The 66,546-nt window shown below is 40.8% G+C and overlaps 2 protein-coding genes and 2 pseudogenes across 2 annotated transcripts in view; 1 reads left to right on the top strand and 3 right to left on the bottom strand.

Moving 5' to 3' along the window:
- CLDN25 (claudin 25) overlaps positions 1-2 on the bottom strand; it is a 769-nt gene extending 767 nt beyond the window's left edge. Inside the window, exon 1 of the mRNA XM_002692993.3 lies at positions 1-2. This exon is cut by the window's left edge and continues 767 nt beyond it. The gene's annotated coding sequence lies outside the window, so the exon portion shown is untranslated.
- An 8,703-nt stretch (positions 3-8,705) lies between these two features.
- ZW10 (zw10 kinetochore protein) lies at positions 8,706-43,824 on the top strand. Its single transcript, NM_001075489.1, has 16 exons — positions 8,706-8,815; positions 10,997-11,131; positions 15,715-15,816; positions 16,023-16,100; positions 16,254-16,413; positions 17,889-18,041; positions 18,470-18,661; positions 26,736-26,899; positions 27,789-27,971; positions 31,900-32,138; positions 34,835-34,906; positions 37,630-37,799; positions 38,643-38,773; positions 39,410-39,541; positions 40,308-40,510; positions 43,300-43,824. Exons 1-16 carry the CDS (start codon positions 8,711-8,713, stop codon positions 43,418-43,420), a joined length of 2,340 nt encoding a protein of 779 aa, NP_001068957.1. The 5' UTR covers positions 8,706-8,710; the 3' UTR covers positions 43,421-43,824.
- Positions 11,587-15,568, bottom strand: LOC101903190 (large ribosomal subunit protein eL42-like; annotated as a pseudogene).
- A 19,089-nt stretch (positions 43,825-62,913) lies between the features above and the next one.
- LOC787274 (lysosomal-associated transmembrane protein 4A-like) lies at positions 62,914-65,936 on the bottom strand (annotated as a pseudogene).
- Between the last annotated feature and the right edge of the window lie 610 nt (positions 65,937-66,546).

Genomic DNA, 66,546 nt, shown 5'->3' with positions numbered 1-66,546 from the left:
TTTGGGAAGCTGAGCAGAAGGTCCTTCAGGTTTGGGGAGGGTTCCTGTTTCAGTTTTCTAGGCGGCTGATGCCAGGGACTTGGCAATGTTTGGGTTTAGGGGGTGTGCCCAAGATTAGATGTGGGGGTGGATCCTGGGGGAGGGGCCCATGAGAGGCAAAATAGTCAGATAGTAAACCATCAATACATATTTGATGAGTACATTCAAAAAATTCCTCCCCAGGTCCAAGAAGACAAGAATGATGTTCTGGGAGTACACATTTAATGTAATCTTTCCGGAGGGTAACATGACATCATGATTTACACTTTTTGTTGTTTTTTTTGGTTAGTTGCTCAGTTGTGTCCGACTCTTTGTGACCACATGGACTGTAGCCCATCAGCTCCTCTATCCATAGGATTTTCCAGGCAAGAATACTGGACTGGGTTGTCATTTCCTTCTCCAGGGGATCTTCCTGACCCAGGGATGGAACCCATGTCTCCTGCATCTCCTGCATTGGCAGGCAGATTTTTTACCTCTGAGTCACCAGGGAAGCCTTTTACACTTTAAAATATATACACAGGTGCATGCGTGCTCAGTCGCTTCAATCATGTCTGACTCTGTGGGATCTTATGGACCGTCACCTGTCAGGCTCCTCTGTCCATGAGATTCTCCAGGAAAGAATAATGGAGTGGGTTGCCATGCCCTTCTCCAGGATATATATGCATACTTTGTCCCAACACCCTACCTCCAAGAATTTATTGTGAATATATACAAAGATGTATGAACTAGTGTTGATCATTGTGTATTATTATGTACAGTTTAGGCAGCTGTTTTAAATTGATGTAGAAGAAATTTTAATGACGTGAAAAATGTTTTTGATATGTTAAGTGACAAAAACAGTGACCAAACAATATATAGGTTCACTTTCACAAAAAAGTGCATATATCTGTATCTATATGTATTAATATGTATGTGTTTGTATATGTATATATGTATTAATATGTATGTGTGTGCATATATATACACATATATATGTATATATATACATATATATGTGTGTGTGTGTGTATATATATATATATATATATATATATACACACACACAATATACCACAACGTGTTAACCATGGTTATTTTTAGTGGTTAGAGCATGGATGGTTTTTTATTTGTGCCTATGTATTGAATTGGCCAAAAAACTCGTTCGGGGCTTTCCATAACATATAATGGAAAAGCCCAAATGAACTTTTTGGCCAGCCCAAAATTTTATACATTTTACAGATTTAATCATTTAGTGATTTCGTAGGCAGAAAGAAAAAAAAAAATCTCCTATCCAAGGAGTTTATTCAGACCCAGAATATCGCAGGAGGTAAGCGCTTCCACCTCCGTCTCCGGCTGACAGCAGCTGTAAATAGATGGTAGTCACACCAGCTTTCATTCCTACTTGCTGCTGCTGACAAGAGGCAGGCTCCGACAGGAAAGGAAATAATTCGCATTTACTGAGTGTGGTTAAAAACCAGACTTTTGGCCAGATTCTTTGTCCTTATTTAATGTTCACACCCGCGCTGTGAGATACAGGTTAGGGAGCTTGCCAAGGTCCCCCAGCTGGTACGAAGAGATCCAAGTCCTGAGCCCGCGGCTGGGACTCATGTTTCCTGTGCTGTCTCCCGCCCGTACAGAGACGCTTCCTGCGCTGCGCCTGCGCACTGGTGACACAGCACGCCGCTGTGGGCTCATCTTTATGGCAAAATACGAAAGAAAACTGGGGTTTATTATATTGAAGACGTAAGTGTTGACCAACGTATTCCCCTATTTACATTTTAATCTGAGTCCCCTGTAGTACACTAGGAAGTGAAAAGGGGGCGTGGGATAGTAAGGGGGAAGCATCTGAAAAAACAGTACCTTGACTTAACCTGAATGACACCTCAACGCTTAAGCAGCCTGATTAACTTGTCAGTCTTGTAGGGGTGGACAGAGGTGAGCAGAATCTTCTGGAATGTCTCCTTTCCTTTCATGTTTTATTATGGAAAATTTCAAACATAGATAAAAGTAGAGCAGATGGCATAAAGAAATCTCATGTACTCTCACTCAGCTTCAGAAATTCACTGATAGCAATCTTGTTTCATCCATACCTGCAGCCACAGCTCCCCGTCCCTCCTTTAATCCTGCCTTGAAACAAATGGGATGCTCTTTTAAATTGTAGTCTCCTTCTGCTGCTTTTACAGCAACCACATGTTCTAATCAAAGCGATGGCAAAATATTATGCTTCCCTGGAAACCCTGTCTGCTTGTACTATATCCATCCAGATTTGTGTTTGACACTTTGCTTCCTGAATCCAGGCATGCCACATGTGTGTGAGACATGTTCGGTCAGGAGGAGTTCTTTCAGACACTGTTCCTTCCTTCTTTGGCTTTTCTTCAGAGCCCTTTCTTGTGAAAATCTGTGAGTTAGGAGATATACAAACCAGGATAAGTATGAATTATAAAAGAGATCAGGTAAGGAAAAACAGAACCCATTTATTTGTTAATTTCTTTAACAAAATTTAAAATAAATATCTGGCTGCACCAGGTCTTAGTACTGGCATGTGTGATCTAGTTCCCTGACCAGGGATCGAACCCTGGTCCCCTGCACTGGGGGCATGGAGTCTTAGCCACTGGACCACCAGGAAGTCCCCTAATTTCTTTAAAATTTTTTTTAAATTTATTTTTTATTGAAGTATAGTTGATTTACAATGTTGTGTTAGTTTCTGGTGTACAGCAAAGTGATTCAGTTATATAAATATATATATATACACACACAACAGTTATATAAATATATATATATATACACACATGTAAATTCTTTTTCAGATTCTTGTTTATTGTAAGATATTATAGTTCTCTGTGCTATACAGTAGTACCTTGTTATTTATCTGTTTTGTATGTAGTAATGTGAATCTGCTAAACCCAAACTTCTAATTTATCCCTCTCCCCCTTTCCCTTTAGTAACCTAAGTTTGTTTTCTGTCTGTGAGTCTATTTCTATCTTGTCAATAAATTTATTCGTATCATTTTTTTTTAGATTTCACATATAAGTGATACTATATATTTGTCTTTCTCTGATAGGTCCATTTGTATTGCTGCAAATGTCATTATTTCATTCCTTTTTATGGCTGAGTAATGTCCCATTGTATATATACCACATCTTTTTTAATTCATTCATCTGTCAATAGACATTTAGGTTGCTTCCATGTCTTGGTTATTGTAAATAGTGCTGCTGTCAACATTGAGGTGCATGTATATTTTCAAATTCGTTTTCTCAAGATATATGCCTTGGGGCTTCCCTGGTGGCTTAGAGGGTAAAGCATCTGCCTGCAATGTGGGAGACCCGGGTTCTATCCAAGACTCGGGTTCAATCCCTGGGTCGGGAAGATCCCCTGAAGAAGGAAATGGCAACCCACTCCAGTACTCTTGCCTGAAAAATCCCATAGACAGAGGAGGCTGGTAGGCTACAGTCCATGGGGTCGCAAAGAGTAGCACATGACTGAGCCACTTCACTCACTCACTCACTCATGACTAGGAGAGGGATTGGTAGATCATATGGTAACTCTATTTTTAGTTTTTAAAGAAATTTCCATACTGTTTTCCATAGTGGCTGCATCAAATTACATTCCCATCAAGAGTACAGAAGGGTTCCTTTTTCTCCACACCCTCTCCAGGATTTATATTTGTAGCCTCTTTGATGATGGCCATTTTAAGTGGTATGAGGTCAAACCTCATTGCACTACTTTTGATTTGCATTTCTCTAATAATTAGTAATTTTGAGCATCTTTTGACCTACTTTTTGGCCATCTGTATGCCTTCTTTGGAGAAATGTCTATGTCTTCTGCCAATTTTTTTGATAGGGTTGTGTGATTTTTTGGTTATTGAGTTGTATGAGTTGTCTGTATATTTTTAAAATTAGCCCCTGTTGGTTGCATCATCTGCAAATATTTTCTGTCAGTGTGTAGGTTGTCTTTTCGTTTTGTTTATGGTTTACTTTGTTGTGCAAAAACTTATAAGTTTGATTAGGTCCCATTTGCATATTTTTGCTTTTGTTTCTATTGCTTTGGGAGACTGACCTAAAAAGACATTGTTATGATTTATGTCAGAAATGTTTTGCCTATGTTTCATCTAGAAATTGTTTGGCCTCATGTTTTACACTTAAGTCTTTAAGCCATTTTGAGTTTATTTTTGTGTATGGTATGATGGAGTGTTCGAACTGCATTGATTTACATGGCAGTCCAGCTTTCCAAACATCACTTGCTGAAGAGATACACCACCCCCTGCCCCCTGCCACGTTGTATATTCTCGCCTTCTTTGTCGAAGATTTATTGATGGTAGGTGTATGGGTTTATTTATGGGCTCTGTATTTTGTTCCATTAATCCATATGTCTGTTTTTATGCCAGTATCATGCTGTTTTGATTACTGTAGCTCTGTAGTGCTGTTTGACGTCTGGGAGGGTTATGCCTCCAGTTTTTCTCTTTTTCATCAGTATTGCTTTGGCAATTCTGGGTCTTTTATTGTTCCATATAAACTTGAGCATTATTTGTTCTAGTTCTGTGAAAAAATTTCATGGGTAATTGGAAAGAGATCTCATTAAGTCTATAGATTGCTTTGGGTAGTATGGCCATTTTAACAATATTAATTCTTCTAATCTGAGAGCTGTTAATTTCTTTTTCTTAATTCAAGTGTTCACTTGTACTTGGGTACATTGTCTGTGTGTAGCAATCCCATTCCATTCCCTATGCTCTTTACTGTTCTTCCTGACTCTTCCTTGTCTTTTGCTGGAAATTTGAACAGTCTTTAGCTTATCCAGTGCTCAGGGAGAGGTGGAACTTCTACAGTTTAGTTTCTTAGAAGAAGATTCCAGAACTTCAACCTGATAACTCTTTCCATTCTTAATTCAGATTCCTTCTTACTGTGAAACCTCCCTGATGCAATCTGAGACTGGGTTGCTGCTGCTGCTAAGTCGCTTCAGGCATGTCCAACTCTGTGCGACCCCATAGACGGCAGCCCACCAGGCTCCCCCATCCCTGGGATTCTCCAGGCAAGAACACTGGATCGGGTTGCCATTTCCTTCTCCAATGCATGAAAGTGAAAAGTGAAAGTGAAGTTGCTCAGTCGAGTCCGACCCTCAGCAGCCCCATGGACTGCACCCTTCCAGGCTCCTCCGTCCATGGGATTTTCCAGGCAAGAGTACTGGAGTGGGGTGTCACTGCCTTCTCCGTCTGAGACTGGATACTCCTCCAATATTTCTTCTGCCCTTTGTATCTTCCTTAGAGGTAGATTAAGCTTCCAGGGCTGTTACTTGTACGGATCCCTTCCAAGGGCTGCACTTGGTTTTATATTTTTTATTTTACATTCTTTTCCTTAAAGAGTCCTCCCCCTCCTGACAATTGTGTAAGATTTAGGTCCCACAATATCTGGATCAATCCCTTAACTACCTCCAAGATAGTAATGACCAATATTTTTTCCTGAGATTATTTATTCACATATTTAGGATTCCCAGCCTAGCAGTGTCTGTCATATAGTAGTTGCTCAAGAAATATTGTTACAAGTTTTCAAGAATTTCATCTGCAGGTCCTTCTTTCCTCACTGGGCATTTGTTAGTATAAATATTTAGATTTCAAGGAGAGGCTGACAGGTCCACCAAACAAAAGTTGGTTAATCTTCTAGAGAGAGGCACTTCTCAAGATATTATGGCTTCCTGTCTCAACCCCAAATTCATTTCCTTTGCTTATGTCACAGGAAGATTCCCCTGCCTCACTAGTACAAGAAGATTGTTCCATGGACACTTAAAAATGACAAGAACCTTCAGGTCAGCATCCACTTGGGGTCTACCCTCACAATGTACCTTTAAAATTTTTTTAAAAAGCATTTTAATCAATGCAATATATGTTTATTGTAGAAAAATAGAAAAATCAGGTGAAAGAAGAGAATAAATACCATCAGTTCATCACTAAAAGTTAATTTGGTATACATACTTTATATTTGTATCTATTTGTATATTTGTATCTATTTATTATTTTTAATACTCTAAGTTTATAAGCATGAGCAGAAATGAGAATATCAGGAATCCTTGCAGTTAGTCACAAACTAGAGTAGGCGGGTCACACATATTCACACTTTGCAATTACAAGTGGGAGACGCTGCTCTCATCAACTTTGTATGTGGCAGCCGAGTGCTGGCAATTTTAATTAGGTCATTTCATACTTGACGCTGTGTACTTGTTCTGAGAACACCTCCCAAATTAATTACTCTTCTACACCTTTCCCAATAAGGACCTTATTTTTGTTTGAACAAAGTTTACATGTATGTTCATTTTTTTTTTTTTAGAACTTTATAGCTTATAAAGCTTTATAATTAACCCTGTGCCCAGATCCGTGGGTCAAGAAGATTCCCTGGAGAAAGAAATGGCAACTCACTCCAGCATTCTTACCTGGAGGAATCCCCATAGACAGAGGAGCCAGGTGGGTTACAGTCCACGGGGTGGCAAAGAGTCGGGTATGACTGAAGTGACAGCAGGCAGGCACATATGCACATAGTATATTGCGAACATCTTTTAGTATGTAACACTTGAAAAGTGAAACAAATTTTTTAAAGTTTTGATAAAATTGATTTGTAACCTCTGACAGAAAGCTCTAAGTATCATGTTCCACTCCATTCAGTACTAATGTTATTTATACTTCAGTTCAGTTCAGTCGCTCAGTCGTGTCCGACTCTTTGTGACCCCATGAACTGCAGCACGCCAGGCCTCCCTGTCCATCACCAATTCCCGGAGTATACCCAAACTCATGTCCACTGAGTCAGTGATGCCATCCAATCATCTCATGCTCTGTCGTCCCCTTCTCCTCCTGCCCTCAATCTTTCCCAACATCAGGGTCTTATCAAATGAGTCAGCTCTTCACATCAGGTGGCCAAAGTATTGGAGTTTCAGCTTCAACATCAGTCCTTCCAATGAACACCCAGGACCAATCTCCTTTAGGATGGACTGGTTGGATCTCCTTGCAGTCTCCTTGGAACTCTCAAGAGTCTTCTCCAACACCACAGTTCAAAAGCACCAATTCTTCTGCACTCAGCTTTCTTTATAGTCCAACTCCCACATCCATACATGACTAATGGAAAAACCATAGCCTTGACTAGACAGATCTTTGTTGACAAAATAATGTCTCTGCTTTTTAATATGCTGTCTAGATTGGTCATAACTTTCCTTCCAAGGAGTAAACGTCTCTTAATTTCATGGCTGCAGTCACCATCTGCAGTGATTTTGGAGCCCCCCAAAATAAAGTCTGACACTGTTTCCACTGTTTCCCCATCTATTTCCCATGAAGTGATGGACCAGATACCATGATCTTCGTTTTCTGAATGTTGAGTTTTAAGCCACCTTTTTCACTCTCCTCTTCCAATTTCATCAAGAAGTTCTTCAGTTCTTCACTTTCTGCCACAAGGGTGGTGTCATCTGCATATCTGAGGTTATTGATATTTCTCCCAGAAATCTTGATTCCAGCTTGTGCTTTTTCCAGCCCAGTATTTCTCATGATGTACTCTGCATAGAAGTTAAATAAGCAGGGTGACAATATACAGCCTCGACGTACTCCTTTTCCTGTTTGGAACCAGTTTGTTGTTCCATGTCCAGTTCTAACTGTTGCTTCCTGACCTGCATACAGGTTTCTCAAGAGGCAGGTCAGGTGGCCTGGTATTCCCATGTCTTTCAGAATATTCCACAGTTTATTGTGATCCACACAGTCAAAGGCTTTGGCATAGTCAATAAAGCAGAAATAGATGTTTTTTCTGGAACTCTCTTGCTTTTTCTATGATCCAGCGGATGTTGGCAATTTGATCTCTGGTTCGTCTGCCTTTTCTACTTAAGTTAGGTAATGTAAATAATATAAATGTATATTTAATAAATATTACACATACGTATGGGGCCTCCTAGGTGGCGCTAGTGGTGAAGAGCCCGCTTGCCAGTGCAGGAGAGACAGGGGATTCAGGTTCCATCCCTGGGTCAGGAAGAGTCGCTGGAGGGCATGGCAACCCACTTCAGTATTCTTGTCTGGAGAATTCCATGGACAGAGGAGCCTGGTGGGGTACGGTCCATAGGGTCGCAAAGAGTCCGACAGGGCTGAAGCGATGTAGCATGCGCACACTGACACACACATAAATAAATAAATATACATACATATAAACTATGCAATATGAAAGGAGTGCGATTATGGGCATACTTTTATTTATAAGGTGATGCCACGTCCTTGAACAACTGCAGAGGCACCATTCACATACATTCTGATGGTCACTGCAGTCCATGAGAATGAATACTTAACGAAAAAAGATCAAGATGCGCTTCTTGGGTCTTCAGGCTACATAAATTTCACAGGAAAGCGTTTTGCAATTGAGAAAGGTTCACTCGGGACTGGTTATTAAATAAGACCATTTCACTTCTAGTGAAAAACCGGCGGGAAAAGACCAACTATTTAAAAAGGAGCTAGTAAACGCGTCTACGCACAGTTTGCCAACTACGGGACACCGTGGAAAATCCCCGCCAGGATAGCCGCGGTGCCTGCTGGGAGCTGTAGTGCAGCCATCGCTTTTCGTGAGGAGACCTGGGCCCCGCGAGACTTCGTTTCCCGGCAGGCCGCGCGCCAAGGCTGCCGGCGGGACGGGAGCTGCCGCGCTGGCTGAGAGTGACCCTGTCAGTTTTGGTTCTTGTGGTGGCGATGGCCTCGTTCGTGACGGAAGTCCTGGCACACTCCGGGAGGCTGGAGAAGGAGGATCTGGGCACTCGGATCAGTCGCCTGACCCAGCGGGTGGAAGAAATCAAGGTGAAGCCGGAGCAGCGGGCGGCTGACTGTAAAGGGACGGAGGGAGGAACGAGAGTGGGTGCAAGTATGTGGGATGAGAAGGGGGCTTAGAGGGGAGCCCAGACTGGGACTGGGACTGCGGAGCCGAGGAGGCTGGGACGGTGGGAAGAGGCGGTGGCTGGGGCAGTATTGGGAGTGGGGTTAGGCTGGGGAGGTATGGGATAGGGGGACGAGGGGAGGGCGGTGGAGACCGGCGGAGCAGGGAATTTGGGACTGGAAGCCCGAGGCGTCTAGGGAGCGGGGGATAGCAGCTGGATAGAAATGAGGGCAGGGTCACCCCACCCCTCTTCGGTGTGTAGTTTCCTCCTCTGTATGATTCGTGGATGAATGTGATAGCTTTGGGAGGATTGTACCGTTCTCCTCCCTGAATTTTTGTCATTACAAACGTATCAGTACTTTATTAAACTCCACTCTCTTCACCCCCAGGCCTTTGAGACTATGCCGAGTGTTATAAAACACGTGACTAGCACTTCTTTGGACCTTGCTGTCTTGGAATTGATACAAAAACAGAAGGCACCTGACCACACGGAGTTTCACTTCGTGCTACTGTCATTACCTTACATTTGTTATTTGCCACATCTTTGTTGCTTTCTTAAACATCTTAAAAAGACGTGTACCCTGTGGATTTAAGAGAGCAAGTTTGGCACTGAACCATAAAGGCACAAAAATGGTTTTATTTTACCAAAATGATTTCCTAAGTGTTAAGTATTCACGTCACTGGCATCTCCTGGAATATGGCTTTAGGATTTTTCATTGCTTTTTTATATGATGGAAAGAAGACCAACTGTTAAGCTACAGGCTCCTCCCCGTTCTGGAACTAACTTGCCTTTCTCCGGTTTATTTTCCCATCCAGACAGATGAGAATTACTTTCTATTCTCCAAGCAGACCCACTTTTTCCCTAGTTGCCAGATTTTGTTTATGTTGCCATCTCTCCATCTTTTACCTGTTAGTAGTTCTACTCATTCTTCAAGTTCCATCTCAAATGTCGTTTCGTGTATGAAAAATATCCCCATTTACCCTCAGGCAGAGGTGCTCTGTCTCTCAGCTGTGCTTCTGGAGTACCTGAACTCTTGTTATATTGTATTTCTGTGTTCTGATTACTTAAGTGTATCCTATCTTTCCTACCTAAAAGGAATTTATTTGGGACAAGCATAATTTCCTTGGTTCAGTTTAAAGAATGCCTGCAGTGCAGGAGACACAGGAAACATGGGTTCGATCCCTGGATTGTGAAGCTCCCCTGGAGGACGAAATGGCAACTCACCCCAGTATTCTTGCCAGAAAAATCCCATGGACAGAAGAGCCTGGTGGTGTATGCTCTGTGGGGTTCAGAAGAGTCAGACATGACTGAGCAACTGAGCATGCATGCAAGCATCGTTTATTCTTGTCTCCCAAACATTGACTAATTCAGTGAAAAATATTCAATAATTTATTAAATTATTTTGCGTTAAAGGAAATAATGGAACTCAGATCAACTTAGGTTTTAAGATTGTGTGTGCTCAGTCGCTTTGTTGTGTCCGACTCCATAGCCCCATGGACTGTAGCCTGCTAGGCTCCTTTGTCTAGGGAATTCTCCAGGTGAGAATACTAGAGCAGGTTGCCATTTCCTACTCTAGGGGATCTTCCCAACCTAGGGATTGAACCTGCGTCTCTTGTGTCCCCTGCATTGGCAGGAGGATCTTTTACCACTAGTGCCACCTGGGAAGCCTGAATTATTTAAGATTAGGTCTTGCAATTTTATAAGCAAGAAAACAGAAATTCATAAATCAATTGAGGTATACAGATTATGGTCTTAATTTATTCATTTACTTTTTTTCCTATTAGATATATGATTAAAATTAGTGACTATAGTCTGAACTGGTTTGATTCAAAATGAGAATTTCTGGCTCTGCCTTTCTCTTTTTCAGTGTTTGTACAATTCTTGGGCACTGTTGGTCATTGTCTTCTTGTATCCTTGTGTTATGGGACTCTTAACGGTAGGAGAAATGTTTTTTCAGAGAAACCCATTGGCTTGGAAGGGAAAGTGAATGGGTATGAGTAACTGGGCAAAAAGGCCCTGACTTGGAAGATCCCTAACAGAAGACGAGCTATGTATTTTAAGAGTTCCCTACTCATGTCATTGTAACTTTTCTCTTGTATAATAGGGCGAGGTGTGCAGTATGATCAGCAAGAAGTATAGCGAATTCCTACCTAGCATGCAGAGCGCACAGGACCTGGTTACCCAAGTGGATAAGCTATCTGATGACATTGGCTTGCTGAAATCTAGGATAGAGACTGAGGTAAGAACAGTTTGTTATGTGGGATGGGTTTGTAGGGAGAAAGTTCAGCTTCCTGATTCCAAGGACAACTCAGTTTACAATTTTTTTTTTAATCTTCATTTAAAAAAAAAAATAAAACTTATTTATTTGACTGCACCAGGTCTTAATTATGGCATGTGGGATCTAGTTCCCTGACCAAGGATTGAACCCTGGCCCCCTGCATTGGTCCTCTTAGCCACTGCAGGGAAGTCCACCAGGGAAACCACCACCAGGGAAGTCCTTAATACAAATTTTAAAGACCTCACTTTCCTTATTAGTGAATGGAAGTTGAATTAGATGACCTTAAGGTAACTTCCAGTTTTAAAATACAAATGTTTTCCAAAACTATAAACAATTTCTTTTTTATGGTAAAAAATTTTAAGCTATGCTAATAATGTCTTGCATCTTAGTTCACTTTATAAATTAAAAATATAGCCTCAAGATTTTAATGTCTTCATAATAAAAACAGATAAAGCATATAAGTGAATCATTTGGCCTTGTCTCTTATCATCTCCTACTTTAAAATGCTTGTATCTCTTAACGGCATGCATTCTCTTATTTCTGCAGCTGGCCTCAACGTATTAAAGCTTCAGCACAATCTTTGTCTTTTGGCTTTCTTGTGGAAAATTGACTTGGATTGCCAGTCACAACCACTGTACTTCCTGTCATAAAGCCACTTTCCTTGGACACGCAGGGAATCTCTGCCCATCTTATACTGTGTCACTTTATACTTTATGGGGCTAGTGCTTACTGTACTTCCTATGGAAAGTCTGGCAGTTTTTAAGAATGTTCACCTTGTTTGCCAGAGTACTGTCATCACAAAGGAGTAAGCCAGTGTTGAAACAGGAATATCCACTTCATAATTTAAAAGTTGCTTTTCATGTATATTATCTCACCAGGATTTTTCCCTTACAGTTTTCTTTTAGGAAAAATAAGCCGTTGAAAAAAATCAAGTTGATATTAGAGGTTTAAACTGAATAGGTGTCTTGTACATCTGTTTCTAAATTTTCACTCAGGGTGCGTTGATATCCAAAATCAAGATGTTGAGATATTCTCAAGGTCCTAAAGGAAAGAAAGACATCTTCTCTGTGTGACAGTTCCTAAAGAAGGAAAGGGAACAGATGTGTTTTTAAAAGTTCTGTATAAAACTTGAATTGCAAGTGGGGAAACCACTAGCTATTTGGAAAATCTATTTAATACTGACTTTACCTGTCATTCTGGTTAGAGGTTTTAATAAAAATAAATCCATTACTCTGCAACTCTGGCACAGTTCAAATAATATATTCAAAGGGTATTTGTCAGACAAATAAGTCAGTAGTGCAATTACTAGACTGTGTTATTAGAAATGAAGTATCTGGAACAAGAAAGTAATGGACTATGTACGTTTTCCTGGCCAGATTATGACTGGACAAGATTTATTCAGTTCTGATTGTTGTATTTTTAAAGATGACTGGTCTTGATGAGAGGGTCCAGACCTGACCACCATACCATCTGAAGAACGGGAAGAAACTGGGGGTATTTAGCTGTGAGAAACACTTTCAATATTTGGAGTCTTACCATTTGAGAGAAAGATTCAAATGTATGGCTAGAGAGGGGGAATTCGATTCAGTAGGTGGTCTAAAGGGTTTATTCAGTCATTTGATATATTTACTGAGCATCTGTAAATTGCCAGATAATATGGTAGTTGGTGAACTAGTTTTTTATTTCAAAATGTGAATCTCATGCCTGCTATAGAGGAATAAAATAATGTGATACACATTAAATAGGAATAATTCAGTTAAAGAGAGGAGATGTTGCTAAAGATGTCTTCCTGTACGAATTGGGGTCCAAACCAAAGTCTGAAGTGATAGGTAATTAAGCAAAAGAAGAAGGAGAAATGTTTAGGCAGGCACAGGGGACAGCATGGTGGAAACGTGGAGGTAGTGGAGAGACACCACTTTTGGAAAGCTGCACGTATTCCATATGACAGATGATGACAGATATTGATAGAATGTGGTGGGAGGGGCCATGAGATGAGATTAAAAAGGTAAGCCAGAACCATGTGTATCAGTTTAAGTAGTAAGGATTTTCTTGATTGCCCTGTAGAAGCCGTAGAGGAGTTTTAAGTAGGGGAGTGATGTCAGATTTGAATTTTAGGAATCCCATTCTGCTTGCAGTCTGAAGAAAAGACTTGAGGGAAAAGAGACTGGGAAATGAGAAGGCAGCTGAAGCATCAGGTGGCAGTTAAAGTAATCAGGCAAAACAGGCTGTGACCTTCACCACAGTCAGTGGCAATAGGCATAGAGAAAAGTGGATGAATCCTGGGGACTTTCAAAAGATATAGGATCTTTGGGAGTTGCTGATGTGAGGAATCAAAGATGGAGGAGTCACTGGTAACTGTGGAACTAGGTTATTGATGTGCCATCCATTGAAACAGGGAATCTGGAGGAGGAGGAGGTTTTGGTTGAGTTTAAATATGGGCTGCCTGTATGAGATCCAAATGAAGCTGCACAGTTGGCTTGTATGAAGATGGAGGCTAGACTATTGTAAAGAAAGATGGGGCAGGGCCAGAAACTTGAAATGCAATGGCTCAAACAAGATACATATTTTTTTAATCATGGTCTCCAGGCTAGCAGGCTGATTCTACAACCCAGGGCCTGGCTGTTCTAGTGCATTCTGAGTCAAGAACTGTGGCGGATAGTCTGTTCCCTGCAATAGTAGCCAGTGGATGAATGTTTTTGCACAGCACCCTGAGCCCCAGTTTCTACAGGGCAGTGTGGTGGGCTGCATGATAGAAGAAAACTCCTGAGCTTAGACAGCATAAACATCTTCTAATGGGTAGTAAGCATGCTGGATTTTTGTCATGAAGGGAAATACTATTTCTGTTTTTCAAATGTTTGTTTACTACACAAACATTTTTGAAAAGATAGTTCAGAACAAAAGACAGTCCATTGCTTCACTTGCAAGATGGTGCTGAAGTGTGAGAAAATCCTAAAAAATGGTCTTCCAACAGTCTGTAGAGCAGTGGAACTGGCAGCATTTGGTGGTTTGGTAGGCACAGAGTATCTCAGACCCCATCTCAGGCCTACTGAATTTGAGGCTGCATTTTAATAAGATTCACCAAGCAATATGTATATATGCATGTTATAGTTTGAAAAACACTGCGTTAGAATTTTGCTGTTTTTGTGGTTGCAGTTGGTCTCTCCCCATGTCCAGTGATATCTGGAGGTTCAGAGAAAATAGAGGGCATAGAGAAGATGCATCTATTTTCTTAAGACCCAGATTTGGAAATGGTAGACATCACTTCTGCTTATATACCACCGGTGGGATCTTAGTCACATGGTCACAACTGACTGAGAGGGACAGTGAAAACAGATAGTGTAGTTGGGTAGCCACATTCTGTTCCTATGAGAGAGTGGATTTTAGAGGATAGTTTGCATATCACCCCCTCCATATACATACTTGGATTTTAGGAAAATGGTGTGGACTTGAGAGAGCCACACTTAGAAATTGAAACTATGAGAATGGAGAGAGAATATAGAGCAGGGTTTTTCAATCTAGGCACTGTTGAATGCCTAGATTGGGGCTGGATATTATTCTTTGTTGTGGGGGGCGCTCCCGTACATTGTAAGATGTTTAGATGTTGAGTATCCCTGGCTCTGCTCACTAGATGCCAGTAGAACTTGCTGATTTGTGACAAGCCAAAATGTCTCTAGACATTGCCAAATGTCCCTGGATGGGGGTGAGCAAAAAATGTTTGATTTTTTGAGAACCATTGGTTCAGAGTAATAAGAGGGCCAGGGAGAAAGGATTATCAGTATGTGTGAAGTGATCAGAGGGAAAATGAAGGTCCCAAAAGAAAATGAAAAGAAATGGCCAAAGAACCAGGAGAAAAATGAGTAGAAATTGGTGTCATAGATCTAAGGAAAGGAGAATAACAGTGTACTGACGAATGGTTAAGTACTGGTGATACATGCTTTAGACATAGCAACAAGGATTTGATTGATATTTTTTTCTTAAAGATGGGGGAATTTTTAACATATTTAAATCTGATGGGAGGAGCCATCCTCTAGTAGATATTAAATCAGTATGTAATTCATGAATGAAGAATGAATTGGTAAGAAGTAAAATATAGAGAAAAGAGGAAGTAATTGATAGTGCGAAGTCCCTGAAAAGGTAGGACAGAATAGGAGGTGGATCCTCACTTAACCTAAGAAAACCTTCCTATTGGTTAGAACTGTTCAACTCTAGAGTGAATTATCACTTGGCCATGGGGACACCCTTCTAGTAATCCAGGTGGGTGAGTTCTGTGATGTGAGGTAACTGCTTAAACTAAAACTCGTTGCTGACAAGAGGATACTATGTTGATGACAATGGGTGTTTCTGCATAAGACAAGGATTTGGGCCATTTGGACCACTTCAGGTCTCTTCTTACTACATTCTATGATTTTTATTCCATTCTTAACCAGCATTTAAATTTAATCATGAGTTATATTCAGCTAATAAGGCTTATTGATTATAATGAGTGTTTTATTTCTTAGGTATAGTATAGCTAAAAAGTACTTGTCTTTGGTATTGTGAATTAGGTCCGCCGGGATCTTCATGTATCAACTGCTGAATTTACAGACTTGAAGCAGCAGCTGGAAAGAGACTCAGTAGTCCTCTGTTTGCTTAGACAGCTACAAGAGGTCAGTAAATTCAAACCAAACTTTAGCACTTTGGTGGTGAGAAAGTTGTTTTTTTTTTTTTTTTTTTCCCAGTTGGTCTTATCGTTTAATGAGTATCCCTTGACTATGTGCTATTTTTTTCATATTTTAAAAACAAGCAAGCGGACAGACTTGAAATAATAAGATGTATCAGATAAAATACCTAATAACTATACTTATCTTTTCAGTTTTCTACTGCTATTGAGGAATATAATTGTGCATTGGCAGGAAAGAAGTATATTTCTGCTGCTCAGCATCTAGAAGAGGTATTAAACACTTTCTCTAAAGCATGAACAAGTAATGCTACTCTTGTTTTAAGTAAATTCTATGTCACATGTATTCCTTACTGTTATACAAATATGTTCGAATTGCCTAGAGTACAGATGAAATGTTTAACAGTGATTCCATTTCACTGCCAGGCCCAGAAATGCTTGAAGTTGTTAAAATCCAGAAAATGCTTTGACTTAAAAATATTGAAATCTCTCAGCATGGAGCTGACAATACAGAAACAGAATATACTTTATCACCTTGGAGAGGAGTGGCAGAAGCTGATTGTATGGAAGTTCCCACCATCGAAAGGTGATGCTGACCTCAGTGAACTGCTTTGCTTAATCTGCCTGAGCCAGTTTGGCTTCTGAATGTATTCCAAATATTTTATATTGGGAGAGAAGAAGGCTTCATTTATTAATCTCCCAATTCTGTATTGAGTTCTCATTTAAGCAGATATGCTGTTGGGACCAAAATGCTTGTTACTTTCTTCACACTTCTCTTTCTGTCCCTTTCGCTAGGAAGGAGCAGAGAAGGGGGGAGGTGATTGGGAGGGGTCCGTGAGGTGAGGGTATGCTAGAGGAGGTGGAAGCACTTCTCCGTTGTAGAGTGTGCTCATTCCCAGAGCCCTCATCCCAACAGTCTATCTTTTCTAAAAAGCTTGAAGAAACTGTTCGACCTTTCTCTCTCTTGCTAAGGAAGACAGAGGATCGATGGGATAGGAGTTGGACCCAATTTTTGCAGTCCTTGGGGAAAATCAGTGACAGAATCATGAGAAATGGGATAACTCTGGCCCTGGTTTTTATTTATACTACTTGGCTCTCAGCCCCTCTGCCCACCTCTGGGTGTGAACCCTCTTTGATATCTTGTTTATACAAAGTATAATCTCTGAGGGTATATTGAAAGACATGCCATTAAATCCAGTATATTTTCCAACATTTAATCTTGAAATTTAGTCTGTTTCAGAGGAAACCTCAGAGTCTCCCCTTTCTTCCTTCCCCTATCCACTTTGGCCTTCAAATACAGTGTATATGTATGTATGTACATAGACACTCCGCCCCCTCACACACACCCCATGTGTATTTTCAAGGAAGTCATCCAGAAGTTTTCGATTCTATTTCCAAGCAGGTTATAAAATTAAGAGAAGATGGCAATTCTTTGTTGTAACACACCCTTCTTGTTAAACTTGTTTGGCAGGCTGTTCTCTTTCCTTCATAAGAGGGAACATAGAAGACGAGGCCTTAACTGAAACTAGGATCTCACTTTTTATTCTTGGCCTTCATTCAGTCATTCAATATATTTTTTATTGTTGAGGTATTGTTGATTTACAGTGGTATGTTAATTTCCTCTGGACAGCAAAGTGATGCAGTTATACATACATATATACACACACACACACACACACACACACACACATATATACACACACACACTTTAAAATTTTCTTTTCTGTTATGATTTATCATAGGATATTGGATATAGTTCCCTGTGCTATACAGTAGGACTTTGTTGTTTATCTGTTCTCAACACATATTTAATATGCAGTTATTGTAGGTACATCATCTTTTGCACTCAGTTTGATTCTTTGAGCATACCAAAAGAAGTAATTTCTTGTTTTAAAGTGATGCCAAGGATTTGTATGCAATAATTCGTACTTGCTTGCATTAGAAGTGTCTTGTACTAAAACCACGTTTTTAGGACTCTTGGTAGACCGTAGGCTCTCAGGAATAGAAATGGGAACATCTTGTACTGCTGAGACAGCTGATATTTTTTTCCCTTCTCCATAGATATCAGCAACTTGGAATCTTGCCTGCAAACAGAGCTTCATTTATGCACCGAACAATCTCAAAAAGAAGAGAAGAACCCCGTGCCACCAATCAGTTCTGTCCTCTTGGCATTTTCTCTCCTTGGAGAGTTACATACCAAGCTTAAGTCATTTGGTAAGCCATCCTACTTTGTTTCATTTACATGACATTTTCAGAAAGTCCAATGTTAAAGGACTGACAGGAAAAATTAGCAAATATTCTCTGAATGATATTGATGATGGATCATAAAGTTTGGCTTCATGATTCATTAAATAGAATTGTTATAAATATTACCCTTTTCATTAAGGGCTTAGATCCTTTCCTTTTTTTCTTTTCTCTCTCTTTTTTTCCTCAAACTAGCTGCTGGTGTTTTTTTATTTTTTAATAATTTAAATAAAAATCTGTAGACAATCTGGGAAACTTCAGTGGGAAAACTTGCAGTGCATATGGGTGTTATGTAATGTCATGGTACATGTTTTTTGTTGTTAGGCTCAAAGATCTTTTGTTTTTTCTCAAGTGTCTTCAAGTGATTTTTTCTTTATGAGTGTTGATATAACTTTCAGGTCAGATGCTGCTGAAGTATATCCTTAAGCCTCTGGCATCTTGCCCATCCCTTCTTGCCATGATAGAAAGCCAGCCTAACATCACCATCATTCGTTTTGAATCTGTGATGACTGACTTGGAACATCCATCGCCATCTGAAGTTTTTGCCAAGATCAGACTGGTACTGGAAGTGGTCCAGAAACAACTTCTAGGTGTGTATTCCCAAGGCCATGCCTTCACATTTTGGAAAAGTTGATGTGGTATTTGAAAGTAAATATTATTTTAAAAAGTGGACAAAAATGTCGCCATTCTGAGTGAATGGAGGATGGAGGTGAGTAAATTATGTCTTGGGGAAAAAGTAGTTACCTTTCTGTTTCTTGCTCTCTTTTGCTTTCCTTCTCTGCCTAGTGTTGACAGGTAAGGTCATCAGTGGTACCCCGTATTCTTTGTTTGTAATATATAGTTGGATTTTGGAATGCATTTCTCTCATGGGACTTCTAGGGACATCATATTTTGGGACTTTTGGTTAATTATAGGAAAAGCAGAAATGAACTAAGTGCTGTTTTATGTATTTCAGTGGGAAAATCCCCATCAACCTAGTTGATATAAACAAACTGGGTTTAACGTGGGACATGAATTTCATTCCAACTCAGCCTACTGGTTAGACCTTTATATATTCACCCTTGAAACAACCAGTTTCTGTTGCTTGAATCATTTTTTGGCTGTCACACTATTAAAAGTAAAATTTCTTCTTTTTTTATTATAATACTGTCATTTTAGTCTATTTGACTTACCTTCTTTTTGCTTTTCTCAGTTGTCTTATTGAATAGTCAAATTAAGCACTCTTGCTGTGGAAAAAATGAAAAAAAGAAATGCTGCTATTGTTTGTAAGCCTTCCTGGCAGTCACATAATTTATTTATATATAAAGACTTTATTATTTTTTATTAAAGTATAGTTCATTTACAGTGTTGTGCCAATCTCTGCTGTATAGCAAAGTGACTCAGTTGAATACATATAGACATTCTTTATTTATATATAAATAATTTAAAGCAAAGAATTCATTCTAGTTCTGATAGCAAAGAATAAAACATTTCAAGACTTGGATGAACTGCAAAAATCCAAGGTAGTTTTCTTCTTGTTCGTTTACTTAGGGAGATAATGTAACAAAGAGTCCAAGGATTGGAAGGAACTAGAAAGATAATCAATGCAGATATCTCTGAGTCTTGACTCTACTCTGTAACACTCCCATCAACTGGTCACAACAAGCCTGAGCACCTTTTGAGAGTCTGTCCTACCTCTGTGCAGCTCTGAGTACTGTCAAGTTTTTGTTTGTTTTTTTTTTTCAAAATTGTGTCTCTTTTCTGTATTAAATACTCTTGCCAAAATGCCCTTTTTGGAAATTAAATCTTTAGGGCAGTTGTTTAAAAAATATGTTCAAAATATATTGCACTGTAATATCTGCTTTACTGATGCTGTTTCTACTATGTGGAGCTGTATAGAAGTCTAATTCTTTGAAATTGGTCTTTGAAATTCTTTCCAGTCTCTGTTATTATGTCCCCTACGTCTTACCACCATCTTTACTTTTTTTAAGATGAAATAATGTTAGATCTTCTTATCTTCAGTGATCTTCTGCGGATATATTCCATTTCTTCCACAGTCCTTTTTATTACAGTATGGTGTTGAAAACAGAACAAAGTATTCTAGATATAGCCTGAACCAATTCAGATTCATACGGAAGGATTATTCACTCCTTCGGTCTCAGTTTCAGGTTTCTGTTAGAACAGCCAAAGGCTGTTATTACACAGGTAACTTACTGAGCTTGATGTAAATGAAAATCCCACATCATACTCAGTGCAGATGGCTGCTTTCCTGTCTTACACTTGACTTTTTACAGTTAACATTGATCTTTGTTAGATTTTACATGATAAAATTTTGCAGTGAGTTAACTCCCCTTTCTACTTCATGTTGAATGCATATTTGATAATCATGTTTACTTGTAGCTTGTCAGTGATGGTACTGTTAGCCTAGGATAGGGCTAGATTGGAGGGTGCTCTAGGAGCACACTGAAATGTCTTTTCAGGTTGACATTGGTCCTTTAAGTGCTCAATCCACTGTGTTTGTAAGTTTTCTTTGTACCTAGGATATTCAGAGCAGAAGACAACTAACTCACTGTTGCTGGGTTCTCTTCTCATCTCTTTAATATCTTTCAGTCAATATTCCTTCCTTCATACTTAGTTTCTCTTCTTTGCATCAGCAATAACACCTAAAACAATGTTAACAAATATTAATGTCTGTGCACATTCCTGACTTAAAACTGATTTTAATGGAAATAAATGGGGCTTTTTTTTTTTTTAATGGTTTATTCTTCCCCTAAATATAACCTGAGGATCATACTTTGTAGCCTTAGTTCTTTTTGGAGTCTTCTACTTTCTTTGCATTTTAGTTATTCTGAAACTTCATAAAGGTTTTTACCTTCTCTCTTATGTTTGTCTTTGGTTATATGCTCCTTTCATCTTTTAAATATGTGTTTTTTACTTCTAAGTTTTCTTTATTACTAAGCATCATTGTACCAAAAACAAAAGAATTTTTAAAAAGAGGATAAAAAATTCTTTTGGAAATAATTTGGCAAAATATATAAAAACTCTTAAAATGTTTGTATTTTTAAACCAAGATTTCAACTTCTAGGAATCTGCCCAGAAGAAATAATCTTAAATATATGAAACCATTAAAAAAAAAAAAAAAGCCCCATTTATTTCCATTAAAATCAGTTTTAAGTCAGGAATGCACACTGGCATTAATATTTGTTAACATTGTTTTAGGTGTTATTGCTGATGCAAAGAAGAGAAAATAAGTATGAATATTAAAGAGAAGAATTTACTTGTAAATGATGTGATTGGATACCTAAAAACCCAAAAGACTACTAAAACTTTTATAATTAATAAGAAATTTACTAAGTTGTCTAGGTACAGTATAAATCTATAAAAATCAGATTTATTCTCTCTAGCAACAATCAGTTATAAAACATAAAGGTATCTTATTTACAATGGCAACATAATCTATTAAATTCTTAAAGATAAATTTAATAGGAATAATATATGTAAAGGAAAGCATAGAACTTATTGAGGGCTTAAAGGGAAGGGAGGCTATCATGGATTAGAAGACAATCTCAAAAAGTTGTCAACTCATTCCAAAATACCATATAAACTTAATACTTTCCAATCAGTTGCTTGTTATATATTTTTTGAATTGGACAAATGAATTACTCTAGAGCTTACATCAAAAAATATGAGCCTTGCCAGTAAAGATTTGAAAAGTACTAGTTGGAGAATTTTATAATTAAAACTGTGTTTTTGACATAAGCTCAGTGGAATGAAAAAGAGTCCAGAAGTAGACCCAGGAAATAAAAAAAAGAGAATTTACCGTTTGATCAGTCACAGTTGAGTTTAGCGGGACAGACCGTTTATTAAATAATTGTGTTAGCAAAACTGGCTATGTGGAAGGAGACAAAGTTAGATTCCTGCTTCGTACTTCAGAGATACATTCCAGATGGATTAAAGCCTTATATGCAAAAAGTAGAACAAAAAAGTGTTGGAAGAAAATTCACAAGAATACTTAAATATTATCAGGAAGCTCCAAATACATAAAGGAAATGATTGACAAATTCGACTGTGTATAAATGTCAAATTCTATGATGGTGAACAGTACCATAAACAAAGATTATATTATACTGGGAGAAAATACCTGTAGTGTGTTTGACAGACAAGGAGTTGATTTTTAGATTTTTTTCCAAAGAAAGCGAGAACATAGTAACAGAAAAAGGGTAACAAATATGAATAGGTAATTTATGGAAGAAAAGGTTCAAATTATTAATAAAAATAAAAATATGTGTTGCTTAATCTCCCTAATAGTGGAATGGAAATCACACCATCAGAGTAGAAATTTCCACCCTTAAGGTTGACAAAATTCAGAGATATGTGTAAGACACTTTTGGTAAGAAAATGGAAAGGTAGGCTCCATCATTGCTTTTGTGAGTGTTTTTTAGCAAGTAATCTGAGGCACTATAGTTATGCTAAGATATTCATCCCTTTGACCCAGGTAGCCCACTTTTTAATTCCTTACAGATGTCATATCAACAGTATGTATGTTTGCATATGTAAGTACTGTATGTACTTGCATACTGGAATGGGTATCATCTGAAGAATGGTTGTATAACTTACAGTTGAGCCATAGTATGGAGTACTATGCAGCTATTAAAAAGAAGTAGAGCTAGATACCTCAGAGATGGCCACCATCTATTTTTAAGGGATAAAAAGTTAAGTGTAAAATCTATGGCATGAACCCATTTTATAAAAATGAAAGTGTAGCCCCCTATTTGAGTATTATATTAGTTTGCTAGGGCTTCCATAACAAAATACCACAGGCTGTGTGACTTAAAAAGCAGAAATTTATTTTCTGTTTTGGAGGCTGGAAGTCCAAGATCAAAGTGTCAGTAGATTTGGTTTCTCCTGAGCCCTCTCTCCTTGCTTAGCAGACAGTCTTCTTACTGCCCTCACATGGCCTTTCCTCTCTGTATGCTCATCCCTGATGTCTTTCCTTTTCTTAGAGGAACACTAGTCATAGTGGATTAAGGGCAGGGCTCCACCCTTATGACCTATTTAAAGGTGAGTCCTGTCTCCAAATGCAGTTACACTGGGGACTAGGGCTTCAACATATGAATTGTAGGGGACACAGTTTGATCTATATCAAGTGTGTATATTATAAATGTAAGGGAGGAAGAATACAAACCAAACTCTTAACATTGGTTACTTGGGCACAGAGAGACAGACAAACTTATGGATATGGAGAGGGAAAATTACCCTTTTTCTTTAGAAATGTTAGTGGTGTTGATTTTCTAGAAAGTATAAGTTACTAAAATTTACTGAGAAGTAGAGACTCTGAACATACAAAAAGTTGTAGAAGAAATTTGAAAGGTTTTTAAAGATTTCCTATTTAAAAGGTCACCATTAGGCACATAAAGTTTATGGCTAAATTCTAGGTACCCTTTAAATTACACACAATCCTTTTTGATAATCAAGCTCTTTTGGTCAATAGAAAAGGATAGATAAGTATCCTGATTAATTTTTTAAAAACAAGCATAAATTTGATATCAAAATGTACACACAGAGAAAACATATAATGATTTTATCAAGTCATTTTATCACTAGCTAAATTTACAAGCTCAGTTCAGTTTAGTTGAGCTGCTCAGTTGTATCTAACTCTGTGACCCCATGGACTGCAGCACGCCAGGCTCCCCTGTCCATCACCAACTCTCAGAGCTTAGTCAAACTCATGTCCATCGCATCAGTGATGCCATCCAACCATCTCATCCTCTGTCATCCCCTTCTCCTGTCTTCAGTCTTTCCCAGCATCAGGGTCTTTTCCATGAGCTCAGTTCAGTTCAGTTGCTCAGTCGTGTCCAACTCTTTGTGACCCCATGAATTGCAGCACGCCAGGCCTCCCTGTCCATCACCAACTCCTGGAGTTCACTCAAACTCAAGTCCATCGAGTCGGTGATGCCATCCAGCCATCCCATCCTGTCGTCCCCTTCTCCTCCTGCCCCCAACCCCTCCCAGCATCAGAGTCTTTTCCAATGAGTCAACTCTTCGCATGAGATGGCCAAAGTACTGGAGTTTCAGCTTTAGCATCATTCCTTCCAAAGAACACCCAGGACTGATCTCCTTTAGAATGGACTGGTTGGATCTCCTTGCAGTCCAAGGGACTCTCAAGAGTCTTCTCCAACACCACAGATCAAAAGCATCAATTCTTCGGCGCTCAGCTTTCTTCACAGTCCAACTCTCACATCCATACATGACCACTGGAAAATTCATAGCCTTGACTAGACAGACCTTTGTTGGCAAAGTAATGTCTCTGCTTTTGAATATGCTATCTAGGTTGGTCATAACTTTCCTTCCAAGGAGTAAGCGCCTTTTAATCTCATGGCTGCAGTCACCATCTGCAGTGATTTTGGAGCTCCCCAAAATAAAGTCAGCCACTGTTTCCACTGTTTCCCCATCTGTCTCCCATGAAGTGATGGGACCAGATACCATGATCTTCGTTTTCTGAATGTTGAGCTTTAAGCCAACTTCTTCATGCTCTTTTTTCACTTTCATCAAGAGGCTTTTTAGTTCCTCTTCACTTTCTGCCATAAGGGTGGTGTCATCTGCATATCTAAGGTTATTGATATTTCTCCCAGCAATCTTGATTCCAGCTTGTGCTTCTTCCAGCCCAGCGTGTCTGATGATGTACTCTAAATATAAGTTAAGTAAGCAGGGTGACAGATCCCATTAAAATCACATTTTTGGTTGGACATTTAATTGTGATTTCAGGCGACTAATTTTGTCAATTCTTTTTTGAGAGGAAGCTTGACAAATTCCTAATATATTTGCTGAAAATGTTTCCTAATATTGTCTGCTTTATCATCTTAAAATGCTTTTTGCATAGCAAAATTTTGCCTTGCTTTGTTTTAGCAAGTTGCACTGCCATTTGTTGTAAAATTCGTGGAATATTTTCTCCCAGTCTCTTTTTTCCTTTACTGTTTCTAGCAGTTCCTCCAACTTTTGCATCTTCATTTGATTCTGCATCAATAGTATATTTTAGTTTTAAATTTGAAGCTTTGTTTATAGTTATTTTCTTAAATGAGAAAAATATATCATAATGAAAATAATAAGCACTTCAATTTAACTGCTTTTTTCAGTTTATATAGTTATCACTGTAACCTGTGCTGTATGCACAGAATATTCAAGTGCACACATTACAGTGTTACATTGATGCATAGGAAAACAAAGTCATTGGAGTGGAATGAATCTCTTTACTCTGACTACATCGGAAATGTGTTTATATGAAATACTAGAAGTAATATACGTGCCTGAAATCAACACTACAGTACACATACGTGATGCTGTGGTTAAAGTGAGACATGGTCTTATCAAAGCAACAAAATTGTGTTTAACAGAAAAGTATTTTACACTACTTCCTTTGTTTTGTTTTTTTTGAGTTTAAAATTTTTATTCAAAAAATGTATAGAGATCCCATGTACCCTTCACCCAGTTTTCCCCAATGTTAGCATCTTGTGTAACCATAGTATAGGATCAAAACCAGGAAATGGACTGTGGTACAATTCACAGAGCTTATTCCGATTTCTCCAGTTTTCCTTGCACTCATTTGTGTGTGTGAATAGTTCTGTGCAATTTTATGACCTGTGTAGATTCATGTACCTACCACTACGATCAAGCTACAAAACCAGCCGATCACCACAAGGCTGCCTTATGCTACCCATTATAACCACACACCTTTGCTTCCAGTTGTTGAAATTACTTAAAATTAAAAAAAATTGAGTTCGTCAGTCACACTAGCCCCATGTCATGTGCTCAGTACCAAAATGTGGCTGATTGCCATCATATCAAACAGTGCAGGCCTAGACTTGTGATATTATAAGATAGCTCAAGGCTTTGAGGTAGTATGGTCACTTTCTTTTAAGGTTCTCTTATACTATTTAGTTAATTAATAATGAAAGTCACACAGTCGTGTCCAGTTCTTTGCGACTCCATGGCCTATACGGTCCCTGGAATTCTCCAGGCCAGAATACTGGAGTGGGTAGCCTTTTCCTTCTCCAGGGGGTCTTCCCAACCCAGGGATTGAACCCAGGTCTTCCACATTGCAGGTGAATTCTTTACCAGCTGAGCCACGAGGGAAGCAGTTAATTAATTAACTTCCTCAAAATGTGTTAGAAAAAGCCACCATAAAATATACCATGGAAGGTATATTGAAGTATTCTGTTTGACAGACTAGATATTACATGATAATGTAAGGTATTTATTGATATTTTGCTTAGAATAAACACTCTGATCCTTTGCAGAGATGAAAAAGTATGTTTATTTATTATTGGAGAGATGGGATTTTATTCTAAACTAGTTTCAACTTGGTGTGCAGAACTTCTGAGTGCTTGTCATATAATCAGATCCGTGGATTAGCAGTGGATGATTATAATGTAGATAGCTTACTACCTAATTGTTACAGAGAACAGGCAGGCAGTCTTACACTGCAGATGATTCATCTGAGCAGTGAAAATGCAATAATAATTGTGTGTCATGATTTTCCCACATAGTTAGTTGAAGTAGGGTAGAATTACTTGTGCTGTTTTCTTCCCTGTCATCTTAAAAGTGAAGAGTTCTAGAAAAGTAGGGAATTTGAGAATATATCTGGTATGTGAATAGCTTCTTGTTTAAAACTTTTTCTTTTGATTTCAGATTTACCTCTTGATGCTGACCTAGAAAATTTAAAGACATCTAAGATCACATTGGCTGAGATGCTTGGTGACATAATCTGGGAGGACCTATCTGAGTGCCTTATTAAAGATTGTTTGGTTTATTCTATCCCGACAAATAGCAGCAAGTTACAGCAGTATGAAGAGGTAAGAGCAGAAGTGTCACTGAAGGTTTGGGGAGACCACAGGTTCTTGTCACTGTCCTTTGTTTATCTTAGAGATCGTTTGTTCTTTAAGAAAATTATTCATAAGGTGTGGATGCAAATTCCCTATAACTTCATTTCTCTTCTGGCTTGCTGCTTTTGATTGGGAAGTATGCTTTCTTATTCAGTATTAATATGTTTTCATTAGGTACTTTTGAAAAACAATTGTTTTTATATTTGTATCAGGTCTAGTAAGTACTAGGTGATACTTTACTTTTTGGCTTCTTTCTAGTGTTTCCTCAAACACTAAAATAAGTACAGAAGTCCCCCTCTTATGTTTGGGGTATGTTCTAAGACCCTCCATGAAGACGTGAACCTGTGGTTAGTATTGAACTGTAGATGTATGTGAAGTGTTTTTTCTATACTAATGGGCAGGTAGTGTATATAACACAGATATGCTGTACAAAAGGATGATTCATATCCCGTGGGTAAAACACAGCAGGACAGGGCGATATTTCATTACGCTACTCAGAACAGCGCACAATTTAAAACTTAGGAATTGTTTGTTTCTGAAATTTTTCATTTAGTATTTTCAGACCATAGCTGACTGTGGGTAACTGAAACTGAGGATAAGGGGGGGGGGATTACTGTATATTTACTAAAAAATTTGTTGCACTTATACTAAGCAGAGTCAGAAACTCCTAATGAAGATGCTCTTCCTGATGAGTTTAAAGGTGTAATATTTTCTGCCTAGTAGTGGATGGTCTGTTCTAAAACTTAACCATCTGCTCCTTATTCTTTTCTGTACATTGGATTTGAAATTTTAATATTGAAAAGGAATATATGTATATAATTCTTTACTTTTCTTTCTTTTCCTTGCATTTCTTTCTTAGATCATACAATCCACTGAAGAATTTGAAAATGCCTTAAAGGAGATGAGGTTTTTAAAAGGAGATACTACTGATTTGCTGAAATATGCCCGTAATATCAATTCTCATTTTGCTAACAAGAAGTGTCAGGATGTGATCGTTGCGGCTAGAAACCTAATGACCTCTGAAATTCACAACACTGTGAAGGTATGGGGGGGATGGTTATAGTTTATTACATTGAGTTAGGAAGCAGCTGATTTTTGAGATGATTGTGGTAGAGTGGAAGAGCACGTGACATTTGCTGAGGTCATTGAGGTGAGTTATTAATTTTCTTAAACACTAGTTTTCTCATTTTGAAAGGGGTCCTAAGATCTCCCTCTTTCATAGGGTATTGTGGGATACTGATAAGATAACACACATAAAAGCATTGTATAAATTGAGAAAGTATACGTGAATTTAATGGATTACTGTTGTTGAAATCATAGAGTATATCAACCTATAGTTTTCTTGACTTTATCACTTGAATTTTTAGTACGCAATTTTGTGACAGGTACTGTTATATCCAGAGATTATATCCTGTTGTGAAAATGTTGACTTATTGCTTAGGCTAATAGAGGTGCTAGTTTTGAAGTTAATAAAAGGAAACAAAAAGATACGATCTTTGATGATATAAACAATTATCTGTAAAATCCATGGACAAATTATAATTTGCATTGAGAGTAATTTACTCCGTTGACCTTAGATAATTCTGTGTATTTTTTCTGTTTTTTAAAAAAATATCTTGCATATATAAAATAATATTTAGCAAATATAAGTGTTATTTAGATTAAAAGACGACATAGACTAAACTAATCCCTTAGAAAATTCCTCAGCCGCTTTTCTGTGACCACTGAGAGGACCATGCTTCTCTCCCCTCTGTGCTTTCTGCATGCCCCTTTCTCCTGGGGTTACCCTGTTGTAGTGTCCGCTTCAGTAAAATATTTAATTAGCCATTTGAGCTCCACAGATATTAACACATTTTGGTATAATCTGGGGATGTGAGGGGAACTGAAATGCACTCAGTACTGGGAACTGGGCCTCAGGGTTTTACATGAAAGTCAGTTATGTCACTCTCATGCACAAAGCCCCGTGGCTTCCTGTCTCATTCAGAGAAGGACCCAGTCGGCTTACCGTGGCCTGCAAGGCCCAGGGTGATGGGTCCCCTATTGCTGCTCTGACTGCATCTCCTGCGGCATTCCCCTTCAGTCACTCTCTTCATTTGCCAGGACGGCTTGGCTACAGAACTCTGAAACCTCTTTCCCCCTCTGCTTGGAATATTGCTATAGACTTGCTCCCTTTCCTGATCACTATTTTACTTTTTTAAAAAAATTCATTCTTTTAAAAAATATTCCTTTGGCTGCGCTGCTCAGCATGTGGGATCTTAGTTCCCCAGCCAGGGATCAAACACACGCCCCACCCTTGCGTTGGAAGTACAGAGTCTTAACCACTGGACCACCAGGGAAGTTACCTGACCACTGTTAAAATTGTAACCTCCCCCTATTTCTTTTTTTTTTAATTATTTATATATTAATTTTTATTTTTGCCTGTGCTAGGTCTTCTTTGCTGTGTGGGCTTTTCTCTGGTTGCAGTGAGCGGGGACTGCTCTCTACTTATAGTGTGCGGGCTTCTCACTGCAGTGGCTTCTGTTGTTTCAGACCATAGGCTCTAGGCCTGCAGGCTTCATAGTTGTGGCTCCCAGGCTCTAGAGTCCAGACTCAATTCTTGTGGTGCATAGGGTTAGTTGCTCTGCAGCATGTGGGATCTTTGTGGATCAGGGATCGAACCCGTGTCTCCTGCATTGGCAGGCAGATTCTTTACCACTGAGAGTCACTCAGTTGTATCTGACTCTGTGTGACCCCATAAACTATAGCTCGCGGGGCTCCTCTGTCCATGGAATTCTTCAGACAAGAATACTGGATTGGGTAGCCATTCCCTTCTCCAAGTGATCTTCCTGACCGAGGGATTGAACCAGGGTCTCCTATGTTGTGGGCAGATTCTTTACCATCGGAGCCATCGGGGAAGCCTCCCCCTATTTCTTGTACTCTTTCCTTGCTTTGATTTTCTTCCCTGACAGCTCATTTGGTAAAGAATCTGCCTGCAATACAGGAGACTCAGGTTTGATTCCTGGATTGGGAATATTCTCTAGAGAAAGGATAGGCTACCCACTCCAGTATTCTTGGGCTTCTCATGTGGCTCACCTGGTAACAAATCCACCTGTAATGCGGGAGACCTGGCTTTGATGCCTGGGTTGGGAAGATCCCCTGGAGAAAGGAAAGGCTACACACTCCAGTATTCTGGCCTGGAGAATTCCATGGACTGTATAGCCCGAGGGGTCCCAAAGAGTCCGTCAGATATGACTGAATGACTTTCATTTCATGTTACTTATTGTCAATAAATATTTTGTCTGAATTACTGTTTTTCCCTGCTAGCAAACACGCTCTATGTGGGGAGGGTTGGTTTCTCTTTTTCCAGTGTGTTTTGTTCTTTGCTGTTTTGTTTACTGTTGTACCTCTAGCATCAAGAATGTACCTGGTGCCCACTACTGTGTATTAGTGCTCAGTCAATATTTGGTGAATTAATATGTATCCCAAGAGCTCGTCCTAACTCCTTGTTATAAATGAGAGTGTTACTAGGTTGCTTTGTGGCTCTGGGCTAAACCTTTCAGCCTTGTTGGACCTCAGTTTCCTTGTATGTAACATGACAGAATTGAACTAGATAATCTCTGAGCTCCCTATTCAACTAGTTCTGACATTCTGTAAGACTGTACTTTCCTCCCAAATATCCAGATCCTAATGATGGCACTTCCTGTAGATCAGAGTTTCCCAGCAATGCCACCGTTGACATTTGGGACCAGGTAATTCTTTGCTCTGGGGCCTGTCCTGTAGGATGTTCAATAGCACCGCTAGCCTCTACCCTCTCGATGCCAGTGGCACCTCCCCTGGGTGTGATATTTGTATTCTCATTGAAACGTTATAACAGCCCTACAAAATAGATGTTATTGTACAAATTTTATATATAGATGGCAAGTCTGATGACTTTAATGTTTTTTTGAGACTTGAAAAAAACTTAAACTTTTTCTATCAGAAATTTTCCATAGAGGTCCAGTATGTGCTGAGCAGAGCAGCTCTTCTTGAGGTAGGAACCTGCCGCTTCCACCTGCTTAATCTCCCCCCAACTTTTTTTTTGGCTCCTGAGGCATCTTTGATAAGCGAGATTTGAAAACCATTGTTTTAATGCAATTTATTCATATTGCAATGAGAAAATTGAGGTCAAGAGAGGTTAAATGACTTTGTGTAAAGTTAGGGTAGAAAATATCACTGATGTTTCCAGACTAGAGGCCTAGTATTCTTTCCTTTGTGTGTGTGTGCTCTTGCGCTTTAGTCGTGTCCGACTCTTTGCGACCCTGTGGAGCCTTCTTTGTCTGTGGGATTCTCCAGGCAAGAATACTGGAGTGGGTTCCCATGCCCTCCTCCAGGGGGTCTTCATAGCCCAGGAATCAAACCACTGCCTCCTGCATTGCAGGCCATATTCTTTACTGCTGAGCCACCAGGGAAGCCCCGTTCTTCTCTTTATTTTTCACCAAATCTGGGAATTCTCATTCAGTGTAAATGGAGGGAAGGTTTTTGGATTTTGTTTGGAATTTTGTTTTTAAGAGCAGCATAAGCTAGCTTGAATGTGTTGTTTCTTTGGCTAAGCCGAGACATGTTTCTGATGGGAAATAACTTAATGACAGTGGAACACAAAGTCATACTGGTGTGCGTTAGTGCAACAGTCTAATCTGAGAAAGAGGACTTTTTGAAGGTCCTTTCATTTACCTAAAGTCTTGGGTCAGTTTCACAGCTTTGTTGTTTTCCACCAAGAGTAAGAATGCAGAGTGAAGAGAACGGCCCAGTAAAGGGTATTGCTTATTCCTTATGGCATCCTTTCACCCAAGGTTGAGCAGTCATTGAAGTACTGCCACGTTCACTCATATCTTGTAATTATTCTGTGGATCCACAACTTCATTGTGATGGAAGCGGTCAGTATCTCATTCCTGACCATCTGCATGCACCTGGATTATTCTGAGGACGATGCGTTTTCTGTGTTTGACTCTTAGATCACTCCTGCTTCTCAGATAAGTGTGCCAGACTTACTTCGTCCTAATGAGGACGACAAGCTACAAGTACAGGAAGTATCCACCGCTCAGTGCAATGAAGTGGCGAATTTAGAGCCTGAGAATACATTGGACCAACATTCCTTTTCTTTGCCCACATGTCGCATCAGTGAATCTGTGAAGAAATTAATGGAACTTGCCTATCAGACTTTACTGGAAGCAACAACCAGCAGTGATCAATGGTATGAGTTCTGAGTTATCTGAAAATGGCAATGACTTGGTTAAATGTATATCTAAACTAGACATTTCTTAAGAAAATTAACTGGAATTCTTTGGGTTTTCTTATCCTATTAATATTTTTTCCCTAAAGAATCAGTATAGCACACAGATATGTATTAGTAATTAACTTTTACTTATAACAACATATAGTCTTACAGCAAAGTATGAGAAATAAAATCATATATGTGGATGGACAAATGGATTTGACATTAAAAATTGTTAATCACTTTTTAACAAAAACCTCTTTAATTTTTTACTTTCAACTTTTTATTTGACTTGAATGGTATTACATGAGAAAGCTCTTGTGAAGAACATAGAATGCTCCCTTGGAAATAATTAATACTCAGATGTTAATTAGCATTGGTGGTGGTGGTCATAGTGATAGTTGTACCACCTGCTTCAGCATGCTCTGGCTCTTTAGCCTAACATTCATTTTATCTTTTGAAATCTAGTTCCTAATTAATTTATATTTTAAATACTAATTTTAAGCAGTAATAGTTTGTTGGGCAGCCAAAGGTAGACGGAAAAGAATGAAATGCACCAAAGTTCTAATTTCTCCCTTTCCAGAAGATTTCTTCTAATCAACATTATATTCAAGATACCTAAACTCGATCCCACATACTTCCATATTTGAATCTCTTTTTGTTTAATAGGCTCCTTCCCCTACTCCTGAACCAGACTGAGGAGACGACAGTAGGCTGTAGCCCAAGTTGATCATAGAGTGGGTTTTCCAAAGCCTCTTTAGTTTGAATCTGTGTATCATAGTTTTTTATTTCACATTCTCATAGGAAAACAGTTTCAGTTAGAGCTTGACTTAATCAAATTGCGTCTTCCATGGGGCTTCTGAAGTTTTAATCCCCATGTATAAACAAACCCCTTTATTCTGTTCCAGAAAGAACATGCATTCTAAAATACTTCCATGACTTCAATGAATCATTATATTCATAAGTCTGTCTGGTTTTAAATATAAGGAGGAAGAAAAATGTAATACATGTGAAGGGAGTTATGTACTCTTTTGGCAGAATAAGAGCTTCCCTTTGGCTCAGCTGGTAAAGAATCTGCCTGCAGTGTGGGAGACCTGGTTTCGATCCCTGGGTTGGGAAGATCCCCTGGAGAAGGGAAAGGCTACCCACTCCAGTATACTGGCCTGGAAAATTCCATGGACTGTATAGTGCATGGGGTCACAAGAGTCGGACACTGAGTGACTTTCCCTTTTACTTGGCAGAATAAATACAGGAGTGAATAGGGCTTCCTAGGTGGCCCAGTGGTAAAGAATCCACTTACCAATGCATAAGACACAGGAGACGCCGGTTTGATCCCTGGGTCTAGAAGATCCCCTGGAGTAGGAAATGGCAACCCACTCCAGTATTTTTGCCTGGAAACTTCGGTGGACAGAGGAGCCTGGCAGACTACAGTCCATGGTGTCACAAAGAGTTGGACATGACTGAGTGACTGAGTATGCATGCAGGCATTTTTACGTGGCATTCACCTGAAATATACTCAAGCAGAAGTTAGGGACGCAAGGCAATTTTTCATAAGATAATACCAAACTATATATATATATGTGTGTGTGTGTGTGTGTGTGTATTTTTAAATTTACTTATTTGGCTGCACCAGGTCTTAGGTGCAGCCTGTTGGGTCTTTACTTGCAGCATGTGAACTCTTAGTTTCGGAATGTGGGATCTGGTTCTCTGACCAGGGATCTTACCCACGTCCCCTGCATTGGGAGTGCAGAGACTTAGCCACTGAACCACCAGGGAAGTCCCACCAAACAACAGTTTTGTATACTGAATGTCTACAGACATCCTTCTCACCAAAAAATTAGTTTTAATAGGACAAACAAAAACACAACTACAACAACCCACTTTCCTATTATCAAACTTCAAACAACAAGAATGCAATGAAAATAAAATGAAATAATTTAGGTATCATAGTCATCAAGTTTTAACAGTGTTTTGGGGTATAGTGAACCATGACTAATTTTTAATAATCATTGGTGGAATTCCTGTGACTTACTCAGGGTACATAGTTTCAGTTAGTCTTATGTAGAAGTAAGCTCCATGAGCCTTTTATTTGCTCTGAGAGCTTTTTAATAATAATCTTCAGGTGTTCTAAGACCAGACTTAAAGGGCAAGAAATCTTGAGGTTGGATTCTCTCCTAGAAATGTTGATTCATGTCCTTGCGTTGGGGTGAGAAGGAGAAAAGGTGGAGGCTGAAGGCAGACTGGCCCTGGCAGCACCAGTGAGTGCCTTTATTGATGCTTTGCCCTTTGCAGAGTGCGCCAGTGAGCAGGTGACATTTGCTGAGGCTTAGCTCCATTCATTACTGAAGGGATACTCGGGGTCCTGGCAGAACACAAATTGATAAATGGAAAAGAGGCTTTAGCTTGAACGCCACTGTTCTTAGTGCTGTGAATGGGCCCAGGTTTTCAGACCTGCAGTTCAGTTGGTAACTCCTAGCTGAGAATTCATTCCATCCAGAGGAGTAGTGTTCTCAGCAGTGGCCAAGGCAGCTGTAGTCTCAGCTGTAGACTGAGCTTAGTCTCTCCAGCTGTAGTCTTAGTAGGGGATCTCACTTAAGGTGCACTGACTTAGAATTTTTTTTCTCATTGCCTTTATATCCTTATGCGTTTCTCTTGAAACTGTGTTTTCTTTTTAGTGCTGTTCAACTTTTCTACTCAGTGAGGAATATCTTCCATTTGTTCCATGATGTTGTACCAACATATCACAAGTAAGTGCCACTGTGTCTGACTTCTGTATAATATTGTAGGCTTGAAATGTTTGAGTCAGGTTAAAACAGTAACTTTATATTCCCACATAAGATAATTAGCTGCTAAAACTCACAATAAAGTACAATAAACCATTTACAATACATGTTTAAAGAACATCAGTCATTTAATAATCAGTTAATAGGGGTACTATGCTGCTGCTGCTGCTAAGTCACTTCAGTCGTGTCTGCCTCTGCGTGACCCCATAGACGGCAGCCCACCAGGCTCCCCCGTCCCCGGGATTCTCCAGGCAAGAACACTGGAATGGGTTGCCATTTCATCTGTAGTATAGTAGGTAAGACAGATTTGAAAACTCAAGAGAACTTTTACCCTATTAGTAATGGTAGGTATTTTCAAAACTGTCTCACTTTACTTGGTTGCAAAACAAAAAGGTCATCCATTGCTCCATATTGCTATCTAGTAAACATCCCACATTTTTTCCTTGGCATTCATAGCTTTGCAGACTTAATACCAGGGGGCACTAGTGGTAAAGAACCTGCCTGCCAATTCAGGATACTTAAGAGGTGCTGGTTTGAGCCCTGGAGGGGGGAAAGATCCCCTGGAGGAGGGCATGGCAACTCACTCCAGTATTCTTGCCTGGAGAATCCCATAGACAGAGGAGCCTGGTGGGCTATGGTCCATAGGGTTGCAGAGAGTTGGACATAACTGAAGTTACTCCATCTTCCTCCACCTTTTCTCCTCACCCCACCGCAAGGACATGAATCAACATTTCTAGGAGAGACTGCATGTGACTTAGCACACACACACAGCTGCTCTTCTTAGTGACCTTAGGGTGTATTTACCTCACATCTTGGATTTTTAAAGTTTCTTTTGATATTAATCTGATAAGTTAATATTTAAGCCTCCAGGAGTTCTCTCTATCATCCAAATAAAGTGTTTTGGATGACTTTATAAATATTTTAAGTAATATGTCAGCAAAGCTATTCCTTAAGTCAAGAACTCTGGTTTCAAAGAAAAGGTCAGTTTAATGTTGATAGATTTTTGAACAATTGAGATGTTTTTAAGTAGGCCCAGTTATTTTGTTCTAAAAGACCACTTATTTATTGTAAACTTATTATTTTTATTTGTATTCTCTTTGCTGTGGCTTAAAACTTTTATTTCACTTTCTACTTAGTTAGGTAAAGGAAAAGAGAAAACCTCTTCAGGTCAGTTGATAGCCATGTCCTTGGGGATTCAAAGACAGTTGGCTTAGGGCTTTTTGTGCTTAGAAACATTTTTCACACTGGGGTGGAGTTAGATTTGTTGTTTCCCCCCTTTGTATGATCTGAGAACTTTATGCTAGACCAGTGGTTTACAAACTTTAGTGTGTTTCAGAATCACCAGGAAACTTTGGTAAAATACAAATTACCAGATTTCATGCCCCACAGATATCTGTTTCAGTAGGGCTGGAGTAATGTTGTTTGGTCGTTAAGTTATGTCCAACTCTTTGAGACCCCATGGCCGGCAGCACGCCAGGCTTCATGGTCCTTCACTGTCTCCCAGAGTTTGTTCAAATTCATGTCCATTGAGTCAGTGGTGCTGTCCAGCCATCTCATCCTCTGCCGCACCCTTCTCCTCCTGCCCTCAATCTTTCCCAGCGTCAGGGTCTTTTCCAGTGAATCGGCTCTGCACATCAGGTGGCCAAAGTATTGGAACTTAAGCTTCAGCAGCAGGGTTTGGATAAAGCCTAGACTTTTTAACAGATTTCCAGGTAATGCTGCTATTTTCTTGCCAGGGGACCACACTTTGAGAACCACTGTTCTAGATTAGTGTTCTCAGCTTTGGCAGTATTTTAGACTCTTTCATGGACCTTTGAGAATATATATATTTGCTTAGGCCCCAGTTCTAGAGATTTTGATGTATAGGTGTGATTTAAGACTCAGATATCTCTGTTTTCTAAAGCCCTGTGATGATTCTGACATGTAGCCCAAAGTGAGGACAACTGTCTTAGGATGTTAGTTTCCAGCTTTGTATATTCTAGCCTGACATGGAATGGAAGTTTTAATTGAAAACCAGGAAGTTTTAATTGAATGACTGCAAGTGGATATGTAGCAGAGGTTTAAGACAAGCTCTCTTCCCATGCTAGGCAGATAGACTAATATGTGTGGACGAATGAAAACAGTGATTTTTAATCTTTTATGAAAATTTAAAATCACCTGGGGGGGGTGGTGTTTAAAACATATAAATGCCCTGATTTCACTCAGAGATTGTGTTCTGTTTGGAGAGTGAGGTCTGAGCATCTATATATTTAAACTTTCTCAGATGACTCTAATCTGCAGCCATCTTTGAAAACTAGTGAATTGGAAAATAGTTAGGTGCTTCATTGTATAAATGAAATAGGAGTTTGGAGAAAGAGGAAGCAAACCTATATTTCCACAGACTTATCAGTGTTAAATTTTAAGGGAATTATGTATAGCGATTCTAGGTTTCTAGTACAAAGAGTTGACACAGGTAAACATCCATTCCCTTGCTCTTTCTTTCTTGTTAACCACTGGGCTAGTTTTATCGAATAATGTCTCATGCAGGCAGAACAAACTCACTGCGTGGGAGTGGGAGCGATGAGTTTACATCTTGTTACATATGGCATTTATACAGTAGACAATGATTAATCCCGAGAAAGTCATTAGACGAGTCAACTTCAGTAACAGGTGATTTCTTTCTTTTCCTTCGCTTCCTCCTGACCTAGGGAGAACCTTCAAAAACTGCCACAGTTGGCTGCCATTCACCACAACAACTGTATGTATATTGCCCACCACTTGCTAACCCTCGGGCATCAGTTCAGATTGCGTCTCGCCCCCATTCTGTGCGATGGCACTACTACTTTTGTGGACCTTGTACCTGGCTTCCGGAGACTTGGTAATGATGCCTTAAATGTAGGGAAGCATTTTGATAATGCAGCTTGTCAGACTAGTATCTGTGTAATTTACAAATGAGACCTGTTTGAAATTAGATGGTGGTCCCTGAGCTATACTGGAAGAGAGGGGGCATTTAATTCGCAGGTGTTCCCAGTTATTTAGCTTTATGAAGTGAATGCAGTCTTTTGAAAGCATTGCTTTTTCATGACATGATTCTGTGGTACATTAGAGTTCCAAACTGCATTGCTGGTGTGTGGTGAATTCACCAAATTAGAGTTTTGTCAGTAGAGTGACATGTCCTAAGAGGAGTAGTGTGACAGTCCTGTTAGCATTATTCGTAAGAGTCACTAATGTCAGTGCTTATTTGTTTGCACAACCTCAAACCAGCTCCCTTCTATTCTACCTCCCTTAGCTTTACTTCTGATTATTAAAAATCAAAAGAAATATGGGATATCAGTATGTTTACTATAATGATAGCCTAGGAAAAGCAGAGAATCTGTATCATTTACGTAGCTTTTCAATTCCTGACTTTCCCCTGAGGTGGTGTAGATATATCAGAAAAATAAGCAGTGGCTTCTACTGTATATGTAGTCTTTCTTATCTGATTCTGGATGGACTTTTGAAAAAAAGCTCACTATTCTGAGGATGGGCTTAGAGGGACTGGCTGATGTATTAGAAGTGGTGTTTTTATTAATCGTAACCTTAGGGCCACCTTATGTTAACTAACAAGCAGTTGTTTTCAAATAGGCAAAAACAGATACTAGGTTCCGTCTTGTCTCTCCTCTTCCACCCTGTGTGTAACTGAACAACACTCAGAATTCTTTAGTCTCTTTTCTCGTCATAGGGACAGAGTGTTTTCTGGCCCAGATGCGGGCACAGAAAGGAGAACTCCTGGAAAGATTATCAAGTGCTAGAAACTTTTCAAACATGGACGATGAGGACAATTATTCTGCAGCAAGTAAAGCGGTGCGGCAGGTAGGGAGCTGTTGTTAGCTCTGCAGTTCGTGCTCTTTCTTTAGATGCTTCCTGCTTGTTTTTAAGCTGCAAAGTGTACGTGGCAGGTAGCTCAGTTGATTCCCCACAACTCCCTGTGGAAATGTGGCCACCTTTTCTGGTCACGTTGATGGCCTTTCCTTTCCTTTTCCCTGCCCCACCAAGTCAATAGGAAGCTCTCTTCCCATTAAGCCAGTAGTGCGCCTAGTTATCTAATAAGTCTCCCATCACAAGTATTGGGTTGGCCAAAAAGTTCGTTTGGGTTTTCCCAAAAGATGTTGTAAAAAACCCAGATGAGCTTTTTGACCAACCCAGTGTTTTAACCCATGAACTCTGAGAAGTTTGAAATACTAGCTTTCATCTTAAAAAAAAAAGATGCTTCTCTCTCTTAAGTGACACACTTTTTTACTCCAGTTTTCCTGTCCACAGGGTAAGTATTTTTCATCAAGCAAAGATATCACTAGGGTGAAATATTCGAGAAACGTGTTCTGAATGGCTTTACATCACTTTTATATAACACCTCTTCTTCCACACACACAGAAATGGTAAATGTAAATCTAGGAAAATGTGAGTTGTAACCACCTCTGTTCCATGTAAAGATCTGTGTTTTTCTGACAGGTGCTGCACCAGCTAAAGAGACTCGGAGTTGTGTGGCAGGATGTCCTGCCGGTGAACATATATTGCAAGGCTATGGGGACTTTACTCAACACAGCGGTCTCCGAGATCATTGGCAGGATCACTGCACTGGAGGTAAGGGCCACTAGATGCCTCTCCAGACTTGAGCTAAAGTTGTTCTTCCGATGATGTTGATGCCTCATTTTTAGTCAACACAGATGGTAGAAGAAATTGTTCATGTTTCATGTCTAAGTCATTATACTGTTATTTTCTCACTTTTGTCTTAATTCTGTTTTGCTGGAGTCTTGCTAATCTCTGTCCTTCGTATCTATCTAAGAAAGTAGGATTATACAGCTGACGCCACCTGGCATCTGTGTAAATTATGAGTGAGGAGCCTGGAAATGGGGCAGTGCTCCCAAAATCCAGAGTGTGAAGTTGTATACTTAATGAGTAAGTGGATCGAATACTCTAATTTAGTAAGATAGAATGCAGCCTTGTGCAGGCACCACTGTACCAGCACCCTGTTGACATGGGGACTATATGTGTGGTCCTGCAGCAAAGTTGCCTGGACTCTGCGAGCTGATTCCTCTAAAATATAGATTGGCTAAACCCCTGTAATAAGATTCCCTGCTTTCCAGCACGCTGCACCATTTTCTACTGGAGAAACAGATTCTTTCATGCAAGCAAATGAAATTACCAACAATCTGTTGAAACCTGTTGCATATCATTCTAGTTTGGGGAGTATTGTCAGAGCTGATGAGATCAGTAAGATCTGCTAAATTGGTTGGAAAATATCTTGCTGCCACTGACCCCCTGCGTAGCTTGCACCAAAGATCTGCTGTTTTCTTCCCGCTAAATTGGTCCGATTCTGTTCTGTTGTGTTCCCTTTGTGCAAAATCAGGACATCTCTACCGAAGACGCTGACAGATTGTATTCCTTGTGCAAAACAGTGGTGGATGAAGGACCTCAAGTATTTGCACCTCTCTCGGAAGAAAACGAGAATAAGAAATACCGAGAAGAGGTGCCAGTCTACGTGTCCAAATGGATGCCGTTCAAAGAGCTGATGATGATGCTACAAGCCAGTTTGCAAGAAATTGGGGATCGGTGGGTAAAACCCTTCTGTAGGACTGATTTATGTCTTCACAACCATAAAAGAATATTAGTGCCATCGAAGGCAGTGCTTTTCTCTGTTTCTTAGTGTTACTCAGGAAGGTTTCATATCGAGTAGCAGTAACTGGGGCCTTTGCACGGCCTGTCGTAGCGCGGATCTCATGACCACTGTTCATATTTGATAGTGTAAGGACTTCTTGCTTCTGTTATTTTTGTCTTGAGCGTGTTGTTTTGTCGTGCTCTACAGATAGATGATCTTGTACCACTTGCACTTACAAGAAATACAACCTTCTGACACCTAGATGGAAATTCTTGCCCATTTTAACCAACAGGGGATGCATTTTAAGATCGATTTTGTTATGTTAGTAGAGAAGTGACTTTTACCTGTAAGAATAGTCAGCATCAAACCATTGTTGGATTGGGCAGCAGTTTTTCTACAGGGATTCAGTACCACACACACAGAAAGGATTCCTCTTTTCTTAAGTACAGCGGATGTTGTTTTCTCTCAGCACCATCAGTTAACATTGCTATGCTCTGCAATTGCGTGCTTTGTTGTATCCTATTGAGTGTGTGAAGGTCATTGATACTGTGCAAAACAGGATAGATGTTGGCTAGTTGCATATCCATGGATGCTTTAATTATTGTCTTGGTGTATGATTAACAAACACACATAACCTTGCATAGAGAACGCACTGAATAGGCGTTAAGGTCCATATCCATCTCTATAGCTACTTGTCTAGCTGATTTAGGTTGGTTTATTACAGATGCCCAAGTATATTAGACTACCTATCCTCGATGTGTCTGAGTTGTTCCCAGCAAATACTATTCATTCTTAAACAAGGTAAATGAGAGTTTTGCTTGAAAAAAAAAAAATCACCTCAGAAGACCTCTAACTGCACTTAGTACAAACTTCAGTTGATTCCTCTATTATTTACAAGTCCTTGGTGGGTTATGTCTTCAGATAAGACTCCAGAGGGCAGCAGATGAGAAATTTTGTTTCTGCTGTTAAAAGGGCCCTCTTGCAGCCCAAGAATGATCATTAATTCTTTGTTGAGAACAGTTATAATACTGATATATCTCAGCTTCTTTTCTTCTGACTAGGAAGATGTTTCTCCTCCCAGAGATTTCAGTAGATATAAGGATAACTAATTGAGAAAATATTTTTTTTTACCAAAGTAACTATCTCCAGTGTGTAGTTTAAACATTTAAAAATTAAAAAATATACCTATGAAGGAGTACAGTATATATAACATATTCACAGGTCTAAAGAAAAAAAGAGTAAAATAAATGTTTGCGGACCTATTACCCAACTTAAGAAAAATATTATCATTACCTTTGAAGACCCTTATGTGCTGTTCCCCAAATGGTCCCCCCTCCCCCAGAGGTAACTGTCTTGAATTTTGTGTTATCTCCTTGCTTTTCTTTATAGTTTTACCACATTCATACATATCCCTAAATATAAATTTTAGACTTGCCTGTTTTTGAACTTCCTGTTAATGGAATCTTCTATAACTTGCTTCTTTTGATTAGAAAATTCATTCATGAAAGTATGTGTAGCTACAGTTCATATGCACTGCTGTTATCATATTCTAATAATAGTCATAGTTTTTTAAAAAAGAGTTATAATTAACATATTATATTGCTTTCATGTTTAAAACATAGTGATTTGATATTTTTATGCATTATGAAATGATCACCACAGTAATAGCAGGTACCATCCATCACCAAAGTTGTTACAATATTGATTATATTCCTTATGGGTATGCTACATCCCTGTGACTTACTTATCTTATAGCTGCATATTTCATAGTTTATTTATTCTGTTGTTTCACATTTTCACCAGTATTTGGTATTATCAGACTTGAAATTTTTTCCTGGGCTAGTTGCTGTGAAATGGCTCATTGTCCTTTCAGTTTGTATTTCCCTAAATTCTAATGACATTGAGCATCTTTTTAGTGATCATTTTTTTTTCCATTGTAAAATGCCTATTCTTTTTTTTATATTGAAAAGTCTGTGCTTTTTTGTGGAAAAAAGCATTTTGATGCATAATATTAAGTTACAGGTGCACAATATGGTGATTCAGTTTTTAAAGGTTATACTCCCTTTATAGTTATTATTGGCTATATTCCCTGTGTTGTACAATACATCCTTGTAATTGATTTTATTAGTTTGTACCTCTTAGTCCCCTACCTCTAAATTCCCTCTCCCCACTGGTAACAATTAGTTTTTGTTCTTTCTGTCTGTGAGCTGTTCATATTTTTTACCCTTTATTCTACTGACTTTTTTTGTGTGTGTGATTTTATGTATTATTTTTTGTGCCTATTCTTTCTCAGTTAAAATGTGCTGCCTGTGGTTCGCTTTTTAAAGTAGTTACAGATCCCATTTCTCTATATAACCCTGTGAGCATGTGGTCATAATTGTCAAGTTTAAACGGGCTTAGTGAGTATAGAATAAGGGAGAAGAGTTTTTATCTTTCTAACTTGGTCTCTTCATCTGTCTCTGCTGATATCAAAATGCAGCCAAGAAGCAGAAGATGTTAAAGATACTGAGTGGTAGACTCATAAAGAAGGGGGGAAATGCCAGAACTTGTTTTATTTCCATTTTAACACATTATTGAATTAATATCATTTATATAACAAATCACCGGCCACAGGCAGTAGTTTCTGCAAAAATCCCCTGTTCAGTAATGAGTTAAACAAATACATGTTTGGAATCAAGTAAGCAATTTAAAAACTTTGCTTATACTTAATAGGAAATAGAAATTGTATTTTTTTATTTTGCAGGTGGGCAGATGGAAAAGGGCCCTTGGCAACTGCATTCTCTTCCAGTGAAGTGAAAGCTTTAATCCGTGCCTTGTTCCAGAACACAGAAAGAAGAGCAGCCACCCTTGCTAAGATTAAATAGTTCCATCTTCCTGGGAAGGCCATGTCTTGGCCAGGAGGATTCCCTTGGCATCATCACTCCTTTAAAGACTTCTTGGAATCACTGATTTATTGTGGAAGTTTGATTTCACCCAAGAACGCCTTACCTCCTGGCCTGTATGCTGAGATATCAAATGAAGTACCTCAAGTTGTTGACTTTTCAGCCGCTCTCCCATGATAAGAAACTCGAGGGGGACGCTGTTTCATGTTGCTCCCAGGGTCTGGGGACTGTATCCATTAAGGAATCCAGGACATTCTAAGAGTCAGGATAAAGAATTTGTGAGGGATGGGAGATTTATTTTGGAGGGCAAGGGAACTATATTTGGTCTCGTGGGAATTAAAGAGACTGCTTTTAATTTTTCTTTCCAATAAATAATGATTTTCGGAGTTATGGGTGAGTGTCTTTAATAATATGGGAGCTTAACAAAGGAGGCCATCAAGTTTTCCTATCTTTTGTGCCATTTTTTTTATTGACATTTATGATCCTCACAGAGGAATCACTGACTTATCTTCTTTCTTCATGATACTCTCTGATAATTTCTCAACATTCTTAGGACCCCTAAGACTTTCTTTTAGTATAAATTTTTGGCACTTTTTGCTGTTTCAACTAAATGCTTTTTTCTTTCTGACCTTGCACACGGCTCATAGGATCTTAGTTCCCTGACCGGGGATTGAACCCAGGCCTTAGGCAGTGAAAGTGCAGAGTCCTAACCTGTGGACTTCTAGGGAATTCCCAGACTAAATTCTACTTTTTTTAATTGGATTTTCTTTTCTTCTTCTTCTTTTTTTTTTGTCTACTCAAATTCCCCTGCTTCTGTACCTATCAGATGGCAAAGGTTTTAAATTGCAGCGTGCCTTCGGTCTGTACGTGCTGTGAGGCGCGAACTCTGGGTTCTACAGCCTAATCCTTTATTTGGTGAACGTGGTTAATCCTACAGCTCAACTTTCTGTGTTTGTAACTCTGCAGCCATTGGAGGTTTATATTAGATTGAAGTCATTCTCTGTAGAACTCTGGATTGTATCTCTTCATGCAGAACTATGATTTCCTCTTGTGAAAAGAGGGAGAAGAGTGTCATGTGCGTGCGCCTCAGAGAAAGTGCCGTCTGGAGGAAGATTTCAGTGGAGTGGCCTGCTTCCTCAGGCTTCAGCCCCCAGTCCCCGGCATGCATAGAGTAAACTGCTTTCAATTATTCCCACTTCCCCTTGTTCTTAGTTCGGGCTCAGCCGCTAGACATTCTGGTTGCTTAGTTTTCCTTTTACCTGTTTAGAGGTCATAGAAGAATGAATTAGAAAGAAGGCTGGTATTTTTTTTATCAGAGAACTCAGCTGTGGTTAATGACAACCTATTTATTTATACTCAACATACCCTATTATGACAACGCACAGAAAAAAGACGCCTGAACCAACTTTAGTTTTTTTTTTGAGAACAAAGAAGTTGTCTTCCTTGAGAGAGGGAGAGGGGAGCGTTTTCACAATTGAAGAAAATAACTGTTTTTGAAAATCCACACATTTTGAGGTAGCATTCTTTTTTTTTCAGTGATGGAAAGAATGGGGAGCTAAGGACAGAACTGAAATACATGAATTACAGGACTGTTAACACACAATAGAAGATTTCTTTTGTTCATAGAAGCTATTCCTGTTGCTTGACAGGTGTAGCAATTGAGGGGTGGGATCTCTTATATCTGAATAGCGTGCTCCTCATCCCTTCCCTCCCCCCCATTAGCACAAAAAACCATCACAATTCTTCTGAGGCTGGGTAGACTCCATCCCTTAGCATTTGTTCCTCTGATGAATACTCTATATTATAGCACACAGAGCACGCAGACTCCAGTTGCCAAGGCAATGAACAACTGGTGTTTAAGTGAATATTCGTTCTGGTCAGAGATGAGCCTCTGACTGAGCAACATGGGAGTAGGGTCTTGCAGCTCTCACTGAGACCTTGAGGTAACTGTTCTGACCGGGAACCTAGGATGGACTGGGAGGGGAACCTTCTTCCTCTAGAAAGAGTGTGGATTATGGGAGTAAGCTGATTTTTTTTTTAAAGAATTGTTTTTTTTTTTTTTTTTTTTTATGTGGACCACTTTCAAAGTCTTTATTGAACTTGGTACAGTGTTGAACTTCTGTTTTATGTTTTGGGGTTTTTTTTGGCCAGGAGGCATGTGGGATCTTAGTTCCCCTACCAGGAACCAAACCTGCAACACCCCCTGCATTGAAAGGGAAAATCTTAACCACTGGACTGCCAGGGAAGTCCCAAGGGTAAAGGGACTTTAAGAGGCTTGACTCTTGTATCTGTAGGTCAATGAGAAGAAGCTCTTCCCAGATTACACCCAGTACTATACCAATGACAGGGAAATGAAATTCCAGAAAGGGTCTCCAAGGTTTTAGTAACATGGAAAGTTTCTGTTAAAAAGGCAAACCCCCGAAGTAACTCAATAGTGGTTCTGTTGCAGTGTGGATTCTGAATGGTTGGTGACCCATGCATGGTCACTTTTGCACTGGATTCTCTCTGAAATGGAGATCCTCCAGATGGCACTCTCTGCTCAGGCCTAGGAGCAGCACAAGGCAGCTAGGCCTGGTCCGTGGGAACCGAGGCCGAGGAGCTTGTCCATTCCACCCTGGGCTTACTTTCTGGCCTTGGTCAGCGCAGCAAGGTGGTCCAGACTCTATATACATCTGTATTATGAACGGTGACATACTACTGAACAATCACTCGTGAATAGATCAGATGGTATTTTCTTTGAGTAATAACATTGTTTAAAAAAGATGTGGGCTTCCCTAGTGGCTCAGTGGTAAAAAATCTGCCTGCAATGCAGGAGACGCAGGTTTGATCTGTGGGTCAGGAAGATCCCCTGGAGGAGGAAATGGCAACCCACTCCAGTATTCTTGCCTAGAAAAATCCCATGGACAGAGGAGCCTGGTGGGCTGTAGTCCAGGGGATCGCAAAAAGTCAGACGTGACTAAGGGAGCGTGCATGCATTCTATTATTTATTTGATTTCCTATGATTAAGTCTATCTTCTGAAAGTTCTGAGACGTACACATACATCCTCTGGGGATGTTTTTGTTATGGGTTTTCGTTTTGCGACAACTTCCTCCTAAAAATAGACCTTTTGATAAAGCCTAACATTTCCTGAAAGTTACAAAGCCCCAGTTTTGAGAAGTTTTTCAATTATATGGTTTAGACAGACATTCCTCTCCTTGTCATGAGGAGTTTGGTTGAGAAGTTTGTGATGTCACATAATATAACTGGAGCTAGCCTTAGATGTCTCGAAACCATGTTATGAAATCTCTGCCTTGAGTTTGGGGAGGAGGGCAATGATGCAGATGAGCTATGTATAAGTTCTGCACTCCTCCTCAGGAATCAGAGTGCCCCAGATTTCTTGTGTAGTGTGAGAGAGCGGGGTGGGAGTGGATAGGTCTTAGCTACACATGCTATTGAAGAAGACACTAGTACCAGGGCTGAAGACACCTACTCCCTCCCTAGCCTCAGCTTTACAAGTGGTCCTAAAACTCCCTACACTTACTGGGTGCAGGCATTACTCAAGTCACCGAACAATGACCCCCTCAGAAAAACCCCACGAAAATTCCCTGTTTCTCGAGTGTTTCAAATTCTAGTGCTAAAGAGATAGATTTATTCATAGTGATGCCTTAGGAAGCATCACTACGAACAAAGCTAGTGGAGGTGATGGAATTCCAGCTGAGCTAGTTCAAATCCTAAAAGATGATGTTGTGGAAGCGCTGCATTCAATATGGCAGAAAATTTGGAAAAAACAGGACTGGAAAAGGTCAGTTTTCATTCCAATCTGTAAGAAAGGTAATGCCAAAGAATGCTCAAACTACCACACAATTGCACTCATCTCACACGCCAGCAAAGTTATGCTCAAAATTCTCCAAGCCAGGCTTCAACAGTACGTGAACCAAGAACCTCCAGATGTTCAAGCTGGGTTTAGAAAAGGCAGAGCAGCCAGAGATCAAATTGCCAACATCCTTTGGATCATAGAAAAAGCAGAAGAATTCCAGAAAAACATCGACTTCTGCTTTATTGATTATAGCAAAGCCTTTGACTATGTGGATCACAACAAACTGGAAAATTCTTAAAGAGATGGGAATACCAGATCACCTTATCTGCCTTCTGAGAAATCTGTATGCAGGTCAGGAAGCAACAGTTAGAACTGGACATGGAACAACAGACTGGTTCCAAATAGGAAAAGGAGTATGTCAAGGCTGTATATTGTCACCCTGCTTATTTAACTTATATGCAGAGTACATCATGTGAAATGCTGGGCTGGATGAAGCACAAGCTGGAATCAAGATTGGGAGAAATATCAATAACCTCTGATATGTAGATGACACCACCCTTATGGCAGAAAGTAAGGAGAAACTAAAGAGCCTATTGATGAAAGTGAAAAAGCTAGCTTAAAACTCAACATTCAAAAAACTAAGATCATGGCATCTGGTCCCATTACTTCATGGCAAATAGATGGGGAAACAATGAAAACAGTGACAGACTTTATTTTCTTGGGCTCCAAAATCACTGCAGATGGTGACTGCAACCATGAAATTAAAAGACGCTTGCTCCTTGGAAGAAAAGCTGTGACCAACCTAGACAGATGTAAAAAGCAGAGACATTACTTTGCCAACAAAGGTTCATCTAGTCAAAGATATTGGTTTTCCAGTAGTCTCGTATGGATTGAGAGTTGAACCGTAAACAAAGCTGAGCACCGGAGAATTGATGCTTTTGAACTGTGGTGTTGGGAGAAGACTGTTGAGAGTCCCTTGGCCTGCAAGGAGATCAAACCAGTCCATCCTAAAGGAAATCAGTCCTGAATATTCATTGGAAGGACTGATGCTGAAGCTGAAGCTCCAATACTTTGGCCACCTGATATGAAAAACTGACTCCTTAGAAAAGACCCTGATGCTGGGGAAGATTGAAGAAATGAGAAGGGACGATAGAGGACGAGATAGTTGGATGGCATTACCGACTCAATGGACATGAGTTTGAGCAAGCTCTGGGAGTTGGTGATGGACAGGGAAGCCTGGTATGCTGCAATCCATAGGGTCCCAAGGAATCAGACATGACTAAGTGACTGAACTGAACTGAACCGAAAGAGAAAATAAACACATGAAATAAGTAAATTAGGTAATACGTTTGAAGATTTTAAATGTGTGGAAATAATAAACATGGGGTGATAAATCCAAATTCCTTTGTCCTTCCAGAGCTGGAGGAAAGGGGAGAGAGCTGACATTCTGAATAGGATGGTTAGGGGACGCCTCCCTGAAGAGGTGGGCAAGCTATGTGGATGTCTGAGCGCAGACAACACTGAGCAGAGAGACCAGCCCTTGCAAAGCCCTAAGGTGGGAGGAGTGTGTCTGGTGAAGAAACAGCAGAGAGTGAGGGAGAGAGGGGAAGGAAAGGTGCTTAGAGAAGTAATAGGGGTTGTGGGGGGTGGGGGATGAAGATTGTGCAGGTCATTAAAAGGATTTAGATTTTTTATTTTTTTTAAACAGAGTCAAATAGGAAATTTTTAGTAGCTTCCAAAAAAAGAGAAAATATGTATAAAAGTAGAGAAAATAGTGTGGTGAACCCCTGGGTAACTACTGTCCGTCTTCGGCAATGGTGATCATACATACAGCCAATCTTGTTTCATCTGTGCCCCTCCCCACCACCCCCACCCCATTGCTCTTGAAAACACACACTGAATTGTTGAAGCAAATGCCAGACAGCATTATCATTTTAAACCCAGGGCTCATTCTTGTGAGAAGTCTGAATGCTGTTTCTTCCAAGCTTTCTCTTTTTCCGTCTCTCCGCCCCTGTCGTTTCTCTGCTCTGCCCACAGGACGTGTCTTTTAGCTGGCAGCCTCTCCCTTTTATCCCAGCTTCAGTTCCTCACTCAGGTTGAGCCTGTATCCACCCCACTCCCTTTCCCTGAGCACTGGCTAGTAAATAACAAACGCTCAAATGCCACTGTTGACGCCTGACTGGCCACCCCTTGACCTTTGCGTCCTCCTCCTCTCTGCCTGGCCACTTGCTCCAGCTAACCCAGTTCCGTGGTTTCTGTGTGTTCAAAGGTTGCCCAGAAAAGAGTCTTCCTGCTGATCATCTCATCAGAGAGGATACCTCCTGATGAGAGCGATCCCTTAGAACCAGGGTCTCCTGGCTTCCTCTCACAGACAATCCCAGGAGACTCGGTGTCCCAGCTCCAGCTCTTGGGTGCTGGCTGGACTCTGGGACTGGCTTGGTTTCAGGCAGAGTGACTCCCTTCCCTCAGGCCTGTCTGGGTGGAGTGGCATCAGGAGTGGAGCAGCTGCTGGCTGGCTTCTGTCTCCCATTCCCATTCTCTGACTTCAGAAATGCTGCCTGAAAGAGTATTAATTGTTTTCATGAGCATGAAGGGCTCCATTTATGCTTGATGCAGCATGATAAAAATTATGCACTGCTTTGAATATCTCAGATTAACCTTGTTATACATTTCATTTAATTTCCATGCTAAGTTCTGTTCCTAGAGGCATAGTCTAAATAGTTTGCCATATCTGCATCTACCTTATTATTATTTAAAACTAAAAAATTAGGGCTTCTTGCTCACCTTCTCTTTAGTCATCTTTTCTTTTGTAAAATTGACTTTAATCGCAGTAGGTTTTTTGCCCCCCTTTTGAAAATTGGGACACTTTCTTATCTTAAGGACGACGTAACCTGGATTTGTGATTACATCTGAAGTTCCTTTTAAGTCCCAGAATTCACCTGAGCCTGGAACTGTGAAAAACCCAGTTTTTTCTTTTTCCGCCTTTCCACCTAACTTCGGCTTCATTTCCTCTCAAGTGCATTGGTTCTAGCCTTCCCAGGTTGAAGGTAGTTCTCCTTGATAGGAACTGGGGAGCAAGAGTGTTTGAGTCGTTCAACTCACTTTGTGTCACTTTTTTAACATCACGTGATCATGTACGCATGCTGCACGCTCAGGCCTTTCAGTCCTGTCTGACTCTTTGCCATCCCATGGACTGTACCTTGCCAGGCTCCTCTGTCCATGGAATTTTCCAGGCAACACTACTGCATCCAGCTGCCATGCCATCCTCCAGGGGATCTTCCTGACTCAGGGATCAAACCCTAGTCTCCTGAGTCTCCTGCGTTGCAGGGGAAGTCTTTACTGCTGAGCCACTGGGGAAGCTCCATTATCAAGTATAGCAGAACCCTTTTTTTCCTTTTCTTTCAGTGACCATCCTCTTTTGCTGCCCTCCATCCACTGTCAAATTCCTTGAAATAATGTTTTTCATAAACTTCAGCATATTCTTGGCTTTGATCTATACTGACACTATCTTTTCAAGTCCAGGCCATTCTTCTATTTTTGCTTATAAAGGGCCTGTTTTTGTTGCTGTTTTGTTGAACTCATCACTGGGTTTTCATTTGTAGACTCCTGTTTTTTATTGTATTGTCATACTTATTATACAGTCAGATTTTTGGTTTTGAAATACCTTCTCCTCTTTCTTTTTTAAAAAAAATTTGGCCATACCTCAAGGCATGAGGGATCTTAGTTCCCCAACCAGGAGTCGTAACCCCTGGACCACCAGGGAGGTCCTTCCCCTCCTCTTTCACTCAGAGTATGAAGTATTTTTAATTTTACTCATTAAGCTATAATTAATGCTCAAAATTCTCCAAGCCAGGCTTCAACAATACATGAACCGTGAACTTCCAGATGTTCAAGCTGGTTTTAGAAAAGGCAGAGGAACCAGAGATCAAATTGCCAACATCTGCTGGATCATCAAAAAAGCAAGAGAGTTCCAGAAAAACATCTATTTCTGCTTTATTGACTATGTTAAAGCCTTTGACTGTGTGGATCACGATAAACTGTGGAAAATTCTTCAAGAGATGGGAATACCAGACCACCTGACCTGCCTCTTGAGAAACCTATATGCAGGTCAGAAAGCAACAGTTAGAACTGGACATGGAACAACAGACTGGTTCCAAATAGGAAAAGGAGTACATCAAGGCTGTATATTGTCACCCTGCTTATTTAACTTCTATGCAGAGTACATCATGAGAAACGCTGGGCTGGAAGAAGCACAAGCTGGAATCAAGATTGCCGGGAGAAATATCAATAACCTCAGATATGCAGATGACACCACCCTTATGGCAGAAAGTGAAGAGGAACTCAAAAGCCTCTTGATGAAAGGGAAAGAGGAGAGTGAAAAAGTTGGCTTAAAGCTCAACATTCAGGAAACTAAGATCATGGCATCTGGTCCTATCACTTCATGGGAAATAGATGGGGAAACAGTGGAAACAGTGTCAGACTTTATTTTGGGGGGCTCCAAAATCACTGCAGATGGTGACTGCAGCCATGAAATTACTTGGAAGGAAACTTATGACCAACCTAGATAGCATATTGAAAAGCAGAGACATTACTTTGCCAACAAAGGTCCGTCTAGTCAAGGCTATGGTTTTTCCAGTGGTCATGTATGGATGTGAGAGTTGGACTGTGAAGAAAGCTGAGTGCTGAAGAATTGATGCTTTTGAACTGTGGTGTTGGAGAAGACTCTTGAGAGTCCCTTGGACTGTAAGGAGATCCAACCAGTCCATTTTTTTTTTTTTTTTATTTTATAACTTTACAATATTGTATTGGTTTTGCCATATATCAAAATGAACCCGCCACAGGTATACATGTGTTCCCCATCCTGAACCCTCTTACCTCCCCATATCATCCCTCTGGGTCATCCCAGTGCACCAGCCCCAAGCATCCAATATCATGCATTGAACCTGGACTGGTGACTCGTTTTATATATGATATTATACATATTTCAATGCCATTCTCCCAAATCATTCCACCCTCTCCCTCTCCCACAGAGTCCAAAAGACTGTTCTATACATCAGTGTCTCTTTTGCTGTCTCGTATACAGGGTTATTGTTACCATCTTTCTAAATTCCATATATATGTGTTAGTATACTGTATTGGTGTTTTTCTTTCTGGCTTACTTCACTCTGTATAATAGGCTCCAGTTTCATCCACCTCATTAGAACTGATTCAAATGTATTCTTTTTAAAGGCTGAGTAATACTCCATTGTATATATGTACCACAGCTTTCTTATCCATTCATCAGCTGATGGACATCTAGGTTGCTTCCATGTCCTGGCTATTATAAACAGTGCTGCGATGAACATTGGGGTACACGTGTCTCTTTCAATTCTGGTTTCCTTGGTGTGTATGCCTAGCAGTGGGATTGCTGGGTCATAAGGCAGTTCTATTTCCAGTTTTTTAAGGAATCTCCACACTGTTCTCCATAGTGGCTGTACTAGTTTGCATTCCCACCAACAGTGTAAGAGGGTTCCCTTTTCTCCACATCCTCTCCAGCATTTATTGCTTGTAGACTTTTGGATCGCAGCCATTCTGACTGGCGTGAAATGGTACCTCATAGTGGTTTTGATTTGCATTCCTCTGATAATGAGTAATGTTGAGCATCTTTTCATGTGTTTGTTAGCCATCTGTATGTCTTCTTTGGAGAAATGTCTATTTAGTTCTTTGGCCCATTTTTTGATTGGGTCATTTATTTTTCTGGAATTGAGCTGTAGGAGTTGCTTGTATATTTTTGAGATTAGTTGTTTGTCAGTTGCTTCATTTGCTATTATTTTCTCCCATTCTGAAGGCTGTCTTTTCACCTTGCTTATAGTTTCCTTTGTTGTGCAGAAGCTTTTAAGGTTAATTAGGCCCCATTTGTTTATTTTTGCTTTTATTTCCAATATTCTGGGAGGTGGGTCATAGAGGATCCTGCTGTGATGTATGTCGAAGAGTGTTTTGCCTATGTTCTCCTCTAGGAGTTTTATAGTTTCTGGTCTTACATTTAGATCTTTAATCCATTTTGAGTTTATTTTTGTGCATGGTGTTAGAAAGTGTTCTGGTTTCATTCTTTTACAAGTGCCAACCAGTCCATTCTAAAGGAAATCAGCCCTGGGTGTTCTTTGGAAGGAATGATGCTAAAGCTGAAGCTTCAGTACTTTAGCCACCTCATACAAAGAGTTGACTCATTGGAAAAGACTCTGATGCTGGGGGGGATTGGGGGCAGGAAGAGAAGGAGATGACAGAGGATGAGATGGCTGGATGGCATCACTGACTCGATGGATGTGAGTCTGTGTGCACTCCAGGAGTTGGTGATAGACAGGGAGGCCTGGCGTGCTGCGATTCATGGGGTTGCAAAGAGTTGGACGCGACTGAGCAACTGAACTGAACTGAAACTATAATTCATCTATAATGTATTAATTTCAAGTGTACAGCTTCAGATTCTTTTCCATTATGATTTATTATAAGATATTGAATATAGTTCCCTATGCTATAAAGTAAATCCCTGTTATTTATCTATTTTATATACAGTAGTGTGTATCTACTAATCCCATACTACTAATTTAATCCCTCCCCTTCCCTTTTCTTCTTTGGTAATAGTAAATTTGTTTTCTATGCCTGTGAGTTTGTTTCTATTTTGTAAGTAAGTTAATTTTTTTATAAGTTGCATTAAAAAAATCCTACATATAAACATTATGTCTTTTTTAAAAAAAAGCCTATAGCCTTGAGATTATTTCTGGCACCTTTCTGTGCTCTTTTTTCTTTTTTGGCTTCGCCATGTGGTTTGTGAGATCTTAGTTCCCTGATGGATTGAACCTGCGCTCTGCAGCGGAAGTTCATAGTCCTAAGCACTGGACTGTCAGGGAATTCCTTTTCTGTGCTCTTTGAAATATGCTTTCCTGAAGCTGGGAATTGTGCCTTGGCCAAATCATTTCTTCCTCGCCTATTATGAAATTTGCAGTTGTTCTCTAACTGATGGTTTGAATAAAAAGGTCCTCACTTTGCTTCTTTTGCTTTCTAAAAAGTGATCATTAGCAAAGCAATTAAAAAACACATTAGACATCCTGGTTTTTAGTAGAATGGAACCTACTAGTAGACTTATGGAAAGCAGAAATTCCCTATGTCTCTGTGTCAACTTCTTGTTTATTAAGAAAAAAAAAAATTAGCCACTTTTTCCATCTGGCTGGGTGGTGCTGCCATAGATGCTTGTGGAGTGTTATTTCTAATTTTCTGTTTCTCTTTGCCCCAAGTATCTAGTTGTTTAGCATTCACTTTTCCAACCTATGAGAACTTAATTTGGGGTTCCTTGAGAAAGTACAATCTTAACTCTCTGGTGTTTGTTTTTGGCTAATTTCTGCCAAAAAATCAGTAAGGAACAACGAGTAGTTCAATTAGAGCACAAGCAGACTTATATGACAACTTTTTTTTTATAAAGTCATGGTCTCATTAAGAAAGTAATATTATTTTTCCATGAAGCAAAGACAGTAAAAATGTTTTTTGCTTTGCACTGAATTATATTTCCCCTTGGAGTTTGCTTCAGAGTAGAAGGGAAAGGCTCCTGAAAAGCCTGAATCCTAGTTCTCTGTTTTTTGTTTGTTTGTTTTGTTTTCTGGAGAAGAGTAGTGGAAGCTATGGATGGGTAGGTGGGAATAAAAAGGAGGAACAAGAAGAAAGAGCTTTGATCTTTTGGAGGATCATTGAGGCGGCCAGCTGGTCTACCCAGACTTGAGTATGAGGAAGGGCAGAAGAGGCAGGGTTGGGGCTGGGTGGGTACGGTGCCAGCAGTCACACTGGCCTGGGTTTCATATCGGAGTCTACATCTACTTAGTTCTGTGACCTTGGACAAGTTTTTTATTCTAAGACTTAGAATCCTCATTTGTAAAATGAAGTTAATGACTGAGGTCATGGGTTTGCTGAGAAGATTCAATGAGATGATTTATGTAAAATGCATGGCACAGGGCCTGCCACAGAGTGATGACCACACAGATGTTAGCTTTAGCACCTCAACCTCAATGAACTCAACTTAGAGTTTAGTTATGTAGGGGTTTCTCCAACTAAACTCGAACTCTTTGCAGTCGAGAATGGTGTCTAATGCTCTTCTGGGACGGAGTATACGTAATAGATAATCATGGATTGCTTTGAGGTCAGCCCCACACAGTGGGTGACAGCTTGGCCCAGATAAAAAGCAGGGCACATTTGCGGCGTGACCTGGAGTGTCCTTGTATGTAGTCCTTGTGACCTGTCATGTGGGAAGGGTTTGACATGGTTTTCCTTGATTGTGTGCAGATATTTGTACTTATGTGTGTATATATGTATAGGTACATATGTATATGTTTATGCAGATGCATACAAACCCATTTGTTTAGAATTCATGCCACCTGGAGGTGCAAGTTATTGATAACTTTTCAGCTCTTGTTATCAGGACTCTTCAGCACTAACTGAAGGCCTGACGTTGTCCCTGAAACACCGACAAATTCTATAAGGCTTCTGAACCAGGAAGGAGTAAACCATCCCAGTGCACTTGGAATGTAGCATATTTGATTCATATTCTAATTCTTTGGAAGTTGTTCTCTAGCTTTGATAGGCTACCTTTTGATCTTTATTTTATTTTTTTATTGTTATTATTTTATTTGTGGTTGCACTGAGTCTTCGTTGCTGTGCAAGGGCTTTCTCTAGCTTCAGGGAGCAGGCGCTACTCTTCCTTGCAGTCCTCGGGTTTCTCACTGCAGCGGCTTTTCTTGTTTTGGAGCACAGACTCGAGGCGTACAGGCTTCAGTAGTTGTAGCTCGTGGGCTCAGCAGTTGGGGCTCTCCAGCTCTAGAGCAGAGGCTCTGTAGTTGTGACACACAGGCTCAGTTGCTCTGAGGCATGTGGAATCTTTGTGGACCAAGGATTGACTCCGTGTCCCCTGTATTGGCAGGAAGATTCTAATCCATTGTGCCACCAGAGAAATCCTGATAAGATAACTTTTAAGTAGAATGGAAAGTTAACCAAAATAGTCAATCTCCCAACAAACCTGGACAAATAGAGCTTTACTATATGACGTTATTGTTACAGGAAGTGGCTTTCCATTTGGTTTTGTTGTGATAATAATTATTTTGGGGTGGAGCTGGAAGGGTTTAAGTGACAAGATTTTTTTTTTTTTTTAAAGCAGGCAACAAAAAAGACGAATCAAAGTGCATTTGTTTATTTCTCAAAGTCTATTTGGCTGTCTCCAGGAGTGAGCTCCAGAGTGACATGGTGAGAGGCAGGTCCTAGAGACTGCTAAATGAACTCTCCCCTCTGGCCCAAGTCTGGCAAGACAAATGAAGGAGAACTTCAGAGCATTAAGCTGAAATCTCAGGACTTGCCTGGTGACCTCGTGGTTAAGAATCTGTGGGTTTGATCCCTGGTTGGGGAACTAAGATCCCATACGCTACGGGGCGAATACACTCATGTGCTGCGACCACTGAGCCTGCGCGTTCTGTGTGCCGCAGCAAAGACACAGAGCAGCTGAGGGAAAACAAGAAAAGAAAAGCTGAAGTTGCCAGGCTGACAGAGGGAGAAAGAGCAAATGTGTGATAAATTCAGTGCAGCCAAAAGAACAGAGAAGGGATACAATCGTCATAATGTTCACAGAACCCCATGGAAGGTGTGGTAGCCTCAGACTCTTTCACACTTTGTAGTTATTTTAGAAAAATGAGTCATGTCCATTACATCGGTGTTGTTAAATGGTCATAATTTACATTGATGACTGTGCCTGGTTGCTAAGCGGTCATGTGTGACCTGGATCAACAGAAGCCAAAGACTATATGTTTTCACGTTTAATCCTAAGAACACTCTTTTGAGAAAGAAGGATATTACTATCCCAGTTTTGCAGATGAGGAATCGAGGCACAGAGAGATGAAGTGTCTTGCCCAGGGTCACACAGTGGATAATACAAAGTCAGGGTTCCATCCCAGGTTGGTTTGACTCCAGAGCTGGTGCTCTTTTCACTGTTCTCATGAAAATTCCTTCTCACGCAGGGGTCTTTCTGGTTCTCGTGTGTCCCCAGATGTGTTAATTGGTGAGGTCTGCTGTAACAAACGGAGAAGGCAATGGCACCCCACTCCAGTACTTTGGCCTAGAAAATCCCATGAATGGAGAAGCCTGGTAGGCTGCAGTCCATGGAGTTGCTGAGGGTAGGACAGGACTGAGTGACTTCACTTTCACTTTCACTTTTCACTTTCATGCGTTGGAGAAGGAAATGGCAACCCACTCCAGTGTTCTTGCCTGGAGAATCCCAGGGACGGGGGAGCCTGGTGGGCTGCCTTCTATGGGGTTGCACAGAGTCCGACACAACTGAAGTGACTTAGCAGCAGCTGTAACAAAGCACCAGAAGTTGGGTGACTTAAGTAACAGAAATGTATCATCTCACAGTTCTGAAGGCTAGAAATCTAAAGTTAAGGTGTTGGCAGAATTGGCACCTTCTGAAGGATCTGTTCCAGGTCTCTCTCCTGTCCGTCTTCTCTCTGTGTCTCTTCATATCATCTTCCCTCTGTTCAAATTCCCCCTCTTTTAAGGACTCCGGTCAGTCATATTGGATCAGGGCCCACCTTAATGACCTCATTTTAATCTCTATAAAGACACTATCTCCAAATAAGGTCACTGTCTGAGTCACTAGAGTTTGGATCTCAACACATGAATTTTGTGGAGGGAGGGCAATTCAACCCGTGTGTGTGAGTCACTAGGTCGTGTCCAACTCTGTGACCCCATGAACTGTAGCCCACCAGGCTCCTCTGCCCATGGAATTCACCAGGCAAGAATACTGGAGTGGATTGCCATTCCCTTCACCAGAGGATCTTCCTGACCCAGGGATTGAACCCTGGTCTCCGGCATTGCAGGCAGATTCTTTACCACGTGAGCTACAGGGAAGTCCTAATTCAACCCATAACATCAGATAAATCACCTACAGGTCATTCTCTAGCAGCTGCGCCTCAGATGATTTGTTTGCAGCAAGGGGACTGTTCCCATCACTCCTTATTTTCCCTGGCCATTCTATTTAATCTGTTAACCAGTGAACATGGTCACCTTCTAAGTGGGCCTGCTCACTGGAGTGAGCTTTAGGTCAATAAAGCATTCAGTGGGCTCTAATTTAATTAACCAAGTTACTGGGACAGCTGCTGTGTAACTCTGGTTTACGGACTGCCAGAGCTCACTGCTGATCCCAGGCATTCCTGTTGCAGCCTCAAGCCCTGAGGAACTTTGCTCCTGTTTTGGCAGGAAAAGACAGGGAAGCTGAACTGCCATCTAGAATCTCCTACCCTCAATGTGTCTTTCAAAAGTATATGGGAGGGAGAAGAGGGTGCTGCTACTGCTGCTAAGTCGCTTCAGTCGTGTCTGACTCTGTGCGACCCCATAGACGGCAGCCCACCAGGCTCCCCTGTCCCTGGGATTCTCCAGGCAAGAACACTGGAGTGGGTTGCCATTTCCTTCTCCAATGCATGAAAGTGAAAAGTGAAAGTGAAATCGCTCAGTTGTGTCTGACTCTTCGCGACCCCATGGACTGGGGCCCACCAGGCTCCTCCATCCATGGGATTTTCCAGGCAAGAGTACTGGAGTGGGGTGCCATTGCCTTCTCTGAGAAGAGGGTGAGATATATAGAAAGAGTAACATGGAAACTTACATTACCATATGTAAAATAGATAGCCAACAGGAATTTGCTCTATGGCTCAGGAAACTCAAACAGGGGTCTGTATCAACCTAGAGGGGTGCGATGGGGAGGGATATGGGAGGGAGCTTCACGAGGGGATATCTGTATACCTATGGCTGATTCATGTTGAGGTTTGACAGAAAACAGCAAAATTCTGTAAAGCAATTATCCTTCAATAAAAAATTAAAAAATGAATTTAAAAAATTCCTGTAGGCAAAAAAAAAAAAAAAGTATATGGGAACTACCGTAAAAGTCAAACCCCTGCATTTTCATCTACCTCTTTTCTCATCTTGCCACAAATCAAGTCAGTTCTCTCCCATAATTTTAAAAGGTTCCCTGTTGGCTCAGTGTTCCCTGCATTGGTGCCTGCCAATGCAGGAGACCCAGGTTTGATCCCTGGTCTGGGGAGATCCCACACACTGCAGAGCATCTAAACGCGTGTGCCAACTTCTAGCCTGTGCTCTAGAGCCTGGGAACTGCCACTGCTGAGCCCACGTGCCACAGCTAGCGAAGGTAGCACACTCTAGAGCCTGTGCTGCACCACAAGAGAAGCCGCTGCAATGACAAGTCCACACACTGCAACTGGAGAGGAGACCCCACCGGCAGCAACTAGAGCAAAAGCCCACACGGAAACAAGGACCCAGCACGAACATTAAAAGAAAAAAAAGGTTTCCAAAGATCTCCCTCGGCTGGATTTGTCAGCTTCTCACGTCCCACCTGTCCAAGCTGGCTTAGTTCCTCAAGCCTCTTCCTGTCTCCCCCACCTAAACACTAGCTCTAGATCTCTCTCTTCCTCCAAGGGCACCAACGTTGTCTGTCTTTCTCTGATCTTCTCAGGCCTGTGGGAGGCAGCCCTGGAGAGGGGGAGCAAGCTCTGGATTTAAAGTCAGAAGATTCAGATGCATGTTTTGCCCTTGTCACTGAACTCACCAGCATGAACCTGGGCATAGCGTTTAGCCCCTCTGCGCTCGGTGTGATCATTAATCAAATGGAGATAGACGTCTCTTGCCTCGCGTCCCTCCCAGGGTGAGCATGAAAACAGAGTAAACTTCAAAGGAGCTGTCCCCACCCAGGATGACGTGAACATGGAGAGAAATCTGATTTTGCTTATGTTGCATGTACCACGCAACATATTACTGGGACCATTTTGCTGCCTCTGTTTTGCGTGTATGTGTGTGTACGTTGGACTATGAATTCCAAGACAGCAGAGGACTTTGTGCAGTGCCCCAACCCCACCATTCGCAATCAGCCACTGATGTGCTTTGGATAACTGATGAAAGCCGGTCTCGGAGAAGAAAGAAGAGACCAGTAAGTGACCAAAAAAGTGAAATTTAGTTGCTCAGTCGTGTCTGACTGTTTGCGACCCCATGGACTGTAGCCTGCCAGGCTTCTTTATCCATGGAATTCTCCAGGCAAGAATACTGGAGCGGGTTGCCATTTCGTTCTCCAGGGGATCCTCCCGACCCAGAAACTGAACTCGGGTCTCCAGCGTTGCAGGCAGATTCTTCACTGTTTGAGCTACCAGGAAAGCCCAGGGAGTGCCAAAGTGGATATCAAAAAAATTTGTACATGGAGAGACTGACTGACTTTCTCTGAGTGACAAAGCTTTTACAGTCACATCAGCCATTTAACATTGATTTAAGGTGTTTGCTATTGCTGACCTGGAGCAGATGTTTAGGAAGATGCTTTTAATCAAACACATGATTGATTGATTTTGCTACTCCGTTGTGTCTTGATTAAGGCAGCTGAGAAACGCCCTTTGCATCCAACAGAGACATCGCTGACTCCGCGTGTGGGGAATTCATCCTGGAGTTCATACTCCACCGAGCATTCCCTATGGTCACGTCTTGAGATAAAAATCTGTACAGCTCCCAAAGCAAATGGCTTTTAAGCACAGTGAAAAAGAGGTCTTTGATGAACAAAATGAGCCATCTGGGGAGGTCACTTTTATTTATAGTATGTAAATCACAGACTTGATATTTTATTTTTGAGCTTAAGAAATCGTCCAGAAACAATGGCTGCTTCTTTGCAGGCTTAGAAGCCGTTTCCTAGAATACGGGTCAGGTCGTTACTTTGTCTAAAGATTTGAACAAGCGTGGCTTGGTTTCCCTTTCCCCCTGGGAATGCAGGCTCCCACGTGGGGAGAGGGAGCTGCTTTCCCGTCCCTCCCACTCTTTTTTTTATTAATTAATTTATTTTTTAATTGGAGGGTAATTGTCCTTACAATGTTGTGCTGGTTTCTTCTTTTCATGGCTGCCTCAGTGGCTGATGAGGGACAGCGCAGGGCAGGGACGGGATGGGACTACTGGGCAAGGTGCTAGGAATGACTATGTATTAATACAAAGAAAAGACATTACTAATTTTGGATTTGGGGGCTGAGAGGAGATGGGTTAGCAATTGAGCTATATTTTGAAGCACCAGAAGTCTTCCAATTGTGAAAACACGAGGGAAGCGCAGCCTCGGTAGAGGCATGGGGGTGGCAGTGGGGGTCTGCTTGAGGAATATTCTAGGGCATTGACTGTAGATGGAATAAAGGGTCCAGGGAAGGAAGGATCCAGTGAAACCCGAGGCCAGAAAGATTAGTTTGAGATTGGATTGTGAGGGGCATTGAATAATTAGCCTGAAGAATGTGCGTTTGATCCTGCAGGCTTTGGAGAGTAGGTGAAAGCTTATGTAAGCTGCAGAGTGGCCCGGTCGGACCTTTGTTGAGAAAGGAACCCTGGCAGGCATGTGGAGCATGGGTTATGAGGGGAAAGAAGGCAGGCACAATATGGAATCTAGAAAGATGGGACTGATGAGCCTATTTGCAGGGCAGCAGTAGAGATGAAGACACAGAGAAGACAGAGACTTGTGGACGCAGTGGGGGAAGGAGAGGGCGGGATGCATTGAGAGAGTCGCATGGAAACGTACACACACTACCGTATGTACAATTAGATGGCCAGGGGAAATTTGCTGTATGATGCAGGGAACTCAAAGCTGGTGCTCTGTGACACCCTAGAGGGGTGGGATAGGGTGGGATGAGTGGGAGGTCCAAGAGGGAGGGGACATCTGTATACCTATGGCTGATTCATGTTGATATATGGCAGAAACCAACATAATATTGTAAAGCAATTATCTTCCAATTAAAAATAAATTTAGAAAAAAAGAAGGGAGGCAGAGGGATTGCTTAGAAGCCAAGACGTGATAGGAGTCTGAACCAACCCAGCAGGGTGGACCTTTCCTGACTGGTCAGGGTGGTGGAGAGGAAGCAAAGCTGACAGCTGCAAGTGTTGATTGAGTGAGTGGCGGCTGGAAAACTCTTTACTGGGCACTTACCATGTGCCACACTGTGTGCCACCGCTGCTGAGGACCTACCTGTCACCTCGCTCGTCACCCCTGTGCAGGGTGCCTGGGCTGCTGGAGGGAGCTTTCCAGGACAGGGACTGTCTGGGGTATTGGGAAGACAGAGGGACAATTGACTTGGGTCTTAAAGGATGGTGCAAGCTGATCACATCCCTGGGCTGCTTTAAAAAAATGTATATTTAAGAGATTTATTAAAGCATCTTATCTCAAAGATGGAAGCACATACACATTAGAAACATGCAACCATCATCTTCCACAGTCAAATAAAATGTGACATATTTTTCCTGTTCTCATAGCTGAAAACGTCAGATCTTACACTGAACTCATTCACCCTGAATATTGAATTCATTCTTTCTGAAAGTATCCAGGACAGCAAATAACCGAAACGCAAACTATTATAAAAAGAAAGTGCAAAGTTAAAAAAGAATACTTGTAGAGAATACCCCCTTTCCACCAACCCCCATCAAAGGCAAACAATGGCATTTTGCTCTTGCTTAACCTAGATAATCTTCAAAAATGACTAAAATGTAATATTCTTAACAACAGCAACAACACAATCTGATATCCAAATAGCTTGTCAGTGTTTGAAAATAAATACTTGAACAAAGGAAAATGTACTTTGTATCAAACATGTATCAGGACAAAAAGGTGGTACAGGGTTTATTGACAAAGGCAGAATTTCTTCAGGCAGGTATATAAGGAGGCGTTGGTTCTTTCCCAGGCATCTTCACTGCCATTTCATAGGTTGGCAAAACATACTGGGGAGGTGCTTCAAAGGCCGGATACACAGCAATCTATAGCATGTTGCTGCTGATGTATTCATAACAGTCCCAAACACAGTTGATCAGATAAGCCTTAAAGTGATGAACAAGGCGAAGAACACAAGAACAATGAACAGGAGGTAGCTGGAGTCTGATGCCAGGAGGTCACCTTTATAGGGAAAATCAGGTAATTGATCCATATAGTCTTTGATTCTTGGCAAATAAGTGAGAGAACTGAAAGCAACCAGGCAGCTGAGAAAGAAGTCAAAAAGCCAGGAGCAGACGAGCAGAATCAACCAACCCAATTGATAAGAAATTCCTCCGTATACCAGCATTAAACTGATTGTAAACATTAAGAACAGAGACAGCAAAAAAGAACACAGGCATTATCAGTCATTCTCCGGGACGAACAGTAATTGCCAATGACTTCATACAGCTAGCCTTGAGTTTGGGTGTGTTACCTCCGCGGTCAGCAGAATTGCCATCAACAGGTTGAGCACCATGCATCCCGTCCCCAGGATGATCGTCAGGTGCGGACATCGCAATAGTCGAAGCACCAGGTGCTGTAGGACTGGTCACTGAGGCTCTGCTCCAAAGTCACGGACACCACTGGGAATCTTGAGGGCCTCTTTCTTGGCCCCTCACAAACGCCTTCCGCCCCGCGGTTGAATATCGATAGCTCCGTCTCTGTGTACAAGCCAAACGACGAGTCTTCCTGGGCTGCATTTAAAAAATGATTGCCATTGCTCTAGGGATAAGGCCCAGTCTTTACCTTGGCTCTAAAGGCTCTGCCTAGGACTTCACTGGTGGTCTAATGGGAATCCACTTGCCAATGCAGAGGACACGGGTTCAGACTCCGTCTTTCGTCTGTTTCACGCTCTCTTTTGCACCTGGTACTTCTCAGAGCACTTCCTCACAGATGGAACTGAGGACCTTCTGTGGTCCTTTGGTTCGTGTGTGTTTCTTCCCATTAACCAGGGCAAGATCTTTGGAGCAGGGATTGAGTGCGGTTTTTGCTCAGCATTGTATCTTTGGTGCTTACACAGTGCTTGGCACATAGTACATTCTCAACAAATATATATTGGCTGACTGGTGGACTAAAATAATTAGTATAAGGGGGATGGTCTTTCAGGAATAGAGGACAGCAGGAACACAGGTGCTGTGGTTTAGTGTAGGAAGGACTGGAGACTGGCTTATGCGAAAGGGGTTAAGCAAAGAAAAAATTAGGCTAGAAAAGTATGTTTGATATACTTGGAATAAACCGTCTGTGCCCTGCTAAGAACACCCTGGATTCACATTAGGTGCTCCCATTACATCCTGTTCCTCCCTGTCAGAGACGGCCCTCTAATTGTTGGCTTGACCCAACTAGACTATAAACTCCTTGAGGGCAGGGGCTCTGTCTGACTCGTTTGTTAATGTAACTCCAGAATCTAGAATGGTATATCTGGTACTTAGTAGGAAGCAACAAAAACTTGCTGAATGAATGAGTGAGTAAATGAATGAATGCTTTTTATCATGGGAGCTTGAGAGCCATGGTAGGTTTTTAATCTGTTTAGATTTGCTCTAGGAAATGCTGCTTCAGCAGCATGGTAGAAAAAAGAAGGGTACATTTTCATTTATTTTATCCTTTCATGTTGATACTTGCGCATCTAGATTTCCTGAAAAGGAAGAAGTAAAGGTGCAGACTGATTAGAATGGAATAGACGAGAAGCAGGAGACAAACTGGGCGGGTGTTAGAGTCATTCAGGGGAAGATGCTGTGGATGGTCAGGGGGGTAGCTGTGGGTAGTTGGAAGAAGGGGTGGACTTGAGAGATGACAAACTTGAATGATGGATGGAAGGTAAGGAGTTGGGAGCAGGCAAAGATGATCCCAAGATATTCCTGATTTCCATTTGCCAAAGAAAAGTCAAATTTCTGGCTGGGGAGAAAAGGGGCTAGTGAGGGGAGAAGATTAGTGAGGGGCTAGTGAGTAGGAGTCACCTCCCTCTCCAGGATTCTCGCCTGGAGAATCCCAGGAGGAGCCTCGAAGGCTGCAGTCCATAGTGTCGCACAAAGCTGGACACGACTGAAGAGACTTAGCACACACGAGCCCAGGCCCTGCAGGAGGGGCTGCCCTGCCCTCTTGGAAATGCTTGGGCACCCCCTATTCTAGACTTCAGGCAAAATAACAAGACAGAAGGGAGTGCTCCGAGACAATATGCTGATGAAAGAAAGCAGCTCATTATCGTATAAGACCACATAGATTTCTTTTCCTTCTAAATACATGTTTATCCATTTCTTTGTATTCAAAGCAAGCAATACGGCAACAGACACTTGGGGTTTCTTCACTATTTATTAATATGCAATAATGGTCTGGAATAACTTAACTGAATCTAGCATTTTCCCAATTTTCACTCATTAAAGCGTCCTTCTTATTAGACTTAGGAGTCATTCATTTAATTTCTTCATCGAGATAAACACTCTACAGAGGGTTGGATGGAAGGGGATGTGCTTGGGGCTCATTAGACTGTGGGATGGCAGTAGAGGGTCTGGTGGCTTGAACTAACCTCAGTGGGATGATCCAAACAGAACTTGAAAGAGGTGGGGCTATTTGAGGGGATGCAGGGATACTGTGGGTGTAGGTGGACCATGCTACAGATGGAGACTCCGTGAGGTTGATGGACTCATTGCTGATAGATGAAGCTAAAGAGGGGGGATAGATGGGACTAAGGGGGATATTCAGAGTGTTCCAGAATCTCAAGCTGGCATTACGCCAGACATGTTTTCCTCCTAGAGCACCAACCTTTCCCTCTCCAGAGGATAAAATGAGAGCAATTATGGAGGCTGTCTAAGCAAGTTGGAAATCCACAAGGGATGCAGTCAGAGAAGATCATGGGCAGGCTTAAATCCACAAAGGCTGAAGCTGTCATTCCCTGGCAGACGCAAAGGGGAGATAATGATCAAGCTGGAGCTCCATAGGCACTGGCTGGAGCTGCAGTCACAGGCGGGATTTCTTCTCTTGGAGCCTGCCCATGCAGTGAATATGTGGCTTGTGGGGCATATTTGGGAGTGGGGAAGACCCTGGGCCAGATGTCAGGAGACCTGGGCTTCCAAGCGCCCATGGCCTCCAATGTGCTGACTTACTCGCCTTTCAGAGCATCAGCTTTCTCCCTTGATAAGAGAGATGGTAGATTCAGTGGTCTCTTTTAAAAAACTTTATATATATGAGAATTCCATATAACTTGAACTTGGATATTTCCATTTGGGTGGGGGAGAAAGATCACAGTGTTATCTCTCTGGAGGTACCAGGTCCCAGCTGAAGGGCGGTTGCAAGAGGCCCTTGTTTTTTTCTTTTTTTTTTTTTTTTTTGAGAGTAGAAACTGATGGAGGAGAGAAAGCAAGAAAGCAAGTCTCAAGAGGAGGCTAATCTTTAGAGGTGGTCCGTGGAGTCAGGGAATATCAGTGCGGGGAGGCCAGGGGGCAGGGCCAGGACTAGGGTGAGATACATCTGAATCTTCAGGGTGAAATTACAGTGGGATT

Source organism: Bos taurus, chromosome 15, assembly GCF_002263795.3.
Source record: "Bos taurus isolate L1 Dominette 01449 registration number 42190680 breed Hereford chromosome 15, ARS-UCD2.0, whole genome shotgun sequence".
Taxonomy (NCBI): Eukaryota; Metazoa; Chordata; class Mammalia; order Artiodactyla; family Bovidae; genus Bos; species Bos taurus.
This window is presented reverse-complemented; position numbering and strand designations above follow the sequence as displayed.

Bases quoted from the DNA above. Each gene is read 5' to 3' on its own strand.
- ZW10 (NM_001075489.1), top strand. From the start codon at position 8,711: ATGGCCTCGTTCGTGACGGAAGTCCTGGCACACTCCGGGAGGCTGGAG. The intron at 18,042-18,469 runs GTAAGCCATCCT...TATAACTTTCAG, and splicing joins TACCAAGCTTAAGTCATTTG to GTCAGATGCTGCTGAAGTAT. The intron at 38,774-39,409 runs GTAGGGAGCTGT...TTTTTCTGACAG, and splicing joins CAAGTAAAGCGGTGCGGCAG to GTGCTGCACCAGCTAAAGAG.